This window comes from Belonocnema kinseyi, chromosome 7 (genome assembly GCF_010883055.1).
Source record: "Belonocnema kinseyi isolate 2016_QV_RU_SX_M_011 chromosome 7, B_treatae_v1, whole genome shotgun sequence".
Lineage (NCBI taxonomy): Eukaryota > Metazoa > Arthropoda > Insecta > Hymenoptera > Cynipidae > Belonocnema > Belonocnema kinseyi.
The window spans coordinates 29,210,056-29,282,144 of NC_046663.1; the positions used below are offsets into that span (position 1 = coordinate 29,210,056).

Below are 72,089 nucleotides of genomic sequence, written 5' to 3' on the forward strand. Positions count from 1 at the left end.
GGAAACTATTGTTACCTGGCACTAGAGTAACTGTTTACAGAAATAGAGATGAAAAGTTTATCATGTGCTTTTCAATGGACAGTGGGATTGTGTATTGTAATTAAATCGAAGGACTCATTAATTTATATAAAATAAACTTATATACACCAGAGGATTAGGGTCTTTTCATAGATTCGTCCACAGAAAGTCTGAAAGCAGTACTATTATGTAATGAAAATAAGTACGCTGCAATTCCAGTAGGTCATTTGTGGTGACTTTAAAATGATAAATTTTATAATAGATTTACAACCAGGAAACATATTATGCCCTTGTTTTCTTTGCCTTTGGGACAGTCGTGCAAGGGATGAACTTTGGATAACGGAGAAATGGTAAGACAGATTAGAGTGGACAGTTGGTAAGTATAATGTTGTTTATGAATGTCTTGTTGACAGAAAGAAAGTATTATTGCCACCACTCCATGTAAAACTAGGGTTAATGAAGCATTTTGTGAAAAACCTTAACACCAAAGGAGAATGTTTCAATTATAGCAGATCTACATTTCTGCATTTAAGTGATGCCAAAGTTAAGGAAGGTATTTTTGTTGGACCTGATATAAGAAAACTTATCAAAGATGATCACTTTATCAGAACCATGACATCCATTGAAAAGGATGCATGGTTGAAATTCAAAGATGTTCTATAGAAAATTTAGAGAACAATCGAGATCCAAAGTTTAGAACTATTGTATCTAGTATGCTAAAGAATTTTGAAAGATTAGGTTGTTTGATGAGTATGAAAGTACATTTTTCCAAATCTCATTTGGATTATTTTCCAGAAAATGTTGAAGCATTCAGTAAAGAAATAAGCGAACGCTTCTATCAAGTCTTTTACTAAAAAGAGCAACATAATCAAGGTCGATGCATTATAAGAATGATAGCCGACTATTGCTGGTCTTTGCAAATAAATGGTAATGACCCTACTAGTCATAAACGAAAGTCTTTTCCACGATCGTTTGACATGAAGTGCGAACGTTTCCATAAGAATACAAGCAATTAGTTTCACCTTCATTGGACATACAATCGTAAATTTTGCCTTACCTGGCTGGGCAATCGCAAGTCTTGCCTTGACTGGCAGGAATATTCACAGTCTTGCCTTGACTGACTGGGCGATTCAAACTCTTGCCTTGAATGGCTGAGCAATACAAAGTCTTGCCTTTATTGGCTGGGCAATTCAAAGTCTTTCCTTGATTGGCTGGTCAATCTAAAATCTTTCATTGATTGGCTGGGCAATCTAAAGTCTTGCCGTAAGTGACTGGAAAATATTAAGTACCTTCTTGCTTAGCTGGACAATCCCAAGTCCAGCCTTAAGTGGCTGGAAAATGTTGAGTCTTGTCTTAGTAAGCTAGAAAATTCTAAGTAAATTTACATTATTAAATGAATCATAATAGTAAAAAAGGTTTTTTTAAAGCCCTAACTGTTTTCCATATTCGCTCTTCCAGGGGTACTAATCTAGGAGTACTAATCGCAAAAAAGTAGAACTTTATATCTTATAACAGGAAACAAACTACTCTGAATATTTGTTAATAAATTAAATTATACAGTTTAAATTGGAATGAAAATTTTTGTAAGTTAGTATAACGACAGTAACTCAACTCACAAAAAGAAAGACTTAAAGGGCAATCGACTTTAAAACCAAGAATTGTACTCGACAATCGACTAAACGGACAAGTGTTTTATTTCTCTTTGTATGTTTGCTTCAGACAGAAGATAATCATTAAGAAGGATGAGATGTGGAAAGCATTAAGGAAATTTCAGGTATATACCCGAACCCCCGTGGGGGAGGGGGGTGTCACAAAGTTGTTACTATGAAATATAACTTTACACGGCCCTGCATGATAGGGTTGCTAGGCCGCATCCGAGGTTCGCCGGAACCCTCAGACTGGTATTGAAGTCACGGGCGACGGAACATCCCATTGTCAGTCTCTCCTTGTTCGCCCAGCCGTTCACCATTCTCCAGCTAGTGCTAGTGAGTGATCTCGTCTTCCCGCCCGCGGATCGATCATGAAAGAAGATTTTAGGCATCCTAACGTCCTTCCAGGACCATCTTCGCATCCACGATACTCCATGCCTATTGTGACTGTCCCGTTACACTTTGGGGAGGTGAGCCGATTGCCAGTGCCTGGTGCCTGGCCACGAACTGGCTATCTTCAACTGAGAATATAAGTGGCAATAAAGGTCAATATTTTAATCGGCTTATTTTATTGTGTATTCACCTTACTGTCGGCATTCCACTTCCCTATTTCCGTCCTCACCATTACCTCCGTAATAACCTGCATTCTATTACACTCTCTCCCACCTTGACTCTCACCACTTTATTCAATTTCTTTTCCTTCCTGATGTTTTTCAGGTAGTCTGCTACTCCCTGCCTCCTAAACATACTATACCAGCTATTGTAACATGAATCTGCGATTTTTTTTCATCGTTCACCACCTTGCCCTGCCTTCGCCTCTTCCTCTATAGCATCCCACGTTGCATACCTCACTTGAATCTCAAATTCACACCTTATTTCGTATCTCTCCTTCCAATTTAAGCTCCCGCGTTACTTCTTCTTTCTTCATCCATAACCACCACTTACATGCTTGTGCATTTTTTCTTTCTTTTCCTAATACATCGATCATTAACATTCTTATCCTTTAGTCTTGCTTGAACCTTCTTTTTCCTTTCCCCAATACTTGGTCCATTATTTTACTCGCGCATTTCAATCTCTTTGTTACCTGCAGCTCGCTTTCTCCTCTTATTTCGAACATAAATCCTATGTAGCAAAACCCATTCACCAACTCTACCAACTCCGACACCACACGATTTATTTTCCATTTTTACTCTAACCTACCCCTATCATTTTTAAACACATCATCTTCGTCTTGTTTACATTCACTGTTAAATTATTTTCTCTAACACAGTCTGCGAACACTTTCATCGAGAAATTCCATCTCTTTCATGATCCGCTACGAGCATGCAAGTGCAAACAGTTTTCCCGTTCCTAACGTTGACCCCCTTTCTCTTTCCTCTCCAACTTCTCTTAATCTACCAGCAGTATACTGAATAGAAGTGGGCTCAACAGACACACTTGCATGAGCCCCCTTCATATCCAGAATTCGCCAACTCTTTATGCTCCTACCTTCACCCTTATCTTATCATCCACAAATATGTCTTTGATTCTCTCCGATAAACATTTGTATACTCCTCTCTCCCTCTTTCATGGCTGTCCATAACACCCTTCTGTTAAGTGAGTCCAGTTCTGTCCTAAAGTCTACAAACAATGCGTCTACCTTTCCTTTCTTCTATCCTAGGTTCTTATTGACTAGATAGTTGAGCACGTAGAAGGTATCTACGGTTGCTATCCCTCTTTTAAAACCCGTTTAATTTGCATTGTATACATTTCTTTTCTTTCACCTGTCTTTAGAACCTACTTCTAAGCACTTCCGCATAAATCTTATGTCCCACCGACATAAGTGAGACACCTGTATATTTCTCCAGCCTTTTACCTTCTCTTTTTTTTCAACGGTACTACCAACCCTGTCTTCCACTCTTGTGGACAGCCTTCCCCTTGCCACACCTTGTTGCAAATTTTCCGCATCTCTTCCCTCACCTCTAAACCTTTATATTTCAGTGCTTCATTTTGAAAGCCATCTTTTCCTGTTGCCTTGCTTTTTTTCAAGCTTGCAATTACCTCATTTCCTAATCCCCATCAATCTTGTTTTTAATGTCCTCGTCCCCATGCAACATGCTTTTTACATCTTTCTATACCCTATTTTTTACTCCTCCTGACAGCCTCTTGAAGTGCTTTGTGCACTCTTTCATTCCAATTTCTTCGTTTATTCCCTTCCTTCCTCCGCTTCTTCGGCTCCGTGTTTTTCCTGTTGATTTCTCCTCTAAATTCTCTTAACCTTATCTCCTCCTGAATGCCCATTTTAAATTTATTTTCTCTCTTGCCTTTCCTTTTCTCCCTACTGTACTTTGAGCCACCACATCTCATTGTCGCGATTACCGAAATCTGTTCTGAGCCTATCACACTGCCTGCTTCCATTCTAACTATAAGTCTCCTTATTCTTTCTTCTGCCAGAATGTAATCTATTACAATATCCTTTATACACACGTACCTATATTCAGCCAACACCTAAATAACAAGTCCAGTAGCCTCCTGCCCTCCCGATCCGTTTCCTTTCTCCATTTCCCTGACTTTCACGTGCTCGTTTATTGCTGCTTGCATCTTCCACTCATATGCTTTCGATAATATTATTTTCATGCATTTCCACTTCTTCTCATCCGCTCACGTTTCACTCATCATTATCACATCCTACTTCTGCACTTGTTCCTAAAATCCCTTGTCTTTGTTTTTTAACCCTGACACGTTCCAGAACGCGACTTTCCTGTCATTTAAAAAAAAAATTTCCTTTAACTCGTTCATCCAATTCCTCTTCTTTCTTCTCTGTCTTCTTCTTTTCCGACACTTAAAGTCTTTTTGGAATCTTTAATTTATTCCTTTAACAACTTCTTCTTCTCCATAACTTCATACTTATCCTGCTCACCTTTCAAGTTCACTAAAAACATACATTCTTTGCTTTCTTTTTCCTCCCAGTCTTCTTAATCTTTCTACTCAGACTTGCGCGCCAATGTCTCTCAGCAGCTTTCCAATCCCTTAATTTGCCCTTTCACTGTCAACTTTTGAACCCTTGACTAGTATAGTCTTATTCAATCTTTTGCAAGTATCCTCTCTAAATCTCTTTATAGTGGCTCCTATTTTTTTAAACAAATCACCTTCATCTCTATCTCTCTCCGGATTTCAATTTTGCCTTAAACGTTTTGATAGTTTTGCCCTCTCCGCATCTTCGTCCACCTGCTCACGTTTTCTTGCATAATCTTCTGTTTTCTCCCCTCAACTACTCATACTCTCGGTGTTAATAGCGCTCACCGACTGTTGCTACCTGCGTAACAAATCTATCGATCTTGAGATCCTTGATTTCGAGCTAAGCCTTTCCAAAGTGGTGAGACTTTCGCGCCTATCCCTAATTCTTCGTGTCGATTCTGCCTCAAGTCTCTCGAACTTGTAACTTTCTATACACCCCAAAACTTGAAAAACTTTCCGCTAAGCTCACTCTCTTATACAAAAGTATACAGAAATATACAGAAAAGCCAAAAAATTATCGCACTCGAAAAATACCGTGTATCCTCTATCCGTACTGGAAACAGTAGATACTTTGAAACCGTTAGAATTTTGAATGTTTCATTTTTAATATTTTAATACACTTTTAATCCAGTTTATTTGTTAACTTTTTTTAATAATAATTCTCTTTGTCTGAAAATATAATTATTTTATTTTTTGTTAAAAATTTATATTTAAAGATGAAAATTTGTGTATATTGTTAAAAATTCTGCTTTTTTAGTTAAAAGTAATCTTCTTGGTTGCAAATTCAGCTATTTTGTGAAATTTTCTTTTCTTCAAACTTTCTTTTTCTTTGTTGAAAATTATTTTCTTTAACTCAAATGATAATTATAATACTTTTGTTGGTAAATTGATCTTTTTTAGTTGAGGATTCAACTATTTCGTTGGAAATTATTTTATTTTATTACAAAATTTTCTGATTTGGTAGAAAATTATTCTTTTTGGAAAAAAATTTAACAATTTTGTAGCAAATTATTCTTCTTAGAGAAAAATGTAACTATTTGGATGAAATACATATATTGAGTCAGACATTTTTTGTTTATTTTTCCTTGTAGAATCTTATTCTTCTATCTTGACACCTAATCTTATCAGTTCAAAATTCAACTATTGTGTTGAACAATAATGTATTTTGTTGAAAAAGGCGTCTTTTTTGTGAAAAAGTAACCTTCTTGGGTAAAAATTTATGTTTCTGTTTGAAAATTCATTTATTTGTTGACACATTAATCTATTTTTTCTTGGAAATCTTTCGCTAAGCGTGGAGCCTTCGCACTCTCCATGCGAATTCAATGGAGACTGCAATATTCATAGTTCCAAGATTTCCAAATTTCTCAGCGAGTAAGCCCTTGTTCCGAATCTATCTTCTTCAGTTAAAAATGATCATCTGTTTGGTTAAAAATTCTTGCAGTTTCTGCTAAACTTGTCCTTTTTGTAAAAAATTAATTTTCTTGGTTAGAAATTATTTTTTTTTAATTTAACCTTTTAGTAAAAACTGAACCTGCGTTGTGAAAAAGTAAACAAATTATCTGAAAAGTATCCTTTTTGCTTGATAAGTAAATTGTTTTGTTGATTATTCATATTTTTGCCTCAGGATTAAATATTTCTTTGAAAATTCATCCTTGTTTATTGTTATCTAACAGTTTTAATTCAAAATTAAAACCTTTTTTGTTAAGATATCAAGTATTAAATATGTTGGTGAGAATTGATCTGTTTGGTTAAAAATTATTAGTTTTGGGGAGAATTTATTAATTTTGTTTAATTTTGTTGAGATGTTATTTTCTTGGCTCAAGGTTCTTCATTTCAGTTGACAAATTGTCTCATGTTTAAAAATTAAACTACAGTCGAACCGGATTCAGTGCTTGTGGTTTTAGTGTTTCCGGGAATAGATGCCGCACAGCCGGGATGGCTGAGAGCAGCTGCATGTCATGTGCAATGGTCACTTAGGCGTGACAAACGCCTGAAAACGTGAGTTTAAGGTGACTGTCAGCTCTAAGACCGACACTAAATCCAGATTTAACTGTACTCCATTGAAAAGTCATGATTTTGCTTAACATTCATTTTTTGGTAGACATTTTTTTAAATGCTTTGTTGGACATCGAACAATTTTGTCAAAAAGTAATCTTTTAGGATTGGATATATTCCATTAGTCTCAGTATAAATAATGGTACTTCGGCACCCCCCCCCCCCTTAACGTCTCAGGTATTTTGTGAACGCACCCGAAGTGAAAACTGCAGTTGCCTGATTTTTGCAGAAATAAAATATTCTGGGTAAGGTCATCCATCAGTTTCGGAATAAAGCTTAATATTGAGCAGATTTACAAACAATATAAATGGTATTAAAAGTTTTCTATCTGGCATTTACAATTATTTTCCATAGCAGGACAGAGAACTTGGGTAAAGCGGGACAAGCGACGACCGCTGAACCGCATTAAAAACGTTATTTCCTCCTCGACTCATTGTGATAAGGAGAGTGTAAACGAGCCCATTCTGAATTTGCGAAACCTCCCTCGTTGCGAAAAACCACCGCATCTAGGGAACTGATGGGAGAGCGTCGAATGTGCCCGGTGTGTGCGCTCTCCCACTACTACCTCCATGCAGCGGGGCTCCGTCCGCAGAGGGACGAGCCTAGGCTCGGTGCGCAACTCCAAACTGGGCTCGCTTGCTCTCTGGTGATCGGAAATAAATTGTTTAAGTTTGAAATGAAAGAAATTCAGTTATTAAGCAAAAGAATTATTTCAACTTTATACTTAAAGGCCTAAAAGTGGAACCAGTCACTTTATGCATCTGTAAATTGTATTCTTTTGGTGGCCACCCCTGCACGCCAAGGCCCTTCACAGCGTAAATTGAACCAACTTCAACCTGGGGTGGATGTCCATCATGATTATCGTGAATAGATCCTATTGTGGAAACGTATAAAATATCAAGTGCAGGACCTCCAAAAGTGCATGCGCCGACTCTGCGTGCAGGTATGGAAATAAATCTTAATATTTGGTTAAAGCCTGGCTCAACTTGAATGACCTGAAGAAAATTAAGAAATGAATTTTTATTTAAAGCTTTATTTTTGGAAATATTTGTGAACAGATTAAAAAATTCTTACTCCGCGACCTGCATCGAGAGGCACCCATAGTTTGCCAGTCCTATCAACTGTCAGACGACGCGGAGATCCATTTTCATGTTGATTGGGCCATTCAAATATTGCCTGACCGCCCTCTAGAAATATTGATATCATTATGTGCTAAGTTATAAAAATTTACTTTTTCACTACATATATTTTTTGGTGAGGCGCTTAAGACTAGAATTACCCAAAAACTTTTTTCATTATAACAAGAAATGTTGTAAATATATATAGTTTTACGATCTAATAAGTTATTTTTGGTGAAGAATAATTGCTTGAAAATGTATTTGTTTTATTAAAAATTCAATTGTATTGTTGAAAAAAAACGTTTTCTTATGTAACAAAGTTAAAAGCATCCCGCTTCCGTACGTCCCTGTGGGCCTAGGAGAAGGAGTGGGAAACAACACCCCCATTCATCGCTCGGGTGCCACTTGTCTCCGATTGCCCGCTCTCGGCTTCGCCGCCCGGTTTGGGATTTTGAGACGGTCTCTTCGAAATTTACTTGTGAGTTTAAATAAACCCCTTTTATGTGTATATTGTTCGATTATTGACTAAACCTAGTTCTCCACTCTCCAAATCCTTCACATCACTTAATTTGCGAGGTCCCTCACACTTATTTAAAATTATTTTCTTTGACTGAAAATTAAATTATTCCATTTTTTATTGATGATTAATCTTTTTAGTTGTTAAAGATTCAACTCTTTGATTTAAAACTTAAACTTTTTTTTTTTAGAAATTTCGCATTTTGAGCAGAAAATGTATCCTTTTGGTGGAAAATTAATTTCTTTAGTTGTAATTTTGAAGATTCTGTTAAAAACTATAGTATTTTTTAAATGCGTTTTTCTTATTCAAAATTAATTTTTGTAATCGAAAAATTCAATAATTAAATTTCGTGTTGAAAATCTACCTTTTTTATTATGAATTTAATTATTTGATTTCTAATTCATACGCTTTCCTTAATATTCAGCGCTCTTTAGTAGGAAATTGATCATTTTTGTTTTTAAATCTCCATTATCGTAAATATGGTATATTTTTGAAGAGAAAAAACTAACTCTTTGTTTGAACCTCAATGCGTTTTGGTTGACTTTTCCACTATTTTTTTTATTTGTTATTTTAAACTGAGAATTAATTTTCTGAGCTGAAAATATAACTATTTCTTTAAAAATTTATCTTTTTTGTATAAAATTAATATTTATTGGTTAAAGACTTACTCTTTTGGTTAAAAATTAATTTAATTGTTTAAAAATTAAACTATTTTGTTGGAAATTCATACTCATTATTCACAATTATTACCTTTAATAAGAATATAATTATTTTTATTTTATGATAAAAATCTATTCCTTTTTAAATGATTCGACTGTGCAACGCTTTAGCTGAAACATAATTTTCTGAAGTTGAAATATCAAATATTCTGTTGAAAACTCGTGCTTTAAATTCAACTTTAATTTTTTCATTCTAAAATTTCTCTAAATAATTTTAAGTTTAAAATTGGATGCAAATGTACCCTAATGTTTAAAAAATAATTAATTTGGTTGCAAATTAAATTATTATGTTCAAAATCAACCGTTTCATTAAAAACTAAGCTATTTATTGGAAATCTGTGTTCTTTATTAAACGTTATTTTTTTTATCTGACAACTTAATTAACTCCAGTTTTCATTAAAAATGCACTTTCCTTTGTTTAAAATTTGTATTTTTCATACAAATTTGGCTATTTTAGTAGAAAATGCAACTGTTTGGTTAACACGTGATTAATTTTAGTTCAAATAGCAATTAGTTTGTTGAAAAATAGTCTTTTTATATTATTGAAAATTAATTCTGTTTATAGATTATTTAACTATTTCGTTACAAAATTATCTTTTTGTTACAAAATTGATTTTTTACTTGAAAATTGATATATATTGTTCTTGGTTTGAAATTAACAATTGTGGTTTATAATGAACCTTCTTTGTTTAAAAATTCATCCATGATTGTAGAAATTTTATGTTCTTTTGATAAAAATAGGACTATGATTGACTATTTTAATTAAAACTCATGTATTTTCTAGACATATAGTCTTTTTGGGTATGAATTTAATTACTTTGTTCGAAAGTTCATCTTTTTGCTTCAAAATTCCTTTCTTGGATGTAAAATTTAACTACTGGCGTGAAAATTAGTTGCTTTTTTTAATTGCTTATTTATATTTGAACTTTCAATTCATTTATTCTGTTTTTTGGTAAAACTTTATGTTCTTTAGCTAAAAGTTTATGTATTTTGTTGAAAGTCTCTTTTTTTTGTGTTGAAAATTTATATTTTTTGGCGAGAAATTTCTCTTTTTTTAGAAACACTAAACTCTCGCGTTCAGTCGAGTATTGGAGTTTGCCTGAATATAGACTTTGCCACAAATGAAGGGGATAAAAACGCAAACAGTCATGCTCTCCTGAACCGTTTCCAATTGGAACGCACAATATTAAGCAATTCACTCAACAGAGTACTCGCGCATTCCGCCCTTCCGAGGCGACTGTAACAACTGTCTATCATCCTACATCCTCGGAAACTGCTTGGGCCATAAGTTCTCGGAAGGCTGCGAAGAGGGGACAGAATCCGGGAGTTGACTGTAATTAATTTTTTGGTTTTAAAATTAAGTTATTTTGTTATAAATCAAATTGTGATTAGAATTTTCGTAAATAATTATAATTAAGATTTTAGAACAGGGAATTTTTGTAATTAATTGTTCTTTGATTTGAAAAAGAGAATTTATAACCTGGAGCGAACAATTTTGATTAAAAACTTACTAATATTTCCTGCTGTCGAATGAAAACTGTAGGCTCTGATGTTATAGTTAAACCCAGCATCGACAAAATAAAGTGTGGGAGGTTCAGTCGTGAATTTGTCCCAAACGAATCCACTACTTGAAACAACTCCCTTAATGTGTGTTATAAATCTCGGAGCCCAATTCAAAAAGGTCACATTTCCCAATGGGAGTCCTGCTTCGTTCATCGTACCTGGAATATGGTATACAATTTAAAATATAATAATAATTCACTAAGGGCAAACAACTCTGTTAATGCGCTGGCCCACTCGGTTATCCTATCAATTTGGAGTAATCCGATAATCCGCAATAATTCGGTTTAATCCAATTGTAATCTGTTGAACATCCAGTCTTTAGTCATCCACTTCTAATCTTAAATTATCTACATGCAATCAGGACTAATCGAAGTACATATTTCATAGTAATTCCCTTGTTATCCACTTATAATGCAAGAAGATCTACAGTAATCTGCTTATAATCTGCTTCAGTCACATCTTATATGGAGTAATCCACTTTATTCAATATATTGATCTCAGATATAGAAGAAGAAATGTGGACAAAGGAATGGGAAGAAGTTATGATGGGGACGGCAGAGATATATACGCTGGCATACGCAGACAATATAGTGTTGATGGCAGAGGATGAAGAAAAAAGAAAGAATGGACTGGAAGATAAAAATCATACAGCTAATATAAGAGAAAGAAAAAAAGCAGCAGAAATAATGAAGAAGGTACAGGTGATAGGGAAAAGAAGGTTCAAGAAAGATTGGGAAATGAAAATGTGGTTTTTTGATACGCTGGTATGGCTGGGATTAGGTTATGGAGCGGAGATATGGTGATGGAAGGAAGGAGACAGATTGAGAGTTAATGGTGAAAGAAGAAGCGCAAAGTGATGAATTAAGTACTAATGTTATAAATCCATCGAAAATCAAAATTTTAAGCCAAACAACAGAATGAGATTTTAATAATTGGGGAATCAAAGTATAAAGATTGGTATCAGATGATAAAAAAAGGAAGGTGTACGAAAATATTTAGAGAAGGGATGGGGTGAGAGAAGATTGACTAGAATAGCAAGATCTAGATTATGAGTATGTGATATAAGAAAACGAGGTAAGGGACGGGATGTATTAGGAACAAGAAGAGAACAGAAAATGCAGAATGTCTGAGTGGGAGGAGGGAACATAGGAGCATGTATGGGAAGGATGTAGAAGAGGAATGCAACATAAGGAAAGTTGGCAAGAGAATGTGGTAAGGATGCTAGGAGAGGATGAGTTGGGTAAAGAGTGGATGAAGAGGTAATAGGGGGCTAAAGGGCTGAATAAGACAGAATGAAAGTAGAAAAATGGCGTAATGGGAATTATACAGAAGAGAACTTTCTCGCTTCGATCGCTCGCTCACTCGTCCGACAGTAAAATTGCGCTAGATTAATATAGTAGGAAGGAGATATAAAAAATTAATGTAAATAGTTATCAATATTTTGAATATTTTAAATAGTAAGGGTAAGGTAATAAAAAGTTTGTAGACGGTGATGTAAGGAACGAAGGGCATGTTAACCTTTAGGGGACGCATTATGAATAAAAAAAGTAATCCACTTGTAATCTACATTCTTTTGGAAGTAATGGACTTTTAATATACCTCTGACCTGGCGTAATCCAGCTAAAATATGTGGAAATCTAGAGTAATCCACATACAAGCTGCATCAATACACTTATTATATATTGTAATCCACTTGTAGTCTAATTACTATGTACAGTAATCTATTTTAATTCACGTAAATTCACTTCAAAAGTTGAGTAATCCATATTATTAATTACGGGTGATTTACTTCAAATTCACTGTAATACCCTTGTAATTTGAAGTAATCCACTTACAATCCACTTCTAAACTGGGTTAAGCCACTTTTTACGATTTGAGCGTAATATGATGAAAATTGAACTATTTGGTTGAGAATTGATGTATTTTGTTAAAAGTCGTAGTTTTTGTTCAAAAAATAATCTTTTTGTCTGAAAATTTATCTTTTTGGTGGAAAATTATTTTCTTTTTACTGAATATTAAACTATTTCATATTTAATTCAGTTTTTCGGTTGAAAATTCATTATTTTATTGGAAATTAATGTATTTGGTAAAAAAATCTGCTTCTTTGGTACAAAATTGACATATTTTGTTAAAGATGTATATTTCTGGTTAAAAATTTATGTCTTGGGTTAAAGATTGAGCTGCTTCATTAAAAAACTTTCTTTTTACAGAAAAAAATTGTTTTAACTGATAATTTGACTACTTCTGCTTAAATTCAAATTAAAAAAATGGTTTTAAAAAGTATCCTTTTGGATTAAAAACCCAACTGTTTTCTCCAGAAATTTATGTTTTTATTCTGTTAAGGATTAAACTATTTAAATAAAAAAATTTTGAACGGGAATTTATTGATTTTCTTAAAAAGTTATTTTTTGCGTTAAAAGTTCTTTCATTTTAGAAAAATAACGTGTTTTTGTGTTGGGCTTGATCTCGAGAAACATTGGGTACTGAGAATAAGTATATTAAATTACAGATCAAGTAGAATTCGTTTTTACATTCTCATTATTTATGATTGGGAACGTATTAGAATTTTCCGAAATTTGACACCACAGTTTTTCAACGGTTCTCTACGTTTTGAGACCCCTTGAATCCGAATATCAAGTTTTTATGATAAGATCTGTCCTTCTGTTCATCCACTCGTCCATCCGTAAATAGGATAACTCTAGACAAAATGAACGAATCAGATCGATCTTTGACCCACCTTTTATAGGTCCTCAAACTAAGGAAGAGTTTGTTAACCAGCCATTTTGGATGAAAATTAGAAAAGTAAAAACATTTCAGAATTGCAGGGACCATTTTTTTATATTTAAAATTTTTATGTACGGCTATTCATATTACTCAGAAAGTCAAACAATGTATGTCAATGACTTTTATCGATAAAAAGAAAATTCTCAGAGTTAAAGCAATTTCAAAATGTTATAAATCCATCGAAAATCAAAATTTTAAGCCAAACAACAGAATGAGATTTTTTTGGTTTCTCTAAATAGCCTAACTTTTTGACATTTTGTAACATTTATCCTACTTAATTTTGATTATGAATTGTATGGATTGAGTCGGAACAAATTTATTTTTGAGAGCAATAATGGTCTCTAATATCTTAGTAATATGATGATTATTATCTAAAATTTGCGATTGTAAAATTTTGCTTTTAAAAAAGAACATAAAAACTAAATTTGATCATAACTTAGATTTGAACTTGGAATATAATATAATTAATTTTTTTAACAGGCTTTTAATTTTTTATAAATAAACAAATATGACTAAAAAATGGCAATTTCATCTATTTCACGTTCCACGTGCTCGTTAGGAACAGAAAAAGTGTTAAAATCCCCTAAGTTTCCTAGAGTAATATTAGCTACAGATGTTTCAATATTTTTTATTAAACAATAAAAATGTATACAATCAAATTACTTCTTGAAAGAATGTTTTTTTTATGATTTTCCATAATTGTACGTTTTTACTAGTTATATTGCAAGGAATTTTAATGAAAATTATATTATATAAAAAAATTTATCTTGAAATTATACTTCTTTATATTATAAAAAAATTTAATGAACAAATGCCGTAATCAGGTATTTTTCGACACAAAAATTCGTTTTTTTCGATGTACATTTTTATAAATTTGGAACATTATGATAATCTATACAAAATTAATAATTTGTTGATTAATCATGAAAATGTGGGTAAACAAATTTAATAAACAATTACATTATTCGGGCATGCGTCAGCATAAACATTTGTTTTTTCTATAGCAACTTTTTTAATATGAATATCGAGACAACATCTTTTTTTTCATCGTCAGATGCCCGCGAATAATACACATGCTTATTAAATTTGTTTTTAAAGAAATATAAAATTTATCGACCAATTATGAATTTTTGCTAAAATCATCATGAAGCTCCCAAATAAAAAGACTGATATCGAAAAGAAACAAATTTTTCCGACCACAGATGCCCAAATAATGAATTTGTTTGTTAATTTTTTTTTTAAATCATAAAATTTATCACCATTTCATGAATGTTGCTGAATTTCTTATGAAGATCTAAATTAATAGTCTGACATCGAAAAAAAACAGAATTTTTCCGTCGAAAGATGCCCCACTAATGCATTTGTTTAAAAAATCAACAAATTATAAATTTTTTTAAAAGTTTTCATGACGTTCCTACTGAAAAAAGTAGACATAACAAATTTTTTTGACATATGCCTGATTAATGTATTTGTTTAAAAAAATCATAAAATTTATAAAAAATTATGAATTTTTCTGAAGTTATCATGAACTTCCTAATTAAAAAAGTTAAAAATTTATCAACTTTTTATGAATTTTGCTGAAATTGTCATGAAGTTCCCCAATGAAAAGACTGGCCTTGAAAAAACCGAATTTCCCGGACGATAAATGCCCAAATAATGCATTCCTTTATTAAGTTTGTTCAAAAAATCACAATAATAATTAAGAAATGATAAATTTTGCTAAGATTATCACAAATTTCCTAATTAAAAAAAAATTGCATCGAAAACAACGAATATTTCTATGGAAAAATGCCTGATTACTGCATTTGTAAATTATCTTTGTTCATAATATAAACAATTATAACCATAAGCGAAATTTTTTTATATAATATTGTTTTCATTAATATCTCGTGCAACATAACTTGAAAAACCGTATATTTATGGAAAATCATAGAAAAAATGTGTTCCACAAATCATTTTTTTATAAATTTTGTAAATGCCTAAGCTCTGTTAAATTTTGCTTTGATCAAAAAAAGTAATCAAAATAAATTCTTCATCTATTTGAATACTATGAATATCCGTACAGAAAATTACTGAATTTTAAAAAGAGTGGTCTCAGAGAATTTCAAAAAACGCTCACTTTTTGAATTTTTATCTAGAATGGCTGGCTAACGAACTTGGCCTTCATTTTAGGATACTAAAAGGGTATACGAAAGGCTAATATAATTTGTCAATTCTTTCGAAAGTTCTCGTTTTAACAAAACTGAAAATCTAGACACGCTGATAGACAGACACATTTGTGAAAACCTGTGTTTCGGATTCAGGGGTTCCCAAAACTTGGATACTTGACAAAAACCGGATGTGCCAAATTTTACATAAATCTAATACCTTCTCTAATGAGAATGTCAAACACATGTTATTTTTCCAAAGATTGTACTTACTAGAGCATCCAAAATTATCTTTCATTTGACTTGATAATTCTTCTTTTTTGGTTCAAAAATTAACTATTTGGGAGAAATGCTTTTTTTCGAAGATTTATTTTATAACTAGCTGAAGTGATCTTAGATAATCCGGAGCAAATTGTTACGTAAAGTTAATTCAGATTAATCGAATACAATCCAGCGTAATCCACCTCTGCTAGACCGAATTCAGAAGTTGCTTTCTCCTAGTATTTAACTTTAGGCTAATATTAAATTAAGTATATTTGTTACCAAACGCCAGTCTGCCCAGGGGGTCGACGGTTCCGTAATTCAATTTGTTGCCAGGTATATGGTTGTCCACAATTGCTATTTTTGTCGATTGAGGATTCTCATTATTTTGGAAACTATTCCATGTGATTAGAAAAATTTCCTTACCAGCACCCACCACAAATTTATCGGGGTTGTCGTGAACAAGAACAGCAAAAGACACGGAACCCTGAACTATGGAAAAAATTATTAAAAATTAGTCATAGTAGGCGCCTTAGGCTTAAAAAAAGGTGTTGAGATGCCTAATAGGACGTAAATAAGTCGTTCAAACCACCGCCTTTAATATGTTATCTGTCCTACTTCCTCTACATTCTTCCTCTCTCACCCGCCCTACTCCTTACATTCCCATACGTCCCATCCACACACTTAAATCTTCGCTTCCAAAACTCTTTCATAACATCTTTCTCATCTATCTTTCTCTCCTCACTCCTCCTCACTTGCACGCTCACTTTCCCCATCCACTCATTTCCTTTAGTTCCTCTCCCATCTCTTCCCTGAGTTGTGATTTGTGGACCGTGAGTTCCCTGAATTGTGAGTTATTGGCTGTTAGTTTTGTACTGTGAGTTGTGGGCTATGAGTGGTGAGTTGAGAGTTGTGGTCTGTGAATTGAGGATCGTACTTAAATTACGTAACGGATTATAGGATCTCTCTAAGACCCCTCTCCCCTGTAACAAGCCGTAAGCATGATCAAAATCCTTGATCATTATGATTTAAATACGATACTGGCTAAATTTTTAACCTAAAACCCAGCAATACTAAAATTTTAAACCAAGACATTTCTTTACATTTATAGTTGAAAAATTAATTTTCAATCGGAAGCATAAGCCTTAAACCAAAAAAATCAATTTTAAACAATGTAATTTTACTTTTACCAAAGTAGTTGAAATTTTCATTTAAAATCTTGTAAGAAAATAGGTAAACTTTCAACCAAAGAGATGAATATTCATCTAAAAATATGAAACTTAAAAAATAAATTTCTCAGCAAAGTAATTCAAACAAATCTTTCAAACAAAATAGTTGAATTTTCTGCTTCAAAAGATTTCAGTTGACTTTTCACGATCCAAATATGACTATTTAAAAAAGAAATAAGTTTCTACGAAAAAAATTTTATTTCTAATCCTAAAAGAGGAATTTTTACCAGAAAAGAATTCAGCTTATTTTTTAACACCAAAATATACATTTCTAACAAAAAGTGAATTTTCTATGAAGTATTTTTATTTTTAATAAAACAGTAGAATTTTCAACCAAGCAGTTGCATTTTTATCCAAGAAAGATCAATTTTCTTTTAACTCTGATAAATTTTTAATATATTTTTTTTTAATCAATTTTTATCCAGAAAAGATTTTAGATTTTTTTTACATGACAATATTAAATTAAAACAAAAAGTACATTTTTTACAAAATATTTAAATTTTCAACAGAACAGTAGAATTTTCTACCAGATAGTATGATTTTTAAACTAAGTTATTGACTTTTGAACCAAAACAGTTACATTTTTATCGAAGAAAGATGAAATTTCTTATAAAATAGATGAATTAAAAAAACCTTGAAAATGATTAAAATGTTTATCTAAAGAAGATTCTAGTTTATTGTCCAAGATCCAAATTAAAATTGTAAACTATAAGTTAATTTTCTGCTAAATAGTTTAAATTTTAGCCAAGAAGCATGCCTTTTTAACAAAATGGTTACATTTTTCACCAAGCAGTTGCATTTTTGTCCAAGAAAAATAATAATTGTACTAAAACAAGTAGATTTTAAAATAAAAAAGACAAATTTCCAAAAACGAGTTAAGTTTGCATCGAAAAAGATTTCAATTTACTTTTTAACCCAAAAATACGAACTTTAAACAAAAAGTAAATTTTCTAGAAACTTGTTGAATTTGTAACAATAAAATTGCATTTTTACCCAAAAAAGTTGAAATATTTTTGTGAAAACCGTTGCACTTTTAAAGGAAAAATACAAATTTCCAGGAAAAATAGTTTATATTCCAAAAAGATCTCAGTTGACTTATCAGCAAAGAAATAAGAATTTTAAATAAAAGGTCTATATTGCACGAAAACAGTTGAATTTTCAACCAAATAAACATGCATTTTTGACAAAACCGTTGAACTTGCAACGAAAAAGAATGTTTTGCTAAGAAAATCAAAAAATTTGTAACCAAATGATTAAATTTATAAATTAAAACATGATGTTCAGGAGAAAGTTTCTGCAAATTTGCAAAAATTACGTTCGTGAGTGAAAGGCCTCTTCCCAATAGCGCAAAAAATCGTAACAAATTGCCCCCCCTCGCTCTGAGCTGTTACGTAATTTAAGTACAGTCCCTTGTGTATTATGAGTTCCCTTCACTTATCCTTACTGGAAAAATGTACGATCGACGGAAAGACGTACGGAAACCTAACCGAAACTATAAATATTTCTCCCCAGGACTGTGAATTACTAAAAATGCTCACTATTGAAGATAATTAAGGGCATGTGATACTTAGAAAATTATCAATTTTTTCAGTTTTAGCTTCCCCCGACTTTTTTCTATAATACTAAATATTTTGACTTAAAATTTTGGAAAATGATAGCGAACATGCTAACAGACGTCCCTGCACACTTTTTTGTGGGTTAATTTAAAAAAATGTAATTTTTCTAAATTTGATTAATTTGCATGGCACTTAGGAATTAGTATCGATATTATCAGTGTTAGATAGGCTTTTTTCCTACAATAATAAATATTTTTTCTTCATGATTTGCGGCATGACAGCAAACATGCTAACAGACGTCCCTGCATACTTTTTTGTAGGTTAATTCCCAAAAATTTTGTTTTTTCTAAAAACGTGTGTGTGTATTTCGAGGTTATGTGTGTTACCATTCTCGCCCATAATTATTCTAGAGTGCTCACTGACATCGTCGGTACGACAGAGATCTACATTATCGGAATAACAGAGAGCTGAAGAATTACCCTAACCTTAAAATCATGCACATGCAGCAAATTTGTATTTAGCACAATACAATTTTTAGCATCTCCGAATTCAGTTTTTAAAAGTTTTCATTTTTGTGAAAAAAATCCGGGGGGATTGCAGCCGATTGACTGCATGACAAAGTATCACGTGTCCTTGAAATGAGGAAGAATAAAATAAAAGTGATTTGTATACCTATAGTAGCGCAAGATGTGCGTCCTAATGTTGTATGATAAGCACAGAGCTTATAACCAGAGGTGTCTATAAAGAAGATTTGGTACTTATGCCAGAACAGAACGTCAGTACATCCGCGTGTTATGAAAAGAACTTCATGCCTGAGGAATAAAATTTCTTTTAATTGTGCAAATAAGGTGTACAAGAATTTTAAATACAGGGTTGCTACATGTTAGAGAATTCTGAAAAGTCCGGGAAGGTCAAGGAATTTTCGGTAAACTGAAGTTGAATTTTAGGAGTCAGCCACAAATTACGTAAGGCGTTTTCTTGAACTCCCCTCCGATCCCATCATATGTAAGATACCGTTTGAATTGCTCAGACCGCCTCTGCACGAACAGTCTTCATCGTTAGGCAATCTGGCTAATCACAGGCATAATTTGATCACTCAGTTTCAGGTTAGCCCTAGGGAAGTGAACTGCAATTTTCACGAAACGTCTGCGAAATTCGAAGTTTTGTATACGATTGAAACGGGAAGTAGGGTGAGTGATCCAGTGGCTGAACAGTCACCAGTGAATGAGCACTAATGCGAAAAATAAAGGGTTTTTCAATAAGAGCGCTACAAAAGTTTTTTAAAATAAAACAAAAACGGTTTTGTATATAAATGAAATTCTGCATTCATGTGAAAGTACATTCGATGCCATTATGTATGGAACTCGATTTCTTTCGCATGGCCACCACGGGCACGCTTGCTTGTTGGCATAGAACATAGACTTGAAATAGCCCCACAGGAAATAGTCTAACGGCGTCAACTCAAACGACCGAGGCTGCCAATTGACTGGGCCATTTCGTGAGATGTAATGTTGACTCATGGAGTTCGTGTGGATTGCTGCCTGACCAATAACGCATATTTTGCTTATTGACGAAGCGATTCAGCCAGAAATGATCCTCATCGCTGAAGATGATTTTTCGATGAAAATCCGGATCATTTTCAAGTTGTTGCTCAGCCCAATTCACGAACATACGTCGCTTCTGGTAGTCAAGCGGCTTCACTTCTTGCGTCAATTTGATCTTGTAAGGATGCAGGCCCAGATCTTTTCGCATAATACGCCACACCGACGTCACAGATAAGCCAAACGATTGAGAACGACGTATGAGAGACTGATCTGGGTCTTCTTCAATTGATGCGCTAGCGGCAGCAAAATTCTCGACACTACGGGCACTTCTTTGTCTCACTGGCACGGGAACATTTTGCACTGTACCTGTGGATTCAAATTTTTCAACTAGACGCTCAATTGTTGATCTGGCAGGAAGATTATGACGACAATAAATTGGACGTAGCGCTCTTAAAGTTGAGGCCACTGACTCCGAATTTCGGTAGTAAATTTTAGTAATATCGACTCGTTCTTGGATCGTATATCTTTCCATGATGAAATGGCAAACCTTACTGAAGGAAAATGTCAAAAGAGCGAGAAAAAAATTGCGTCGTTTTCTGGCACTATCGGTCTACTTTTGTAGCGTGCCTAATGAAAAACCCTTTATATAAATATAAACTTTCAAAGTTAAAGTCCTTATGAATTTCTATATATTTGAAATCTTGAAGCAATTTTGAAGAGTTTAATATACAATTCATTGCAGTAAATTCTTGTAAATAATTTAAAAAATTTCTTGAATGTGAAGCATCATCGATTATGGTGAGTGATGGTCAGAAAATCTTCGACCACTATAAGGTACGTGCCTAAGCAACTCCTTGTTTACACTGCTTTTACAAAAAAATTCTTTGCCTGTTCTGCATCAAAGTTGTGCTGTTATAGTTCTAAAATATTATTATTCAATTTCCCACGAGGTTTTTTCACAAAAAGTACGTTTTTTTATTAATAAATGAGTGTTTACGTACTGCACCTTTAAATTGACCGTGTTCCAGTGAACGAACCATGAACGAAAGGTGTGTTCATTTATTGGAGCACAACTGTCACCCCGCAGGTCCAGTGAATGAACAGCAGGTGACGGAGACCTGGCTGTTGTTTCGGAACATATAATTGAGTTTGTTTAAATTAATGTGACTATAAATATCGAAGCTATATATATATATATATATATATTAGCTATAAATAGTTATAGTTTAAATGTATATTTTTGTGATTTGAACGTCAAAAAAGTACCTGCGAACTAAATTAAAGGTAAGGCAACTTTGAGGTTAGAAATCTAATGTTTTTTTTGCATTTATAAAACGTTGTTTAACGTTACAAAACATTAATTCGTGCTAAGTACTACTGCGTACTAGTCAATATATATTTATAAATGTTTAAGGAATTTCCATTTTTACAAAACTGTGATATAGAATTGTATTTGCTAATTTAACCTAAAGCAACATAGTAAGGTGTTGTATTACAAATGTTATGTGTCTTAAAAATCGCAGTTTTCTATTGTAGTCACTAGATAAGAGTTATCTATTTTTAAATGAAAAGTTGTATTTTTTGTAAGGTAGAAAGAACTGTTAGAAATGTTTTAAAAATTAATATTGCAATAAAAATTAGGAAAAGTTAACCTAGTTTTGAGTTCAACTTTTATATTCCTTCCTTTCTTTATAACTAAATTTCATGTGGTTTTTATTGAAATAATATATTTAATGAATTTCGCAACGCTTTCTAATATTTTGCATTATTTAATTGCTCATTTTGTAATGAACCTATGTAATTTTATACCTAAATCCTCATTCTAATTTGTAGTGATTATAGTGTTCATTCGTTGGTGCTCTCCTGTTCATTCATTGGCTCACAGTGTTCATTCACTGGTGTTTTCATTAATTTTGTACTATTTAATTATTTTTTATGAAGCTTTTTGCTAAAAACAAAATTTTTTATCGAATTATGAAATTTGAACCCTTAAGAATCTATTTTCAAAAGTTTTGTGAGAATAATCAATTATTATAACGTGAAATGGACTAAATTTAATCAGTGATTTCCTTAACTGTTCCTTCACTGGGTCACTCACCCTATATGTTTTGTCATAATGAATCATCGTAAAAGCATTAAATCTATTAATTGTTTAGTTTACAGTTTTTATGGTGGGGAATTCATCTTCTGATTAAAATAGTATATTATACTATTATAATACGCAGGAACTTTAAAATTCTTGTATCTGTGCACGATGATGCCCTAGGCGATGCCGTGGGCATCATTTCATGCAGTTCAGGTCTTTCAACCATCTGTCCATGTGGTGTATACTATTTTTCTTTATAGTCGGTCAAAAGTACGTTTACTAATTAAATTTCTAATCATTATAAACAATAAAATCACGTTCTAGCAGACCCGTTGTGCGGTCATGTTTAACTTTTCTTCCTCAGTTCAGCGCCTCTTTCCGACAATCAATAAGCTTTGGATTACTTTGGTGTGACACAGCTAAATATCTATATTATCGAGCTCACCTTTTTAGTTCACTGAAAGTTTTTTTGAACCTAAGAACTTTATTTGTAAATAAAATATCGAGCTGAAACTTTGAAAAATGTGTTAGAGTACAATAAAGTACGTATAGGTAATGCATTTTAGTAGGAACTTCACTGAAACTTATTTCATCTTTTTTCTGAACCTCGAGATTTTTGAACATTTGAACTTTTTTGATACATAAAACATCGGTCTCAAACTTTGAAAAATGCAAGAGCCGGAAGAAAACTACGTTTAAGTACACAGCTTAATAATAAAAGATGTAAAACAATTTCAACTATCAATTCCATCGGCATCAGCCGGTAACGTTGTACACGAAAATACGAAGCCTCTAGAGCCTCGTCTAGTGGCCGCCAGGGTTCGTATTTTCATGTACAACGTTACCGGCTGATGCCGATGGAATTGATAGTTGAAATTTTTTTTTACATCTTTTATTATTAAGATTTGTACTTAAACGTATTTTTCTTTCGGCTGTTGCATTTCTCAAAATTTAAGACCTATATTTTATGTATAAAAAAATGTCGAATGTTAAAGAAAGTTCGAGGTTCAGAAAAAAGATAAAATCATTTTCATTGATGTTCCTACCAAAATGCAGTATCTAAACGTACTTTATTGTACTCTAATACAGTTTCCAAAGTTTCAGCTCGAAATTTTATTTACAAAAAAAGTTCTTAAGTTCAAAAAAACATTCAATAAAAAACATTCAATGAACTGATAAAGTGAGGTCGGTAATATAGATATTTACCTGTGTCACATGCCCTTAATGTTACCAATGCACACATCTGAAGTTTTCTGATATTAAATTGATGCTGAAGAAACGTACTTTTGACCAAAGTATGAAGAACATTTTTTAAATTATTATTTTGTTCAAAATTTAACAATTTAGTTAGAAAGTTATTCTTTTTCATTAGAATCGAACTCTTTTGTGAAAAATTTAACTATTTTGGTAAAAAATTAGTGAAAATTGTTGAAATTTGAATGCTGTTAAAAATTTGTTTTTTTCGGTTAATGAATAATCATTTTAGTTCAAAACCCTTTTCTGCTACAAATTCTTTTTATTTTGTTTCAAATGGATGAAAAATGTGTTTTTTTTTTGTTTGAACATTCATTTATTTAATTGAAAATTCGTTTTTCATGGTTAAAAATTAATATTTTCAGACAAAAAATTTAGCTATTATATTTTTTGATGGTTTTAGTTAAACCTGTAAATTTGGTTTAAAGTTGATCTTTATCGGTATAAAATTAGTCTTGTTAGTTCAAAGTTCATTTTTTAGTTAAACATTTTTTCTCTGGGTGAATATTTAACAATTTTGTTAGAATTTCATGTATTTTGTTTAAAAGTCATTTGTTTTGTAGAAAGTTTATCCTTTTCTTTTGAAAAATCATGACGTTCGTTAAAAAAGTAACTATTTTTTCAACTCGTTTTAATCCCAAATTAATTTACAACTAAAAATTAAACAATTTAGGTATTTGTTTAAAATACGGCTTCCCTAATTTCGGGTCGACGAAACACTTTGTAAAAATACATCTTTCTTGAATGAAGGTTCAACTTAGTTGCTCAAAATGCTTGCATTTTGTGAAAAATTTGACTTTGTTAGCAAAGAATAATCTTCTTTGTTAAATATTTATTTAATTTAATCGCTTAGAAATTAATTTTTTTAATTGATAATGCTACTATTATATTTTCAGTAAAAATGCTATCTTGTTCAGTTGGACATTCAACTATTTGGTTGAAAATTAACTTTTTTGTTTTACACTTCATTTCTTTGGTTGACAATTTAAAAATTTGCTGAAAACAGTTTCTGTTATCTTGTTGAAAATCATCATTTTAACTTAGAATCAAACTATTTGATTCTTTGTTTAATACGTATTTATTCAGTTGAAAGTCAGTCTGTTCGTTTTTTATAAAAATTAATTATTTTAATTAAAAATACAACTATTATTACGTTTGAAAGTTAATTGTTTTAGTTGAAATTTTATACTTTTGTTGTAACAACTGAACATTTTTGCAGAAAATTCTTATTTTTAACTTGAAAATTTAACATTTTTTAGTACATTTTTGTTCTTTAATAACTGAAAATTGTTTGTAGTTTAAAATTAAACTCTTTTGTTATAAGGTGCGCGTTTTGATTGAAAATTAATCTGTTTGGATTGAGGATATAACTAGCTTGTTGAAAATTTTTATTTTTTGCGTGAAAATTCATTATTTTAGTTGAAAATTAGTTGTTTTTTTCATTTGGTAAAAAATTCATCTATTTTGTTTTAACTTCATTTGTTTGAGTGAAAATTAGTCTTCTGGATTAACAATTTATCTTTTTGATTAAAAATTATTTACCTGGGTTGAACATTTAACCATTTTGTTTAAAATTCATATTTTTCGTTACAAATTCATTTTTTGTGTAGAAAATTAATGTTATTGATGAATAGTTTATCTTTTTGGATGAAAAGTTATTTATTTGGATGAAAATTGGTGTGTTTTGAAAAAATTTCTCTCCTTTAGTTCAAAATTGATGTTTTATTTGAAAATTATCTTTTTTGTTCAAAATTTATTTCTTCGTTTGAAAATTTATATATTATTGAAAATTCTTTTTTATTGTAATTTAACTAATCAACTGATAATTTGACTATGCTATTTTTCTTTATTGATACTTCATTTTGTTTAATAAAAGTTCAATTATTTCGCTTAAACCTAATCTGTTTTATTTGAGTATTTATCTTTTTTTTTATTTCTTTATTAAAAATTGAAAAATGAATGTTTTGGAATGAAAATCTATCTATTTCGATGAAAGTTAATTTGATTTTCATTTATTATTATTTGGATGAAAATTGATTTTTCTAACCGAAAATTCCACTATTCTATTTAAGGTTGAAAATTGAGTTCATTTTACAAAATGAATTTTTAAATCAGAATGATCAATATTTATGAAGGAAAAATTTTCAATCATAAAAGAAAAAAATTGTTGAACCTTGAAGCCATGAAAAGATTTTTCTCTATAGAAATTGAATTTTCAAACGAAAAATGTGATTTTTAAGTAAAAAGATTATTTTTCAAAGTAATAGTAAAATTCTCAATCAAAGCAATAAACTTCTATAAAAAAATTAAGAAATAATTTAACTCTCAGCCACAGATATAAATTTAAAAATCAAAAATATTAATTTTCAATAAAATAGTTTAAATTTCAACTAAAGAGATGAATTTACAACTAAAATTATAAACATTGAACCAAAAAATGATTTTTTAAAAAAAAGTTGCATTTTTGTCTAAGAAAAATGCAATACCTAATGAAATAGATAAATTTGCAAACTAAAGAGACAGATTTTCATAAAAATTGTTTAATTTTCTTCCAAAAACATTTCAGTCCACTCTTCTAAACCAAAATATGAATATTAATCCAAAAGTAAAGTTTTGATCATTCTCTAGAAAAAATGGAATAGCTACATTTTTTAGTAAAAAAATTCATTTTTAACAAAAAGAAAAGAATTCTCAACAAAATTAGTTAAGCTTATGACCAAATAAATTAAATTTGAACTAAAATCATACATGTTTCATCAAAATTTTTTTCTAAACAAACAGCTGAATTTTTATTCCAGAAGATGAATTTTCTAATAAACAAAAAACGACAATTTTTCAATAAAGTAGATGAGTCTCAACTAAAAAGATCAATTTGAACAATAAAGAACACGAAATTTTATTTTTAATTAGACAAATACGATTTCAACCGAATAAAATAAATTTTTAGCAAAATAGTTAAATTTTTAAAGAAAAAGATCAATTTCGAACCAAAAATATTAAATCTTTATAAAAAATCAACAAGAAATGGGGTGGTCAAATGTTTAGTCAATAAAAATAATTTTCTATAAAAAATCTAATTTTAAACCAAATAAATAAAATTATAACCACAAAGATCAATATTCTACCAAAATAGAATAATTTGTAATAAAATACATGAACCTTTTATTTCTATTTTTAATGGATTTTTAAACCAAAAAGGTTAATTTCCTTTTGAAAAGACAACTTTTCAAAAATTAGATGTATTTCTAACTAAAAAACATTAATTTACAGCAAAAATAGAATAGATTCATTTCTAAGTAAAGACATATCCTTCGAACCAAATAAAATATATTATGAACAAAATAGTTAAGTTCTTAACCAAACCGATGAATCTTCTAGCAAAAGGATTGAATGTCTATAAAAACAATTTCGGCAACAAATTTAAGTGAATCTTCAATTTAAAAAAATTAATTTTCTATAAAACGAACTTATTTTTTCAACCAAACGACAAAATTACACCTATAATAATTAATTTTCCAGAAAAAATGCTTAATTTTTACTAAAAAACATAAATTTTTAATCAAATGTTTTAATATTTAATGAGGTATTTAGTTAAAAAATTAATGTTGATTAAAAAAATAATTTGCAAGTCTAGAATAATTTTAAAAAGAAGTAACAAAATAGTTAAATTTTGAATTAAAAAAACACAAGAAATTTCCACTAAAATGATCATTTTGTGCCAAAATATGCAAGATACAAAAAAAAATACAAATAAAGAAAGCTTTGCGCTTAAAAAAAAGTATCAATATTTAAGATGTATTCCAACTAATACTTACGTAATTGAGTTTATAATATAAAAATATCAGTGTCCAACAAAATCGTTAAAATTTTAACGAGATGAATTTTCACCTAAATATAGGAACCTTTGACAAAAAAGTGGTTTAAGGAAAATTTTCGAACAAAATATTTAATTCGTCAAGCAAAAAAGATTAATTTTGAATCAAACAGTTGCATGTTCATCTAAAAGATATTAAATTCATACTAAAACATATAAATTTTTTAATACAAAAGAAAAAATTTCAACGACAAAATTAAACTTTTATTGATCGTTCCAAAAGTAAAATATCTACAAGACAATGTAATTTTAAAACAAAAACTTGTATTGTCATCCAGGAAAAATGCAAGCTCTATTAGAGTAGATGAATTTTTTAATTTAACTTTTCTACGAAAATAGTGTGATTTTCAACCCCAAAAGTTGAATTTTTATTGAGAAAAGTATAACTTCTAACAAAATGTTGAATTTTCAAAAAAAAAGTGAATTTTATAACTAAAAATATCATCTTTAGGAGGAAAAAAGTGCAGAAAAATAAATATAAATACAAGGAAATTAAATTACTAACAAAAACATTATATTAAAATTACCGCGATTCTTCAATTTTTAAATTCTCACATTTTTCCCTAGCCAATTTTTTCTTTTCACTGATCACTAATATTCAAAGAGCTTTTGAAATTTTTTTCAAGTTCCTCGCTTTTTTTTGGAAATTGTCTTTTTGGGTTGTAAATTTATTTTCTTGGTAAAAAATTCAATTTTGTAGCTATGAATTTTTTATTTGTTGTTGAAAATTGATTGATTTTGTTTAAAATTTTTTTTTAGTTAAAAATCCCTCTTTTTGTCTAAAAATTAATTTGTTTTTAAAATAGAAGTATGTGGCTAAATTTTCTTTTCACCTATTTGTGTAAAACACTTAAATATTTGGTTCAAAAGTCATATATTTTGTTAAAAATTTACCTCGGTGTTTAAAAGTTCACTATTTAGGTATAAATTCGTTTTGCTTGATTAAAAATTTGTATTTTTAATTGAAAATTTAATATTATTAGGGTCAAAAATCAAAAGGGTTTTTGACAAGAAAAATGTATAACTGTCAGGACAAATAAAAAAATAGCCAGATAAAAGTCACAGAAATTCAGTGAAGCTTAAAATTGGGATTTTGTAGCAACCCTGTAAATATTACATTAATTTTTTGATAAAATATAGTTTTCGAAACAGAAATATAATTCCTTACAATTGTAAAATGAAGAAAAATATTGAATGCATTAATATTTACTTAGGGAGGCTGCCGGGGTTTCCTTGCGTGTGAGGTTGCAAACGGGATGCCAAGCTGGGTTGGGAGCTAGATGGCAAGCTGTGTTGCCAACCGTATTCCGAGCCGGGTTTACAAATCACTAAATAAATAAATTCGCTAAAAGCGCAAATCAGGAGAATTTTCATTCTTAAAAAAAAGAGTTTGGATTAAATCTTTTTGTAAGAACTGAGGAAAGAAGGACATTCACTTCGAATTTATACTTTCTGATCTTGCAAAGAAAGATGGGTCGGATAAATAATCCCTTCCATTTGCCAGCTATATGTCAATATTATCTTCTAGATTTTGACTACTCATCCTAAAAAGCAGAAAAACAAGACCATATGGAATGACACTATTTCATTATGAACAAATTATTTTCGGTATCATTTCGCAAACAGTGATACTTGCGTTTTCACAAGTTTTCAAGAATCAGCGTCGCAAGAAAATATTTGAATAATTACTAGATTCAAATGACTCTTCTCAAGCTTACTTGAGAAATTCAACATTGTGTCAATAGTAGCATTAAATTTCAAAAATTGTAGGAAAATAGTGTAATTTAATTTATTGAGTATTACTCTCTAAATTTGTAGTAAAATATAACTGATTGTCAGTTCAATTCTACTAATATCTGTAGCTAGAATTGAGTCACTGAGAATTTAGTAGAAATGTTTGGATTGGATTAGTAAAACGAAAATGACTAATTGAATTAATTATATACACCTCCACTGACATAACTAATTGACCAGTTATTCTTGTACTGAAGAAAAAATTAATTAGACGAGATTATGTTCCAAATATATATATATATATATATATATATATATATATACGTGCTACTTTTAAATGTGAAATTTGTTTCTGCACTTACATTAATTAATCTAGAACATTGTCAAGCCTTTAACATCGATACAATAAACTAAATCTGCATTCCGCGAGAAATACTTTCTGAACTTCGTATCTCTACCTAATTAAATCATTTAGTTTTTCTTTTGAGAAGGTTTGTGGTACAGAATGGTTAAATTGAGTGTGATCCTCATCATCTACAGAACTTGTTAGGTCATTCGCTTCCCAACAGCTCTCGTACACTTGTTCTGAAGAGTTTTCACTTTCCACTTCACTTCTAGGTAAAATTATTTTAGATACAATCTACTATATTCTCAGCATTATCATATAGAAGCGTCGGCTTTGTTACGCTGGGAAAATTTGTGTAAACTAGTGAAGAAATATTGCGACTTTTGAATCCTGCAACATTCGTCATACAGAAATAGCAATCTTCATCGCCTTTCGGTAGTCTCCATCTAATGGGTGTCTTCAATTTTAGTTTCGATCGATCCTCTTTTACATTTCATCGGCTCAACGAAATACTACAAGTGCTAAATACACTAAATGCGGGACCCATTGCATTTCTTAAAGAGTCACCTCAAACCAAAGAAATTTTTATAAATACTTTTTCACCTTGTCTGAAAACTTGCTGAGATTGCTCTTCATTTTATACCCACCACAAATGTAGCAAAATGATTGACGCTTGCAATCACATTTGTGGAAAGTATTCGAGGGCACTTCACTATTCAACGGAGATATTGAAATTTGTTTTGTTGGATCCATGAGAGTATGAAAAGGCCTGCACGGTGGGGATCCTGTACTTTCCGACTTTGACCAGAGCATAGTCAACTTGTTGTCGGCCACGCTAGGGCTTCATCGTCGCACCGCAAAGCCCCCTGCAGGGCAGAGTTCCTAACAACGATGGAAGCTATTAACTTAGTGGACTGAAAAACGATTCATTATACACATCCCGTTTTAGGGCAGTTGTCATCGTCCCCAGCCTTCTCCAAGGTAGCTGATTCAAATGAAACTTGCGTTTTCCCAGCTGCAATAGTACTATTTAAAATATTAAGAAACATTTTTTTCTCTTTGAAGTTCAAGAATAGTCAGATATTCTTATTTAAAACCGGCTCTAAATTTTCTTAGGCTAATGGGAATTTTTCGGATCTAGAGAAAAAATTTTTAAGAGTTAGCGAAAATCTGAGTCCAAATTCGTATTCAGCATCTAAAATATAAAGAGATACTATACTCAGCCCGCTTTCCAAATTAATTCACACCCAGTGGTAATTCGGAACACGAAAACCTGATTTTCTAAGGAATCTTCTGCATCTAGTGTAAAACCCATACCTGCTGGGGGAAAATGAAGATCACCTGCTTTCTTAAGGAACTTACCACATCCAAGGACAAACTTTGAGGTACTAAGGCAAAAATAATGTCAGGTTCATATTCAGCGCACTGAAATGCATAAAGATGCCAGGCCCGACCTGTTTCCAAAAGATTTCGAAACTAAAGGTAATTTCATGCAAGCAAAATCTAATTTTCTAGGGAAATGTCAACATCTAGGGAAACACCCGAACGTTGTCGGGGAAAACTATTGCCAGATTAGTATCTAAAACAAAAAAATATAAATGTATCGTGCAAACGATTCCAGTAACAAGGGTTATTTCATACATGACAAAACCGATTATCTGGGGAATTGTCCGAGTCTAGGGTAAAACCCTGAGGTACTGGGGGAAAATTTATATCAGATTCGTATTAAACATACCACAACACATGTAGATATCATGGCTGACCTGCTTCGAAATGATTTCAATAACAACGGTAATTCCATAACGAGAAATGCTAATCTTCTATAAATTTTTACTTGTCAAGGGCGAAACGCTGAAGGGATGGGAGGAAACCATTGCTAGATTCATACTTGCGCACCAGAATGCATAAATACAACATAATGTCACCTTTTTACAGACGATTTTAATATGTAGGAAAATTTCATGCAAGAGAAAGGTGATTTTTCAGGGAAATATCCCCGTCTAGGAAGAAACTTTGATGAGCTTGGCGAAAAATAACGCAAAATTCGTTCTTGAAATCAAAAAATATAAATGTATCATGTTTGTATCTGCTTCCAGTCGATTCCAATAACAAGGGTTGTTTCATACCTGACAAAGATGATTTTTTGGGGATTTTCCTCATCTAGGGGAAATCCCCCAAGGGTTAAACAGAAACTAGTTTCGGATGCGTGTTCAGCGCCCATTTATTTTTCTTATTTAAAATTAATATTTAAAAATAAAAATGTAGCTATTTCCAATTCTTGTAAATATTCAATATTTTTAATGCTAAATATTACTCAATTTGGTTTGAAATTTATATATTTTGATTAAAATTCAGCTCCTTTGGTAAAAGTTTGACGTATTTGATTCAAAATTCATCTTTTTTGTTGAAATATTTATAAGTTGTCGTAGAGATTTCATTTTTTTTAAAGCAATGACTTGGTTGAAACGTGATTTGCTGATTTTGAATTACCAATTATTGAGTTGAAAAATCGTTTTGTAAATTCAATATTAGTTTTTATGTCTTAAAGTTTCACTACCTTATTTTAAGTTTAAAATTTATCGTTTTACGGATAAAAACTCAAATATTCAGTTGAAAATTTATGCATTTCTTTAAAAGTTCCTCCTTTTGTTAGAAAATTATTTTGCTTGTTTAAAAATTAATCTTTTTGGTGAGAATTTAAATATTTGTTTTAAAAATTTCATCTTATTTGGTTGGAAGTTAATTTTTTTAAATTAGAAATAAACTAGTTTCATTTTTGTGGAAAATCGGTTTTATTTTACTAAATATTTGAATTTCAATTTTTTTAATTGGAAGCTACTAATGTGTCCCCTAAGGGTTTACATTTTTCTTGCACCTTCATCTGTAAGCCTTTACACACCCCCCACACACTTACTTGGTGGCGGAAGGGCGACCTACAGTTTAAGGTTGGTTCCGAACCACCAAGAGCAACAGCTGTAAGTACTTAGAGAAAACCTTTTTCTCTAGAGGTACCGGTCCCACGACTCTCCGGAGATGAACAACTCCCTTGCTAGGCTAGTGATCACCGCATGGGCCGCCGAGACTCTTTCAGAGTGCGAGGCGGGAATCGAACCCGCAAGCCGAAGAAGTGGGTCCAAAGCCTAGGCTTTAGCCTCTACGACCATCGTCCCACTCAAATATATAATTTCAGATGAATCTACATTGTTAAAAATTTAGCTTTTTCGGTCGAAAATCTATTTCTTAGATTGAAAATTTAACTACTGTGGTGAAAATCATAATTTTTTTAATATTGAGAATTTAAATTCCAACTTGAAATTTAACTTTTTTTTCGTTGAAAATTTTATTTTATTTTTATTAAAAGTTTATGCATTTTCTTAAAAATTTGTCTCTATGTGATGAAAATTCTTATTTTTTTGCTAAAACTTTCTCTTTTTTCAGATACACTGAACTCTCGATTTTAGTCTAGTGTCACAATATGAGCCAATATACATGATAGAGTACTTGCGCGTACGGTCCTTTTAAGGCTAGTGTCGCCACTATCTCTCGCCCTGCCAGTTAAGAAACTGCGTGGGCCAGATGTTCTAGGAAGGCTGAGGACGGGGGGACAGAATACGAGAGTTGAGTATAATTCGTTTTTTGTCTTTGAAATTAAATTGGTTTGTTGGAAGTTAAATTATTAATAATGAAGTTCGTAAATAATTATAATTTTGTCTTCGAACAGGTAATTTTTAACATGAAACGAGACCCGAAAATTTTCATAAAAAAGTATTATTTATAATTTATGTGTATCAATGCTTTGTAATTTCTGTCTTAAAGAGGCTTTGATTTATGGCGAAATGAATCGACCTTCTCTACTTAAAGGATATATCATTTAATCTTAACATTCCTAGATCTAATGCCAACACAAAATACGTTATTTTTCCAATAATTAAGCTGGAGCATCCAATTTATCTTTCATATTTGTTAAAGAATCATCTTTTTTGCTTATAAATTAAATTATTTTGTGTAGACATCTTTGTTTTGTAAAAGAATTATTTTTTAACTGTTTATCTATTGCAGTCGAAAATTCTTAATTTTTTTTAAATATTCACCTTTCTTGTTGAAAGTTTATGTATTTTGTTGAAGCTTCGTATATTCCAGTGAAAAATTAATTATTTCGTTTGATTTTTCATATCCTCAAAAATATTTCTTGATATTTATATTATGTTTTGCAAAATTTTACAATTTTGTTAAAGGTGAATCCCTCTTGATTGAAAATTCACGTAAGTTTATAGTTTAGACGAGTAATCCATCAAAATTTTATGCTATGCACTCAGGTTGCTGATCAATCTCTCTAGCAATCACCCTAAGTATGCCGGCATACTTTCCTGTCCTGGCATACTTCTATAGCTTCTTTTATGTCCATGCATTTTTTTATGCAGGCTCTCGTGTTTCTGTGCCTTCTTATGTCTCTTCTAACTAGGGTCTCATTCACACATTCTAGCCATTCTTTACGCCGTCTACCTCTGGGCACGCTGCCATTTACTTTACCTTGATACATTTGTTTCATATTTCGGAGTAAACCGTTATATCAAGTTAATCCAGGGTAATCGGATACAGACCAGGGTAATTTACCTTTGATAAACCATATTTTATGAGTTGTTTCCCCCCTCATATTTCCCTTAAGTCTATAGTTAAATAATGTATACTTTTTTACCAAACATTAGTCTGCCTAAAGGGTCGACGCTTCCATAAGTCAACACATTTCCTGGGATATTTTCGTACACAATCCCTATTCTTCCATTCAGAAAGCTTATTTTCTTTGTTACTATCCAATGTGAATTATAAAATTTCCTTACTGGCGCCCATCACAAGTTGATTGTTAGTGCCCTTAACAAAAACAGCAAAAGACACGAAGTCGTGAACTATGTAGAAAATTATTATTAAAAATTAGTCAAAGTATGTGCCTTAAACCTAAAAAAAGGTTAGCCTATTCAGACGTCGATGAGTCGTTTAACCCACCGCCTTCAATATTTAATCTCTCCTGCTCCCTCTACATTCATCTACTCTTCTCCATCCAACTCCTTGCATTCCCATACTTTCCTTTGCTTTCAAAGCTCTTACGTCAATTATTTTTCACTGTGCTTCTATTGAAACTTTGATTTTAGATACCTGTAGAGCAGGTTGAAACACGGTTTTTGCATCCCTAGGTCTGAAACATTCTGTTTTAGCTCTAGGGTTGAAACTCTGTGATCTTTGTCTATCTCCATTGATAGAAGTCAGAAAGAGAAAGCCTAAATGAAAATTGTTGAATGGTGCAAACGCAAGTAAACCCTCGATGAAAAGGTTCTCTGAATCTATGCTAACTTCAAGTTGTATCGCTTGGTACATAACCTACAGTTATACGAATAAAGAAACAAACATAGAATCATCAAAATAGTCTTCAATTACCGAAAGGTGCGAAAAAGTTCACAGATTTAAAATGAATCCCGATACAGGGTCGGTTCAAAAAGTATCGGGACTGGTTCCAAAAATCAAAATTTATTGCAGGTATCATTAGAATTACTTAATAACATTCAAAACACATTCCTCCTGCATCGATATACTTAGTTCGGCGCATCTGCCACTTGTCGAAATCCCGCTGGAAGTGGGTTTTCGGAATATTGTTGAGAGCCTTTGTCGTCGCCGCTTGAACCTCCTCGATGGAGTCGAATCGATGTAATTTGAGCTCTTTTTTTATTCGAGAAAACAAGAAAAAGTCAGGTGGAGCCAGGTCTGGGCTGTAGTGGAGGGGAGGCGACATTCATACGCCGAATTTCGCCAGCAGTAGTCCAAAACCAGCCATTTCGAAGAAGCCCAGACTTGGTTACATTTGACTTTTTTTTGTTTTCTCGAGTGAAAAAAGAACTCAAAGGACATCGATTCGACTCCATCGAGGAGGTTGAAGCGGCGACGACAAAGGCTCTCAACAATATTCCGGAAACCGACTTCCAGCGGGCTTCTGACAAGTGGCAGATGCGCCGAACTAATTATATCGATGCAGGAGGAATGTGCTTTGAATGTTGTTTAGTAATTATAATGACACCTGCAATAAATTTTGATTTTTGGAACCAGTCTCGATACTTATTGAACGGACCCTGTAATCTCAATGGCGAATACTGGGTTGCCGTACATGAAGGTTTTTCGATGACATCCCCGGAACTTCGCGAAGCTGCCAAAAAAGTTGACACTCAGCTAGGTCTGGAAAAATCCGCACCTCGCTATAAGATAAAGTATCGAAAATTCATCCCTTGGAAAACGTAGTTTTGGCGTACTTCAATCATTTGGCAAAAGAACTGCAATATAAATCAAGTACGCTTTGGACTGTTTACTCGACGCTAAAGCAAAGTTTCCGGAAAAATCATTAAGTGGATGTAAGCAAATATTCGCGCTTGATCGAATTTTTGAAAAGGAAAAGAGCTAGTTTCCAAAGAATAAAATTAAAAGTTTTGAATCTCAGAACATCAAACAGTTTTCAAGAGAAGCACCAGACAAAATTTACTTGGCAAAAAAGCTCCTTAGAATTGTAATAAAATTTAAAAACGAAGCGATAAAATGTAACATTAAATGAAAAATCGTGATAATTAACAACTAAAATAACAATGACGTAACACTTTTGGTAGAAAAAATGTAACATTCACAATCAGTTCCTAAACTAATAAATTTTTTAGGTTATAAAGATTTTCGAGATCGCTGGTAGCTGCCGGGGATGCAAGTTTCCGAACATAAAAATGACCGACATTAAAGAAGAAGGGTTTCCTCTCCTTGTTCAAATTTTGGATACGAAAAATGATGCCATCAGGAAATTCTCAATCAAGGGCCCATTCGCCGAAATGGTGAAAAAATATGCCGCACTTTGTGCAGAAAAAGCCGTGGACGATCGCTTTTTTTCTTCTACCAAAAAGGAAAATGGACGATGCAGGTGATCGGAAAGAACAAATTTGCCTCCAGACCAAAAATAATTTCGGAGTATCTCAAATCATCGGAGCCTGAAAAATACACGAGGCACAGTTTTCGGAAGACTTCCGCAAGTTTATTGGTAAACACTGGGTTGGACATCAGAATCATTCAACGTCATGGCGGGTGGAAATCGCCCGTGGTTGCTGAAGGTGCATATAACTTTGAATCGCATGGTTTGTTGATCATTATGTTCAAAAATTAAAAAATCTTGATTTTCAGGATACATTGCGGATTTCATTTCGAATAAAAGAATGATGGGAAATCTAATAATGTATGAAAGAATTTTAAGCGCGTGTTTGCTAAAGGTTAGGGAAATTTTGGAAAGTCAGGGAATTTTCGGTAAACTGAAGTGGAATCTTAGGAGTCAACCACAATCTATTCTACACAATCTCACTAAGATTGTATAAGCCTTATAATCGCTACATTGTTATTTGCGATGTAGCGATAATTGTAGGTTGGTTGGTCTATTAAGATAGTCGACTGCCGCCTACATTCGCTCGCGAGGGGCAGCAAAATTAAGTTACGCACATCGTAACTATGACAGTAATATTTATTCAACTAAAGTACATTGCGCGTACTTGGAAAATGAGTTTAAAGTATTAGAGGCCAGACATGGCCAAGGACCGACTAGGTCAACACGAGTGCCACTAACAGAATGAGAACGAGAGAGGGTCAACTCTTGTAACGATTGCGTTCCTACATAACCACGGGTTGCATAGCTAGATGCGAAACTCGCTCGATGGTTCCACTCCGCTTAGCGGCGCTACTACGACCCTACATAATTACGAGGCCAGCGCTGTCTATCGTCGTTTAATTTCATTAAATTGGTGGGAAATGGGGATCCCATCTGCTAGTTGCTACAATAGTACAATTTATTTCGGAGAAGATATATAAGCAAAAACAAATTTTTTTCTGTATTTTCTTTTGCTTATTCCACATGTTTTACTGTAATTTTCTCACTTCAGCGTGACGCAGTATAGGAGATCAGAATTATTCGCCTAAACTCGGTGAAACTTTCGCTGAAATGTGTTTAATTTTTACCCGTCGCAAATTTTACCTGCCACAAATTTTAACTTTAGTTTTTTTTTGTGATAAGTCCTGTTTTTTAAATCAACACAGAGCCTAAAGTTAATTGGATTCATAAAATTAGATTTTAAATATAATATTACACTTTTTGAACGTATAGCCTTTTTAGTAGATAATTCATCTTGTAATTTATTTTTTTTTATTTTACACGAAAATTTTATTATTTTGTTGAAGCACTCGGGATCGTGTGAAATTACTCTAAAAACTTCTTGTGGGGCGGAAATCTTTCAAGTTAAAAACTGGATTTTTATTCAAATCATGTTTTTGGTTAAAAAATTATTTCTTGGGTTGAAAATGTATATATTGTTGAAAAATTCTTTTTGTATTGAAATTTAACTTTTCAATTGATAATTTGACAATTGTGGTTTTTGTTACTGAAAATATATTTTTAAAATTAAAATTGAAATATTTGGCTGAAGCCTAATCTGTTTTGTTCGATGAGTTAGTTATTATGTAAAAAATTTCGTTATTAAAAATTAAAAAATTATTGTTTTCGAATAAAAATCTAGCTATTTCGCTGAAAATCAATTTGATTTTAATGTTTTATTATTTAATTCAAAATTGATTTTTTAACTCTGAATTTTAATATTCTATTTTAAGCTGAAAATGTATATCTTTTATTTGATATCTTATGTATTGCAATGAAGGAAATCATCTTTTTTATTGGAAATTTATTTTTTTGGTTGAAAATTTATCAACTTTAATAAAAATGATTTTTGTTGCTTTTGAAAAATAATATCTTTAATTAAGATTAAACTATTCCATTTTCGGCAGAAAATGTACATTCGTTAGTTAAAAGTTCATGTAATTTGCAGAAAATATATCTTTATGAATAGATAATTAATTTTTTTGGTTTAAAATTTTATTTTCTTATATAATTCTTTTCTTGTTTTCGTTGAAATGGAAAAATAATTTTTTCCACTGAAAATTAAACTATTTCGTTAAAAATAAATCTTTTTTATCAGAATATATAAGTATATATATATATATAAATATTTTAAAACATAGAAGGAAAGGAATTGTTTAACCTTGAAGCGAAGAAACGATTTTTTTCACAAAAATTCAATTTTCAACCAAGAAATGTGAATTCTGAGCAAAAAAAATCTGCAACATAAACTTTCATTTAAAATAAGAAGATAAATGTTTAAATTAAAAAGAAAAATTTTCGAAAAATATTTAAACTCCTAACAAAAAAAGATTTCAGTTTCACTTTTCAAAACCAAAATATGAATTTTTAGCAAAAAGTGCATTTTCTACGAAATAGTTGAATTTTTAACCAAACAGATGCATTTTTATATAAAAAGATGCAATTTCTGTTAAAATATATACATTTTTCAACTAGAAAGACTAACTTTCATCAAAATAGTTGAATTTCCGCAAAAAAATTCATTCGACTTTTCTGCAACAAGAAATGAAGCTCAATCGAAATATAATATAATAATGTAATTTTCTGCGAAAAATGGAATAGTTATGTTTTTAGTAAAAAAATCAATGTAAGAAAAAACACAACAAAATTATTTAAAATTTTAACCAAATGAATAGGATTTTTATTAAAATCATGCATGTTCAATGAAAATAATTTTTTAAACAAACAATTGAATTTTTATCTCAGAAGATGAATTTTCTACTCTAAATAAGATATATTCTTAACAAAATAGATGATTTTGAACTTAAAAAGATATATTTACAACAATAAAGAACATGAAATTGAATTTTAAGTTAGGAGAATATGATATGATGAAATAAAATAAATGTTTAACGAAATAGCAAAATTTTTAACCAAACAGATGGATTTCCAACCAAAAAAATTAAATGTCTATAATAAAAAATTCGACAAAAAATGGGGTGGTAAAGTTTTCAGTTAATAGAAATAATATTCAATGAAAAAGTAATTTTCAATAAAGAAATCTAATTTTAAACCGAACAAATGCAATTTTATCCAAAAAGACTAATATTCTACCAAAATAGAATAATTAAATGCCTATAAAAACAATTTCGATAACGAATTTAAGTAAATTTTTAATTAAGAAAGTCAAATAAATTTTCAATCCAAAAGTTTAATTTTCTACCAAAAAGGAATAATTTTTAACAAAAAACAAATTTTCAGACAAATATTTTAATGTGCAGAATTCCTGGAATTTTTTTTATTTCCTTGATAAGGGTGCTGTAGGAGTGCAGAAACGCTAAAGTATTTTTTTACAGATGTTTTTTGTTGTGATTTGAAAATAATAAAATTAAAAAAGACAACAGAAATAAAAAAGAGAAAGAAGGGGATTTGGTTGGTTGCCTTTTCATTTTCCTTTCCTCTTTTTTATTTTTTTGTGTAAGGAGGAAAATTATTTTCTTTTCTTTCTTAAGAGGCAAAAGTGTTTTTCTTTCTTAATTTTCTTTTAATTTCAACAAGAACATTTTATGGTGGTTGTTCAAATTTCGTGGTTGGATTCTTGGTTTTATTTTTAGGAATTCTGCACATGACTTTGATTGCTGGACGTCAAGTAGGGTTTTAAAATGGATTTCAATCTCATTTAAGTTTTTTTAACTTTAACAAATATTTTGATATTTAATAAAACTCTAAACCTTTTATGTTTGAATTTTCAACGAAAAAAGCGAATTATTCAGCACAAGAGACATAGTTTAAACACAATACTAAAATTTTTCAGCATGTAGCAGAATTTTCAACTGAAGAACGTTGATGTTAAAACAAAAAAGACATAATTAAGTTTTTATTTAAAAAAATAATTTTGAATAAGAAAATTATTTTCAGGTTAATGCAATGAATTTCAAACTAAACTGATTAATTTTCTACCAAATAATAGTTTAATTTTCGGTTGATAAAATTATTTTGTAAAATGTAATAAAATAGTATAAATAGTATGGTCTTAGTGTCCTTATTGTTTATTTAATTTATTCTTCTAAAAAATATTGTTAACATTTAAAATTTTTCCGAGCTATGAATAATTTATTTTGACAAATAGAAAATTTAAATCTTTTTTACAGAAACTAATTCTGTTTTCTCTAATGAGTGTAAAAATACCTATGCCTTATTTGTATGCTTTAATTTTAATTTGAGTAAATTTGAAATACACTTGAGGGTCAAAAGTGAGAATGGAAATATTTTTGTAAAAAATTCAATTTTACAAATTTGTTTGGAAAAAAAAGTGAACAATAATCTGTAGTAAATTCGTAAGAACATTTCTTATGCATGTTAAGCATCTAATGTTTTTTTATTACCAAAAAATATATCTCTTAGGCGGTTGAGCATACTAATTCAAATTCAGGATAGTCCATCGAGAGAATAAATAAAATTAGATATGATTTATTGTAATAACTTATGTCAGATATAATAACGTATTTATTTAATCAACTCCTTTTAAAAATATTGTATACTTTCGTTATTAAGAAATTTGTCATTGTCGATTTTTCAATTGTTTACGCTTTTGACATTAGGAAGTAAAAACGAGAAATATTAACGTTTATTTAACTTTCTGATATACACAGGAAAAAGTCAATTTATGTGATTAACCTATTCATAATTTTCAAGAAATCGCAATCTCATTGTCTTGAACGAAATTAAAGCAGTTAAGCAATCTGATTCGTTTTTTAACTTCCCGATTTCTTATGTTTTTCTTTTCTGAAACCTTTTTCAAAACTAACATTCACAGCTTTAAATAAATTTACACATTTTTGCAAAATTAGTTATTTATTAACAAAAATAAATAGAACTGTTTTCCTTAAAAATAAGAGTTTTTATAATACTAGTTGTATCTTTTGTCTTGGTTCTTATACTTAATATTTGCTGTTTTTTTTTATTATTTTAAAACAAGTTTTAAAAAAATTCATCTTCTTTCCATGTTTTGAAGAATCTCTCCCTTTTTTCTATTTTACTTGTATTTTTGCTTAAATATAAACTGAATTAATAGAAGCCAATACAAAAATTCAAATATTTTTGGTTTGAAATTTAATCTTTTTAATTGAAAATTTTTCTAGCGAATTCTTAACACAGTCATCTAGAAAAACTCTACTTTTGATATTAATATTCAGGAATGTATTTTGTTAAAAACTAATTTCTTTTCCTTCTAAATTAATTTTTGTTTTATATTCATGTTATGATTCTGGTTTCAAATATTAACTATTGCATTTATTTTTGCAAATTATTTTTTTTCATTGAATTTCATTTTTAAAAAATTTAAGAAGGATTTTAATTATTACCTACTCAGTTGAATTTTAAATTAAAAAATATCAGCTTCCAGCAAAATAGTTCAACTTTCAACCGAAGAGATGAATTTTCTACTGAATATAGGAATCTTAAAAAAAAAGTAGTTCAACGAAAATTTTGGAGAAAAAAAATTAAATCATCGGACAAAGAAGATTAATTTTTTATCAAACAGTTGAATTTTTATCCAAGAACTTTTACATTTCTATTGAAACATATGAATTTTAAAATAAAAGCGACGAGGTTTTAACAACGAAATTGAATTTTTATTCCAAAAAGATTTCGGCTTGACATTTCAACATCAAAATATGAGTTTGAAACCCAAAGTGACTTTCTAATAAAAAAGGATAACTTTTTAACAAAAATTTACATTTTCAAACAAATATATAAGTCTCTAAAAAATAGACTATAAAAAGTAAATCAATACAATCAGAACTAAGTTTCATTACCTCAGTTTCAAAACTTAAAAGTAAATCATTTTGATGCGAAATTGTCATTTAGAGTAAATAATTCTTCTTCTGAATAGAAAATTCAATTTTGTAGTTAATCATTTATTTTTTTCCTAAAAATTAATGTTACTTAGTTAAATTTTTTTTTAAACTCTATTTTTAGTTGGAAATCCCTCCTTTTTGCCTGAAAAATATTTTGTTTTTGTTAAGCATAGAAGTATGTACGAGTAGCTTAAATATTGTATTTTATTTGTTTTAGAATAAATTGTTTCAACTATTCTATTTTTTGTTTAAAATATAACTTTTTGTGTATAAAACTTAATTATTTCGTTCAAAATTCATCGCTTTTTTGTTTAGAAACCATCCATAAATTAATTTTTTTTTCGGTTGACGCCATGTGTATTTAATCAAAAACTCTTCGTTCTTGGTTGAAAATTACTCTTTTAGGTTAAAGAATTAACTACTAGATTAAAAATGTATGTTTTGTCTTAAAAATGTAATACCATCAAAGGGTAAACAATCGAAAGGGTTTAACCCTCACCATTTTCAAAATGTGGTTTGTTTTAGAAAATAATGTATAATCTTCAGGCTAAATGAAAAAATAGTTAGATAAATGGCAGAGAAATTCAGCGAATTTCGAAATTTTTATTTTGTAGAAACCCTGTAAATATGACGCTAATTCTTCTAGAAGATAAATTAAAATAAAAAAAGTTTGTAGTGTAAGCAGTTTATAATAGACGCGAACGAGTTAGGTGAATACGGAAATTAATTCTAGTCAATTATATTTAGTATTATTTTAACCAATTTTCGGTTAAATTCCATCACCTAAGTTAATTATTGTCAATCGGTACCGTCTAATCAGATTTTATCGAATCCGGTGGTAAGTTCAATCTGATAGTTTTTTTTCAAGAGTACACTTAAGAACAAAAATTTTAACTGTTCTTTAAATCACACGTCACAGGAGGGTTACATTTTATCTCACCAAAACAATGTATAGCCTAGCGCGCTTATAAATAATTTGTATTAGGCCGATTATAAGTAATAAAATGCTTAACCTCACACATTAAAAAAGGTTGCATGGCTCAAGCATGGCCAAATTTGGCCAAGGCGTGGGTCAAGGCTGAATGGTAGTATGGCAAAAGCCTTGCTCTTGTCCGTCTCTCATGCTTAGGATATTCTACAAGGACTTTAAACAATTTAAATTTTGTCAATAACCAAAACAATACAAATCACTTCGATGCGCCGGATCTTGTGTCAGGTCGTTCAGTATAACGTCAACAAGAATTTTTTAAATTTAAATTTTGGCAGCTATCAGAATAACAGCAAATGGTGAACTCAAAAGCTATGTGCGCCAGGTCCTAAACCGGGTTTACTAAAACTTTTTAAAAATTTTAATTTTGTGAATAAGAAAAACAATTGTAAATGTTGAGTCGACGGCCCGGTTGTACCAGATCGCGCACTAGATAGCTTTGCACGTATGCTATAAGAACTTTCAAAGAATTTGAATCGTGCCAACTTCTAAAATAACCACTGTTGGTAAGTTTACTACCCGGATGCATCGGGTCACGCACCATATAGCTTAGCATATATGCTACCAGGAATTTTTCAATGAACTTGAAAAATTTAAATTATTCCCTTTATTAAAATAAACGTCAATGGTGACTCATCAGCCCGGTGCGCCGGAACGTTTACCAGGTCATTCAAAACGTCATTTACGAGAATTTTGTCGTAATTAAAATTTTTCAATAACCAAAAGAATTACAAATAGTAATTTGATGACAGGAGTGCACCGTATCACGCATCAAGTATTTTAGCACGTATTCTACGTGAAATTTAAAACATTTAAATTCTGTTAATCACAAAAAACTCTAAATGGTGACTCGGAGACACCAGGTCTCCTGGATGATGTTTTGAACGACCTGGTACATGATCTGGCACACATATGTCATCAACTCACCTTTGGGAATCATTTTAAGAGTTGGCACAATTTACATTTTTTTAAAGTTCTCAGAGAATACGCGTTAAACTACCTGGTGCACCATCTGGTGCACCCGGTTCGTTGACTCAACTTTGGTAGTTATTTTAGCTGTTAGCACAGTTTAAGCGTTCTAAAAGTTCTTGCAGATGACGTCTTGAACGACGTGGTGAACGCTTCGATGCACCCTATTCGTGAACTTACCATTTAGATACGTGTCGTATATTGTCCAACCTAGAATTTCCAATTTTGGCGCAGGCTAATTTTTTCTGAAACTTAGATGCTTTTAAGAATATTAATTTGTGTTTAGCATGTTCTAAGCATGGGAGAAAAACAGGAGCAAGGCGGGCGCCGTGCTATCATTTAGCTCTGACCCACGCTTTAGCCAGATATTTCCAAGTCCATTGTTATGCTTGAGTCATGCAAACATTTTTCACGCGGGCTTGTCTAGAAAACTCTGTCTATAAAGTCTTCTTATCTTAGCATTTTGCGTTTATATTTAAGGTCTACCCGACCATCTCACCTTTGTCAATTTCGGCCTCAAGAAAACCTTGATCAATATTTTATTGAAAATTTATATATTCTACGTATTTCCGAAATGTGTTACAGAAACAATAATAACAATAAAAAAATTAAAATTTACATAAGTAAATCATATATTTTTGTCAGTTTGAGTCATTGTTAAAAATGTGTGCAATTTTAATATACATTTAATATAAATTTATATATTAAATTTAAAACCTCCCTGAGTTAAAATAATTCGTCTTGGCTAAGTCTTAATTCACGACTTAGCCAAGATGTTTTAGTGCGTCTCGCCCTTGGCCAAGAGGGAGACATTATTTTTGGTCTTAAGTCGACATTTTTCGTCTCCTAGCCAAACTGAAGGTTGCCGATAGCAAAAAGCTCTAAAGTCCTCCGAGGGCCATCACTCATCCGCTTTAAATTTTACAGAATCTTTACATTATTTATATCCATGCCATTGATTTTTTATGCAATAATAATTTTGTTTAGCTGCAATAATTATGTTCTTTGGATGGCAAATCTAAAAATGTTATCTATTTTTTCCAATCGCCAAAAGTTCACAAGATAGTTGTAGAAAATCACAGCTTTAATCTTTATACGGAAAATTGTATACAGGGTGTCTAAAAAGTCCCGGGACGGTTGGATATTTCCTTAGGTAAAATATTTAAAAAAAAAGTGAAGGTCATTTCTGAAGTAAATTTTAACGAGGAATTCAATGGTGACCTTCATTTTGACCTTGAAGTTGACTTTCATAGCTTTTTAAAGGCTAACTTTATTTTTTAAACGGAAACCTCCTTTTTTACATCTGCAATCGATAAAGCGGAAAATTGTACGTTCAGGTACGTACACAAGTCATAAGTCAATTGTACCTTTGAAGGTCAGTTAGAGGTTATTTGAAATTAACAAAGTTTTCCAAGAGGTCAGTGTAATTCCTGAACTAAATTTCAACATGAAATTCATTGGTGACCTCTGTATTGATCTTGGACCTATGTCAATACCTAAGGCGATACCATAAGTCCTACACCGTTTTTCTATACGAATATTACGAATCGAAACTAAATTTACGTATTACGAGTACATACTGACTATCTTTCGCTAAAAGATTATTATAGCGCAAGCTAAGCTTTCGGAACGAGAGACGGTATCTGTATTAATGATGCGTGGTTGGAGAGATCTAGTTCGATCTTATGATCAAGTTCGTTTTCTTTTTAATCGCACTTTTCGTAATGGAGAAAGGTTAAATCCTGTCTCAAACTCAACAATTGAAAGAACAGTAAGGCGCTGTATGAATCATGTATCTATCAAGGAACTTCAGAGAACTGGTCGGTCAAAATCTTCAGGATCTGAGGAGATTCAGATAGACATAGCCCAAGCATTTGTTGAAAATCCACACCTTAGTTTACGTCGTGCTAGTAATGAGCGTGACGTTGCTACTGAGATAGTGCGAAATATTTTAAAAAGAATTAATTTCCATCCTTACAAAGTATATCTGATACAAGAGCTCAGTGAAGACGATCCTGATCGTCGGGTTAAATTTTATGAAATAATGATGAAAAGAATTGATAGAGATCCTCTTTTCTTGAACAATACAGTATTTTTAGGTGAATCTACTTTCACTTTGAAAGGTGAAGTTGACAGGCAAAATTGTAGATATTGGTCCGACACAAATTCTGATTGGATGTTGGAGAGTCACACACAATATCCACAAAAGATTAATGTTTGGGCCGGTATCTTAAATGATACATTGATAGGCCCTTTCTTCATCGATGATAATCTCAATGCCCGTGCATATGAAGAGCTTCTCAGCAACCAAATTGTACCAAGAATAAGGGAGATTACAGGCGATAATTTTGAAAATATTTGGTTCCAGCAGGGTGGAGCAGCGGCTCATTCCGGTAGAGAGGTTCAAGCATATTTGGATACTCAGTTCCCTTAAAGGTAGATTGGAAGAAGGGGTGAAATCGAGTGACCTGCTAGATCTCCTGATCTGACACCTCTCGACTATTTTCTTTGGTATTATTTCAAAAGAAAAGTATGCTCAACTCAACCACAAAGCTTAGACGAATTGCAGAATCGGATTCTGCAACAGGCTCCTTTGATTGATAAGGAGATGATTCGTAATACTGTAACTCATTTTTACAATCGCATAGCTTTTTTTCAACAAGCTGAAGGTTTTCAGTTCGAACATCTTCACTGAAGCGTGAGAGGCGAAGGCACTCACGCTAATCAAGCACCCCGAAACGTGAGAAGCAAGGGGACTCACGCTAATCAAGCACCCCAAAGGGAACAGAATTTACTACGTCCACGTCGTTATTCCTGAGTAATGCTGAACGTATAAGTAAAATGCTGGGAAAAACTTGAAAAAACCTTAAAGATCATCACCAAGATCAATACAGAGCTACCCAATGAATTTCTCGTTGAAATTTACTTCAAGAATTGCACTGACCTCTTGGAAAACTTTGTTAATTTAAAATAACTACTAACTAACCTTGAACGTTACAATTGACCTTTGGCTTGGGTACGTACCTGAACGTAGAATTTTCCATTCTATCGATTGCAGATATAAAAAAGGGGGTTTCCATTAAAAAAAAAGTTGACCTTCAAAAAGCCTTGAAGGTCAACTTCAAGGTGAAAATGAAGGTCACCATTGAATTTCTCGTTGAAATTTACTTCAGGAATGACCTTGACTTTTTAAAAAAAGATTTTACCTGAGGAAATATCCAACCGTCCCGGGACTTTTTAGACACCGTGTATCCCTGTAGTTCCTGAGACTGACAGGTTCCGAATTTTGAAGAAGCAAATCATTTATTACAAAATTGAAAGTTCTATCGGTCGTAAAACTGTAATCCTTACAAGATGTCACCCGTTTATTCCCAGCCTAGTTACCTGAATTCTGGAAACCGCAGGCCCTGCCGGTAGGTAATGGTAATGGAGAAAAAATGCACTAATTTTTAATAATTAATAATTAAAAATATCATTGTTTCCGAAGTAAACATAAGCTCCACTGGTTGTTAAGTGAAAAAGTTCAAATATAAAAATGATTACGAAATCTAATTCCCAAGCCCCTATACTAACGTAAAACTTCTAACGTAGATTCTGAATTTTAGAAAACATTCTACTTATACGCTGCAAACTAATTATAAATAAGTACTTAGTTGAATACTTCAAGGTTATTACTTAATTTCTTAATATGTGACAAGATGTAAAGGCATTAACGGAATTAGTGTTTTCAAGCACTCTGTTTTACCAACTTTAATGTAAATGTATATTTAATTTCTATCCTTAAAAACCTTAAACTCCGTTGGAACCTTTTAGAAAGCCCTGAAATCTTTCGTTGAGATTTTCTAAAAATTGCCTGCAAATATTTTCAATATTTTGAAGACACCTTAAAATTTCGTGATTTCAGAAATTCCTTAAATGTGTACAAATTCCTACAATGCCCTTGCAATTTTCTTTCATTTCATTTATTCCCCAAAGTTGTCTAGAAATCAGATGGAATCCCTACAATTAAGAACCGAGTTCTCAATTGCTAAATATCTTAAAAGATAGAATATCTAAACTTTGACCATTCGTTTATTGGGTGATCAATTGCAGTATATAATATTTTTTTATGATATAGGAGTCAAAATTCTTTAAACAAATTGATTTTTTGAAGTACTATCTAACCGAAAGAAAATATTCTTTGCCAATCTCTACGACTTACGGGGAGAAACAATTGGAAAATGTATAATTACACAGGACCACGAAATTTTTTTGGGAGTCTACTGGGATTCTAATAGGTATACTTTATTATTTTGGGGTCCCAGAATACGAATTCATTCGCAGAATTGAGCTAGCAGGTCAGGATTGGCAGTGAAATTTAAAAAATAGTTAAAAACCTAGAATTTCCGCATAAATTTTGTCCTTAAACCTACAAACGCCAAATTAAAAAGCCTCAAATCTACAAACTAACAAGCCCCAGATCCACAAATCCTGAACACCAACCCAACAAGCCCCAAATTCATAAACGCAATATCAACAAACCCACAAAGCCTAGATCAAAAAGCTCCAAACCCACAAACCCCAAATCCACAAACTCAAAATACACAAGCTCCATATCCACAAATGTACCAACCCCAAAAACCACAAACAAAAAACCCTTAAACCCTAAATTCCAAACGCACAAACCCCAAACCCACAAAGCCCGAAGCCACATTCTCCATGTCCACAAACCTTAAAACCCCCAAACCCACAAACCCTAGACGAATAAGCCCCAAATACACAAACTCGAAAACTAATAAGTCTTAAACCCACAGACCCTGAACCAACAAGCTTTAACCCCACAAACCCCAAACCAACAAGCCCTTAATCCAGAAGCTCCAAATCCAAAAATCTACTAACTCCAAACCAACAAGCCCTTCGCTCACGAACCCCAAACCAACATGCGCCAAACTTAAAAGCCCTAAAGCTACAAGTGCCAAGCCCACAAGAACTAAACCTACAGACCCCATACCAACAAGCCCCAAACTCACAAACCTGCAAGCCCCAAACCCACAATCTTCAAACCTACAAGCCCCAAAACCATAAACCCTAAACTAAGAATTTTCTTATCACATAACCACATTTCTCTCTCATCCTCCATCTTTCGCATTACTAACGACCCTTTTCAATGTTTTTTTTGGGGATTTGTACATTTGCGGATATAGAGCTTATGGGTTTGGGGTTTGTGGGTTTAGGGTTTGTACGTTAGTGGATATAAAGCTTGTGGGCTTGGGGTTTGTGGGTTTGTTGATATGAAGCTTTTGGGTTTGGGGCTTGTTAGTTTAAAGTCTGGGTTGTGTGTATATGGAGCTAACTAGTTTTGTGGCTTTGAGGCTTGCAAATCCTGACTAGCTGGCTCAATTCTGCGAATGAATTCGTGTCTAGAAACACCAAAAACATTAAGCATATCTGATAAAAAGGGATATTTCGGGTTTCACTCGTGTAAAAAACTACGATTTTTCGCCGACGTTTTGTGAACGTTGCAGTTAACTTCTTCAGGGCTGACCTAAAACTGAGTTATCAGGTTATGTTGTTCTGAAGTATACTCTCTACAATGCCTTTGATTGGCCCGAGCGCCCCACTGTGGGGGCTGGTCGAACTTGAAAAAAAAGAAAAGAAAAAAGGACTTGATTAGTCAATCAAGTTCGACCAGCCCCCACGGTGGGGCGCTCTGGCCAATCGCAGGAATAGTAGAGAGTATACCTAAGATCTATTATGAAGCATACCTACTAGAATCCCAGTAGACTCGCAGAACCGTCTAGCCATCCTGTGTAATTTCTTAAATTAATCATACTAAATTCCCTAAAGAGTTTCATTATTCATATTCAGATGAATAATCAAACTTCTTCAGCATACAAACTTTACGTCATGCCTTTAACCAAAACCGCGAAAACAATTAAAAATTAAACATAATCACCACAGACAACTTGGCATACCTCCAGTTAAAACACCTATTACATTTAACGAAACAACAGTAAAAAACGAATAGTTGGGCTAATACCTGTTTACTATTAAAGCATTAATTGGGTCTCACAACTGTTCAGTTAGTAACACCAACTAAGCAAATAGTCGGTTTAGGAACACGGTTGTAGTACCCTTAACTAGTTTACGTTAGTAATGTTTTAGTAGTACAAGTTACTAATTAATTAGTCAATCGTACTACTAATTGATTTTTCTAACAAATTGAAGTAGGTGGCGTATCTATTTTGTTTGCTACCTTGGTTGGTACGATTGGGAATGCCATAAATGTACCAACTTACCTATGGTAAAACGAGGAAGAGCGTTTAGACATGGCCGTCATAACTCGCTGCTCACTTGATGCCTCGTTGATTACAGCTATTTTTTATATAAATAATAGAAGTATGAAAAGTGTGAAAAATTTAGGCTTTGTGAATTATTTTGAAGCATTCAAAGGTATATATATATATAAGAAATTGTATATTAAACGATTTTGAAGCTTTACTTAAAATCCTAACCTTCAAAGTGCATCTGCAATTAAAAAGATCTTAGTGGTAATCTCGCTCGCCCAATGGAATCTCTTCAATTCATATTTCGATATTGTAGCTATAGCGAATTGAATTAGTCTCCGTTACAAATAGAAAATAGTTACATCGACAGATAGAAGACATGACCAATTATATTAGTAAGTTCAACTGCTTACAGACAGTCGTTGTGACAAACCAAAATGGTTAGTCTACCTAATTTGATAGTAACGGCAACTACTCGTGCCACAATTAAGGAAGTCCTTACACCTAACTAACTAGCAGTAACATTATGTATAAACTAATATAGTTGTCCTAACAATTTTATTACTTGCCCTAACTAATCTTTTTTTTTAGTGAAGGCTTACCTTACATCTACTAGGGACATTTGAAAAATTTCAATTTCAGGCTGATCGGAATAATTTGTGTTCCTTATCACTGGATCCTTAAAAATGTTCTACATAACCTTTTGAAGTACCTAAGAAAACGTAGAATTAAGGACCGAAAGAAGTACTTTATATGGAAGCTTTCATGACTTTTTCACAAGATGTACAATTTTTGCTTTCCGGGACCCGGAGATTTTCGGCCCCGTTTACCTTATCTATTTTGGAAACTTGACACCCTAAGCAAATTCGGAAAAAAATTTGGTTTGAACATAAAAAATTACATGAAAAATCACTAGACATGTTATTAATAAAAATTATTATAAAAAGGATCGTCTAAAATAACAAGAAGAGCGATTTTTTCCCCCAATCATCCTTATTTCTTAAGCACTTCTTGAAAGTTTCATAAATTAGTGTCTTATCGTAACACAAAGATTATTAAGCAATAAACGATTTCGAAAATTACGTATAGCATAGCCAGTTTATATACTCGAGAATCAATCGAAGTAAATTTAAAAAAAAAGCTGACCTTGATTAATTTGTAAGTAATCTGTCTATAGAATTTTTGCCACCCAGGGTCGGCTTAAACATTAGGCAGAGCAGGAAACTGCCTAGGGGCCCCGCATCAAATAGGGGCCCGTGCACGCACCAAGAACAAAAACGTTTCATTGAACGAACATTTCATTTGATAATTTGCATGAAATTTCTCAACAATAATAGTATCATTTTTTTTTTACGCATGTGAATTGATTAAATACTTCATACATACAGAACCATCTAGTATCGAGTAAGAAAACTAATAATAGCTGCATTTGGTGATATAGGTAGGTAAACGTTAATTCGGAACACAGCCAGAGGGTGGTCAGCTGATTACTCGACTTTATTCATGTTGGGGGAATCCCTGATTCGTTGAATGCATTCCGTAGCGTAGTTGTAAGGTACGATGAAAAAAAGTTTTTTGTAATTGTAAGACGAAGCACGAGCCTAATTCAAAAACTGAAGTTCTCAGGTAAGTTTGATAATAATTGTTTGTGAGATTTTATTTTATTGTACTTATTTAATTTAACCTATCTAATACCGCGTTACTGGAAAGAATCATGGTTCTGCAGAAGGGCTTATATAATTATTTTTTCCTTATTTTGTTTAGTATCATGTGGTTTGCAAAAATTTGTTAGAATTGAAAAACTTGATTTTCGGAGCCAAAAGTACCTATATCAACATAGGCCCTTTGGACTCCTGCTAAAAATTAAACTGAGGTCAGATGGGCTTTTAAACAAATTATTGACTTATAAATAATAACTTAAAAATAACTTTTTGATACTAATAGTACAATTCATAGAATTAAAAACAACTGCTATTATTATAAACGCGAGAATTATTTAAAAATCGCTAAATTAATTAACAACTTTTATTGCACATCCCGGAGGCGTTTGTGTTGTACTGTCGCTTAACCAAATTTCAGTGAGCGAGCCATCTGAATCGAGTTCTACACGTTCGAATATGCTCTAAATTTATTTTTAACATGAATATTTTTGAAAATCAATACTCAAAAGAATAATAATCATGGCCCTGGGGACCAAATAGGCCTACAGGTATATATAGGCCCTTATGGCTCCAGTAGAGAGATATTATACACTTGACAATTATGGAGCGTCAAAATTTTTGTTGTGTAGATATTATAAAAATTATTACTATTTCTCTCGCATCGTTTTTATTCACCCTTTTTCTTTTCTTTAGATAACAAAATGTCGGAGGAACCCGTAAAAAAAATACCTAAGTGGTTCGGAAAAACGTAAAAAGCGGCTGGAGCAACAAAACAAGCATGATGAACTATTAAAGAAGACACAAAATCTTTTCCAACTCGGATTTAGTCTCCAATCAACAGAAAATCAACCTTCGCCTAGTACATCTGCAGTGTCAGCTAGCCAAAATACGAGTTTGGTGGTGGAACCAGTGGAGATTCCTTGCGAGTGCTCTAAACAGAGTAACCAGGAACAAGAAACAGCTACTTTTGCTGGTGCCGAGGAACGTGAGACCGAGGTCCAATTACTACACCAAAACGTAGTCCATCTAGGTGTAGAATGCCAGAATGACATTGGCTTGTGGCAAAATATTACTGGCGAAATACAAGATTTTTGGTGCACTAGAAATCCTGACGAATGCCGACACTTTGAGAGTGATTTTTCTGCTTCAAGCCGACAATACGACGATAGCAAAAGATTTTTTTCTCAATCAATGTTTTTTCGTACACATATAAGTGGTGGTAAAATTAAACGGGAGTGGCTCATGTATTCTCCATCTACTGGAAAAGTATACTGTTTTCCATGTGTTCTTTTTGGTGGAGTCCAAAGCCAATCGCAATATGAAACAGGATTTTCTGATTGGAAAAATGCATCGCCTAGAATTCAATCCCATGAGAATAGTACAACGCACCGAGAATGTGTACAGACACTGATTAGTATACGGGGTGTTCAAGGCCGAATCGACACCTCTTTGGAAATCACATTCAACAAAGAAAGAGAATATTGGATAAAAGTGTTACAAAGAGTGGTTTCGGTGATTAAATTTTTAGCATCCCGTGGATTGGCATTTCGTGGCGATGATGAAGTTATTGGCTCTCAACATAATGGCAACTATTTAGGAATTTTAGAATTACTTGCGGAGTACGATCCGTTCCTTATTTCGCATTTGGCAAAACATGATAATGTTGGAAAAGGAAGACAATCATATTTGTCTTCAACAATTTGCGAGGAACTTATTTAAATATTGGGAAGTAAGGTTTTAAAATTTATTGTTAACGAAATTATTGAAGCCAAATATTTCTCAATAAGCGTCGATTCGACACCTGACATATATCATGTCGATCAGTTGACTATAGTGCTGAGATACGTTTCGTCGAATGGAGAAGTAGCAGAACGTTTTCTTACATTTCTTCCTATCGTAAGTCATAAAGGGGAAGAAATAGCTGCTACAATTTAAAATTTTTTTAAACAATATAACATTGATATAAAAAATGCGAGAGGTCAGACTTACGATAATGCTTCGAATATGCCTGGTTGTTACAATGGTCTGCAGGTGCATATTAAGAAAATAAATCGTCTCGCACACTACGTTCCATGTGCAGCGCACTCACTGAATTTGGTTGGAGTACGTGCTGCGGAGAGCTGCGTTGGAGCAATCTCAATCTTCGGATTTGTACAGGGATTGTACAACTTTTTTTCGGCGTCAACTCATCGTTGGAGAATTATGCTCGAAAATCTCGAAAAAGAAGATGAATGTAAAAAATACTCGTCTTTAGTTCTGAAAAATGTGTCCGACACGGGGTGGTGTGTAAGAGACGATGCGACTAAGGCTTTGTCAAAAGGCTATAAGAGTTTTCAGAAAGCTTTGCAGTCTATTGCTAACGATGAGACTCAGACATCGCGAGTGACTCACCGGCTAGATGCTTATTAAAGGAATCTGAAAAAAAAGAAAATGTCGTAATGACAATATTCTGGGCTGCCATACTGGATCGAATCAATGGTGTCAGCATATCTTTACAAAAACCAACTATTGAACTTCGACCAGCAGTTGATCTTTTAAAATCGCTTTTATAGTTTTTGCTTTCACAGAGGGAATTATTTGAAGACTACGAGATAAAGGCAAATGAAAAAACTGATATCGAATACAGTGATGAAAATCAGCGTGTCCGAGGAATGAAAAGGCATCACGATGACGGATTTGCAGAAGAAGTTGTGCTCAGGGGAAGAGAAAAGTTAAAATTTAAAATATATTTGCCAGTAATAGACGTACTGTATGTAAAATTGTCGCGGCGACTAGCAGCTTATCGGGAAATTAACTATCTTTTTGGATTTCTAACAGATTTCTTGACAAAGTCCAACGATGAAATTGAAGAGGCTTGTACAAAATTTTATGAATATTATTCCGAGGACATTGAGCCTGAGTTCTTAAACGAGATGGTGCAGTTCAAGTACTTTGTCTTTCAATTGGAGGATGCGGGGAAAGATAACATTGTATCTGCCGAGGAATCGTTTAAATTGATTTTTGATAATATGTTACAATCAACTTTCCCGAATGTAATGATAGCATTACAAATATATAGAAGTCTGATGATATCTAACGCCACGGGTGAACGAAAATTTTCAAAATTAAAATTAATAAAAAACTATCTTCGTTCAACAATGTCTCAGAACCATTTGAATTCAGTGTCAATAATAATGGAAGATGACTTTTTCCAACTTGTACTCCACAAAACTGTTTTTTTCGTTGTTTATTGTAATTTATTGCATTTAACAAGATCAAATTTAAGATAACCCCGTCACGTCTCATTTCTCTTTCTTGACCCATCAAAAAACTAGATCATCACTTATCTATAAACTATTCATTAAGAGCATTTCAATAAGCTAACGAGACAGGTAAGGCGATGCTGCAGCATCAAGTCAAAGTAATCATGTTGTTACAATATCACAGAAGACGTTGAAGTAACAGGATGCCTGGAGCCGATCATCTGGAAGTTACTTACATCTCTTCATTAACTTGAAAAGGCCTGATTGCATTGCTTAGAGGCCCGGACAGGATTGTTGCCTAGGGTCCCGGAGACGGTTATTCGGCCCTGTTGCCACCCATAACAAATCCAATTTGTTTTACAATTCTTCGCGTTTTCCGAAATTGAAAGAAGGCAAGAAATTTTATATTGAACCTACTATATAAATCTTTGCTTAATATATACATCTTTGGTCTTTTTCTGTTGAAAAATAATTTTCTTAGTTAAAAATTCAGCTACTTTGTAAAATATTTTATTTTTTTGTTCTTTGTTGAAAATCATCATCTTTAATTCAAACAATAATTATTTCACTTTTGATTGTAAATTGATCTATTTCAGTTGGAGATTAACTATTTTGTTGGAGATTATTTTATTTGATTACCAAATTTTGTTTTTTGGTAGAAAATCATTCATGTAGAAAAATTTAGCGATTTTGTAGAAAAGTAGCTTATTTCCTTCGGAAAATATTTATGTCACTGAAAATTTAACTATTCTACTTTTGAAAAAAAATTTCTCGTTTTTGATTTAAATTGAGCTATTTTGTTGAAAGTTCATTTATTGAGTCAATAATTTTTTGTTTATTTTTCCTTGTGGATCTTATTCTTCTAACTTGAAACCTGAATTTTTTAGTTGAAAATGCAACTATTGTGTTTAATAATAATGTATTTTGTTAAAAAAGCACGTTTTTTTCTGTGGAAAAGTAACCTTCTTTAGAAAATCTCATGTTTTTGGTTGAAAATTCATCTATTTGTTGAGGCATTGATCTATTTTTCACAAAATGTAACTATATCGTGCAAAATTCGTATTGTTTCTTGAAAATTCAAATATTTTATTTCTCACTGTAAATTGAATGGCTAGTCCCTGAGAAATCTCAGACTGTTACGTTGGAAATTTTACGAGAACTTTTTGAGAAAATCTGAGAAATCTTGGAGATCTTGGAAATCTTTCCCCAAAAGTGAAGCATTCGCACTCTCCATGCTTTTTCCATTGAGACTGCCAAATCGATAGTTTTAATATTTTTAAATTTCTCAGTAATTAGCCCCTCGTTCTGAATCTACCTTTTTCAGTTAAAAATGGTCATCTTTTTGGTTGAAAATACATTAAGTTTCAGCTAAACTTGTCCTTTTTCTAAAAAATTAATTTCCTTGTTTAGAAATTCTTTTACTTTTAATTTAACCTTATGGTTCAAACCTAACCTACATTGTTAAAAAGTAAAAACTTTATATGAAAGCTATCCTTTTTGCTTGAAAAGTCAACTATTTTCTTGATACTTTATCTTTCTGCCTCTGGATTTAAATCTTTCTTTGAAAATTCATCCTTGTTTAGTGTCAACAAAAGGACTATCAAACTAGCACCTCCACTATATAAGAATTGAAAAAAAATTAAAAACGTCAGAATCTTGGGCTCTTTTTGGGCTCTTGAACACACCAGCAACAGATTTTCAAAAAACCACCTTTACTAAAAATAAAACTAACCCCTGTGTAACAACTTAAATTCGGGAAAAACAAAAAAAACAGAATTTTGGGCTTATTTTGGTGCACGAAAAAAAAACTACCCCCATTTAAAAAAACCGCCTTAAGAAAAATAAAATTTGAAAAACCCAAAGTGTACCAGATTTTGGGTTTATTTCAGGGTTTTGAGTGCACTAAACAAGAATTAAGAAGAGTTAGCCCTATGTACAAAAACAGCAACCCAATCATAAGAACTTAAACCTGAATTTTGGCATTTTTGAACAGCCAAAAAATCAGAGACTCTATTCAAACCGTAAAATTTGAAAAATATCAGAGAATCCAGTAAAACTCTAATATTCCAAAAAACATTGGTTTCGAAAAAATTGTGTTTGATTGTCAACAAGGGACTCTTTTTTAAAGTGAAATGTTGGGGACCAAAAATCGAAGTGGGTATTTTAAACAAGCCCGACAATCAAAGACTCTAATGACTCTGGCAATGTCTCACAAACATTATTTTTTGACAAAGTTATATATACGTGGTAAAGAAGGGTTGATCATAGCCGTTAAGGGTTAGATCCCTAAAATTAGAGTAGGTGTTTTCGAGAAGCTCAAAACTCAGAGACCCAATTGAAGCAAGAAAATTCTCTAAAAGAATTTTTTTGACAAACTTATGTATACCCTTCACGGCTAAAATCAACCCTTCTCTACCACGTACATATGACTGTCAAAAAATAATTTTTTTGAGAATTTTCTAATTTCAGTAGAATCTCTAATTTTTGGGCTCATCAAAACTATCCACTCCGATTTTGGGGCTCCAACCATCAACGACTAAAACGATTCGTATTGCACCTCATACATATGACTTTGTCAAAAAATAATATTTTTCGGAATTTTTGAGTGTCAATGAAGTCACTGATTTTTGGGCTCTTTAAAAATATCCACTCCGATATTTGACTTCCAAAACTTAACAACTAAAATCATCCTGTTTGCACCTCGTACATATGACTTTGTCAAAAAATAATATTTTTTAGAATTTTCGAGTGTCAATTAGTCTCTGATATTTGGGCTCCTCGAAAATACCTAATCCGCTTTTTGGGCTCCAACCCTTAACTTCTAAAATAAATTCCTCTTTACCACGTAGATATGACTGTCAAAAAAAAACCTTTTCGAGCATTTTTTAGCGTTAATCGAGTCTGATTTTTGATCTCCTTGAAAATACTTACTCCGATTTTTAGGCTCCAACTCTTAACTTCTAAAATCAATCTCTCTCTACCACGTAGATATGGCTTTGTCAAAAAATAATTTTTTGAGAATTTTCGAGTCTCAGTAGAGTCTTCAACTTTTGGCTTCCTCGCAACTCCCCTCTTCGATTTTTGGGCTTCAACTCTTAAGGTCTAAAATCCCTTTTCAGCAATTAAACATAATTTTGTCCAAACCAATTATTTTCGGAATAGTACAGTGTTACTAGAGTCTCTGATGTTTTTCGAATTTTACGGTTCAAATGGAGTCTCTAATTTTTGGGCTGTTCAAAAATGCCAACATCAAGGTTTAAGTTTTTATTATTGGGTTAGTGTTTTTGTACATATTAGTTGTTTTTCTAATTTTTTGTTTGGTGCATCGAGACCCTAAAATAAGCCCAAAATCTGGAACACTTTTGGGGTTTTTAAATTTTATTTTCCGCAAAGGGTTGATTTTTTGAGAATGGGGATAGTTTTGTAATTTCTTCTCTCGTGTATTAGGGAGCCCAAAATAAGCCCAAAATTCTGGTGTTCTTTGTTTTTTCCGAATTTGAGTTGTTACATAGGGGGTAGTTATATTTTTGTAGGCGTGGTTTTTGGAAATTCGTTGATAATGTTTTCAAGAGCCCAAAACTCTTAAAATTCTTACGTGTTTGATTTTTTTTTACTTCAATTTTTATATAGAGGAGGAGCTGGCTTGATTCAAGTCAGCGTCTTCACTTAAAATTTAAATTTTCACAAAAAGTAACGGAGCCCAAAAATCAACAATACAGTCCAAAAAAGGCCTAAATTCTGACACAAAGAAATTCGGGAATTTCGCTTGTTAAGGTGCTAGCTTCATAGATCTGTAATCAAATGCTTTTAATTCAAAATTAAAATCTATTTTGTTTCAAATATCAAGTATTACATTTTTTGGTGAGAATTGATCTGTTTTCGTTAAAAATGATTATTTTTGTCGAGAATTTATTGATTTTGTTGAAATGTTATTTTCTTTGCTTAAGGTTCATCATTTTAGTTGACAAACTATCTAATGTTTCAAGATTGAACTACAGTCGAACTGGATTTAGTGCTTCTGGATTTAGTGTTTCCGAGAATAGACGCCACAGAGCGGGGATGGCTGAGAGCAGCTGCGGTTCATTTTCAATGATCACTCAGGCTGAGTAATCCTAATGTTTAACTGCTGAATTTTAGAAATATTCACTTATATTTTCTTAGGCCTGTAACGAGACTGACTATTTTATGCTGCAATTTAGTGGGGGTTCAGAAATATAATGAACTCAATTCTCCAAATGATTAATTTACATATATTTTAAAAAACACGAAACAAACTACTTACACGACTATAAAAAAATATGGTCCATACAAAAGTATAAATGCAAGTTATTAAAACAATTTTTACGATTGACCAATAAGAATTCGGAAGTTTATTGGTTAGATGGATGAACGACACCCTTTGCAAAGGGCAAGTTGCCATTTCCAAAATACGTGATACATTTTTCAGGAACTTATGACCCGCCTTTCCCCTGCGTGATATTTTCCATTGGTCTCAATATGGTACTTCGGCAACCCCACCCCACTTAACGTCTCAGGTATTTTGTGAATGAAACCGAAGTGAAAACTCCAGTTGCCTGATTTTTTCAGAAATAAAATATTCTGGGTAAGGTCATTCATCAGTTTCGGAACAATGCTTAATCTTAAACAGATTTGCAAGTAATATAAATGGTCTTAAAAATTTTCTATCTGGTATTCACAATTATTTTTTATAGTTGAGCGGAGAACTCATGTAATTCGAGAGAAAATACAACCGCTGAACCGCATTTTGAAGTTATTTTCTCCTCGACCTATTGTGATAAGCAGAAAGCAAAGGAGTCAGTATTAGGTTGGGCACAATTCCTCTTTGCGAAAAACCGCTGCGTCGAGGAACTGATGGGAGAGCGTCGAATGTGCCCGGTTTGTGCGCGCTCTCCCACTCCTTCCCTCCATGCGATGGCGCACCGTCTGCAAAGAGACGAGCCTAGGCTCGGTGCACCAATCCAGACTGATCTCGTCCGCTCTCTGGTGTTTGGAACTAAATTGCTTATGTTTAAAGAAGGAGAAATTCAGTTATTTAATAAAAGAATTATTTCAACTTTATACTTAAAGGTTTAAAAGTGGAACCATAGACTTTAAGCATCTCTAAATTGTATTGATCTGGTGGCCACCCCTGCACGCCAAGGCCCTTCACAGCGTAAATTGAACCAGCTTCAACTTTGGGTGGATGTCCATCATGATTATCGTGAATAGATCCTATTGTGGAAACGTATAAAATATTAAATGCAGGACCCCCAAAAGTGCATGCGCCGACTCTGCGTTCAGGTATGGAAATAAATCGTAATATTTCGTTAAAGCCTGGCTCAACTTGAATGACCTGAGGAAAATTTAAAAATTAATTTTTATTTTAAGCTTTATTTTTGGAAATATTTATGAAAAAATTAAAAAATTCTTACTCCGCCACCTCCATCGAGAGGCACCCATAGTTTTCCACCCGTATCAACTGTCAGACGACGCGGAGATCCATTTTCATGTTGATTGGGCCATTCAAATATTACCTGACCGCCCTCTAGAAATATTGATATCATTATGTGTTAAGTTATAAAAATTTACTTTTTCACTACATATTTTTTTGGGCAAGGTGCTGAAGACTAGAATGGCACAAAAACTTTCTCCATTATGACAAAAATTGTTGTAAATATAGTTTTAAGATCTAGCAGGTTATATTTGGTAAGGAATTATGGTCGAAAATTCATTTGTTTAATTAAAAATTCATTTATTTTGTTGAAAAAAACGTTTTCTTATTAAAATTAGTTTCTTCGAGTAAAAATTAAATTATATAATTTTTCACTGAAAATTTATCTTTTTAGTTGTTAAAGATTTAATTCTTTGAATTAAAATTCAAACATTTTGTTAGAAATTTTGCATTTTGAGCAGAAAATGTATCCTTTTGGTCAGAAATTAATTTCTTTAGTTTTAAATATTCTGTTCAAAAATGTAGTATTTTTTAAATGCGTTTTTCTTATTCAAAATTAATTTTTGTAATCGAAAACTTAACTTATTAAATTTTATGTTGAAATATCTACCTTATTTATTTTGGATTCAACTACTTGATTTTAAATTCAAAGACTTCTCTTAAAATTCGGCACTCTTTTGTAGGAAATTTATCATTTTTGTTTAAAAACCTTCGTTATCGTTAATATGTCATATTTTTTTTTGAAAAATATAACTGTTTAATTGAACTGTAACTTATTTTTGTTGACTTTTCAAGTCTATTTTAATTTATTATTTCAAATCTAAAATTAATTTTTTTCAGCTAAAAATATAACCAGTTCTTTGAAAATTCATCTTTTTTGGTAGAAAATTAATATTTGTTCCTTGAGAACTTACTCTTTTGGTTAAAAATTGATTGAATTTTTCAAAAATTTAGCTATTTCCTTGAAATTTTATTCTCATTATTATCAAATAATATTTTCTACTAAAATTTAATTATTTCCATTTTGTGTTAAAAATAAATTATTTTTTTGATGATTTTTGATGATGATTTGCAATGCTTTGGCTAAACCGTAATTTTCTGAAGTTGAAATATCAAATACTGTGTTGAAAAGTCGTTCTTCAAAATCAAATTCAATTGTTTGATCCTAAAATTTCACTAATTAATTTTATGTTTAAGATTTATCTTTGCTTAATTAACTCCACTTTTCATTAAAAATGCATTTTTCTTCGTTAAAGTTTTCAATATTTGTTTTGAAATTCATATTTTTTTAATAAAAATTTAGCTATTTGGTAGAAAATTGAGATTGACTGACTGAAGCGTGATTCAAATAAGTTAAAATATCAACTAGTTTGTTGGAAACTAGTCTTTTTATTTTATTGAAAATAATTTCTGTTTAAAAATTATTGAACTGATTTGTTAAAAATTCATCTTTTCGTTACAAAATGTATTTTCTTTCTTGAAAATTTATCTCCTAGGTCAGAAATTACAATTTTTTTAAATTTCATTTTAATAGGCTTAAAGTTGATTTTTTCAAATTAAAAATTAACCTTTTCTATTTTTTCTTGAAAATCCATCCTATTTTTCTACATATTTTACTACTTAACTTCAAAAATATATATACATGTATATTGTTCTTGGTTTGAAATTAACAATTGAGGTTTATAATGACTCTGTTTTTGTTTAAAAATTCATCCATGATTGTAGAAATTTTATTTTCTTTGGCTAAAAATAGAACTGTTTATTTGAAACATAATATTTTTTAGTTTTGTGATTAACTATTTGAATAAAAATTCATGTCTTTTCTGGAAATATAGTCTTTTTGGGTATGAATTTAATTACTTTGTTTGAAAATTCATCTTTTTGGTTCAAAATTCCTTGCTGGGATGGAAAATTTAGCTACTGGCGTGAAAATTATTTTTTGTTCTTTTTAATCAACATTTATATTTCAACTTACAATTCAACTATTTTGTTTTTCGATCAGAATTTACTTTTTTAGTTAAAAGTTTATGTATTTAGTTGAAAATATCTTTTTTTTTTGTGTTGAAAATTCATATTTTTTGGCTGAAAATGTCTATTTTTTTAGAAACACTCAATTCTTGCTTTTAGTCCAATGTCGCAGTTTGCCTGAATATAGCCTTTGCCACAAGTCGAGGGGATGAAAACGCAAACAGTCATGCTTGCCTGAACCATTTTCAATTTGAATGAACAATATTGCGCAATATATTCAACAGAGTACTCGCGCATTCCACCCTTTCGAGGCGAGTGTCAAAACCGTCTATCGTCCTACATCCTGAGAAACTGCTTGGGCAAAAAGTTCTAGGAAGGCTGAGAATGAGGAAACAGAATTCAGGAGTTGGGAGTAATTAATTTTTTGGTTTTAAATTTAAATTTTTTGTTGTAAATCAAATTGTGATTAGGATCTTCGTAAATAATTATAATTTTGTCTTGAAACAGGTAACTTTTCACATGGAGCAGGGACAGAAAATTTTCGCAAAAAATTATAATTTAGATTTTAGGACAGAGAATTTTCGTAAGTAATTGTTCTTTAATTTGAAATAGACAATTTATAACCTGGAAGGGAAATTTTTTATTAAAAACTTACTAAGATTTCCTAATTTGGAATGGAAATTGTAGGCTTTGATGTTATAGTTGAACCCAGCATCGATAAAATAAAATGTGGCCGGTTCATTCGCGAATTTACCCCAAACGAATCCACTGCTTGAAACAACTCCCTTAATGTGTGTTATGAATTTCGGAGTCCAATTTAAAAAGGTCACATTTCCCAATGGGTATCCTGCTTCATTCATCGTCCCTAGAATATAATATACAATTTGAAATATAATATAATTAGCCAAGGGAAAACAACTCTGTTAATGCGCTGGCCCACTCGGTTATCCAAAGTAATCCACTTTATTTAATATATTGTTCTTAGACCTAGAAAACGAAGTGAAGAGAAAGGGACGGGGAGGAGTTAGGATGGGAGTGGAAAAGATATATACGCTAGCATACGCGGAAAATATAGTGTTGATGGCAGAGGATGAAGAAGAAATAAAGAATGGACTGGTAGATAAAAGGAAGAAAAGTTAAAAGAAGTAACGAAATTTAAATATTTTGGATATACCTCGCAAATGAATGTAAATCATAAAGCTAATAAAAGAGAAAGGATAAAAAAGCAGCAAGGATAATAAAGCAGGTATAGGGGATAGGGAAAGTAAGGTTAACAAAATATTGAAAAAGGAAAATGTGGTTATTTGGTACGCGGGTATGGCCGGTATCAGATTATTCAGCGGAGATATAAGGATGGAAGGAAAAGAAAAGGATTGCGAGTTTACAAGAATGATATATAAGGTAGACGCTGGTCATAGACTGGCGGACATTTGAGTTTATGGTGAGAGAAGAAGCGCAAAGGGATAAATTAAGTACTGGAGCAGGTAACAGGACATGTTGATTTGAGAAAAAGTTAAGGGAGGGGAAGGGAGGGGAGTTAGCGAAATGTGTTTGAAGGAGGAAGAAGAAAGGAGAGGGGGAGCGGTAGAACTTGAAAGATGGCAAGAAGAAAAAAGGGATTTTTTGTAGTTAAAGAGGTATAGGAGAGGGGAATGGAAAAATCAATGAAGAATTAGAGACAAGGGACAGAGCAGACAATGAATGGAAAGATGGGAAATAATTAAGAAATCAAAATATAAAAAATGGTATAAGATGAGTGAAAAGGAAGGTGAACCAAAGTATTTAGAGAAGGGATAGGGTGAGAGAAGATGGACCAAAGTAGAAAGAATTAGATAGGGAAACGAGATAAGGGAGGGGATGTATTAGGAACAGGAAGAGGACAAAAAATGCAGAATATGTGAGCGGTAAGAGGAAACGCGGGGGCATATATGGGAAGGATGAAGGAGAAAAATGGAAGATAAGGGAGGTTGGCAAGAGAATATAGTAAGGATGCTAGAGGAGGATGGATTGGGAGATGAGTGGATAAAGGGTTAGAGGGGGCTAGAGGGGCGAATACGAAATAAAGAAAGTAGAAAAATAGCGCAATGGGAATTATATAGAATAGGGTAAAAGTTAAGTAAAAAGGAAACGGAATAGCCTAGATTAGAAGTGTAAATATTTGTAAGCAGTTATGATTATGTAGTAGTATAAGTTTATTAAGATGCGCCCGCTCTCTCGCTTCGATCGCCATTATTAATTCTCGGTGATTCACTTAAAATTCACTGTAATACCCTTGTAATTTAAAGTAATTCACATGCAATCGACTTCTAAAATGGGTTAGCCCAATTTTTAATTTGGAGTAATCTACTTAAAACTCGGAGTAATCCACTTGTAATCTGCTTTAAATCCACTTAATTCGAAGTGATTTTCATGATTATCAAACCTTTTTTTTACAAAAATATATTTTTTTAACTGATAATTTGACTACTCCTACTTAATTGCAAATTAAAAAATGTTGTATAAAAGCATTCTTGTAGTTGAAAAACCCAACTGTTTTTTCTTAAGAAGTTCATGCTTCAATTCAGTTAAGGGTTAAACTATTTAATTTAAAAAAAATTGTTTGCGAGATAATTTATTAATTTTTTCAAAAGTAATTTTTTGTGTTTGAAGATCTTTCATTTTAGAAAAATAACGTGTTTTTGTTTTGGCCTTGCGGTTTAGTAATTTTGACGTTAAATAATAAATCCTTTGAGTGGAGAAGGTCAATGCATTTCGCCCTAAATGATGGCCTCTTCAAGATTGAAAATGCATTCAATGTGTATATAAAGTAACATTGTAACATTCAAAAAATTAAACACAAAAGAAAATCAAGAAGAACATAGCATATGTGACGCTTCTCATTTGTTGTAAAAAAGTGTAAAAGTGAAAGGTTTAAAAAGTTCCATTATGTAAACGAGGTTATGTGAAAAATTTCTATAAATTTAAAAAAAAACCATGCTGTGATGATATTGTGATGATATTGATTATTATAGTTAATGTTTTTTGGATGATGTTGGGATTTCACACTGCAGATTTTAAAAGGATCTCTACGTTTTGAGACCCCTTAAATCTAAATATAAAGTTTTTACGATAAAGGATTTTGTGGAATTTACGGAATTGGTGTAATTCAGGGAATCCATGATTTTCATGAATGTCGTGTACTCCATTAATTCCGTGAATTATATAAAGACCGTGAATTTCTTGAATTTCATAGATTCCTTGAGTTCCCTGAATCCTTTGGATTTCGTAAATTCCTTGAATTTCGTGTATTCCTTGATTTTCGTGAATTTTTTGGATTTCGCAAATTCCTTAAATTTCGCGAATTCCTTGATTCTTGCGAATTCTTTAGGTTCCGTGAATTCCTTAATTTGCGTGCATTCCCTGATTTTCTAGAATTTTGCGAATTCCGTAAATTCAGTGAGTTATCTAAATTGCGTGAATTTCCTGATTTTTTTAAATTTCGTACATACTTTTTTCAATTTTTTTTTATTTTAACCCGAGTCGAAATTTTAACTCTACTTCAAGCCTCCAAAGTTTGTAATTTTGTAGACTTAAATAGGCTATAAGGACGACTTATTTCTATTCCTTTAGAACCTACTTTAGGCCTCCCAAGTGATAAATATTTCCATCTTCACTACCTGTAGGCTTAAAGTAGGCTGTAATTGAAAACTCCATTAAGCCTACATGTTCCACTTTACTGTGCCATTAGAGGCTTAAAGTAGGATGTCGTGAGAATCTACATTGAGCGATTCTGTTGTAGGGTCCTGTCGACTTCTTCGCATTTTGGAGCACAAGGACCTCTGTTTATATAATTGAATGGTTATGCAGCGTTGCTAATTTTTTCGTTGGTTTGAAGCACATGCATCGGCTGCTCCAATTCTTTTTTTCTTTCTAGACTGCACACTCGTGTTGCACTGCTGTTTTTGAGGTGGTGAATTACAGCAAATTAGAGTGATTGAGTACTGAGCAGTTATTTTCAATGGCGTTTTACTTTCCCCTTTTGTGTGTCTTTTTAGTCTTTTCTGTACTTTATTTTTGTGATCCGTGCTCTTCTTTTTGTCAATGACTCCATTTGCAAAAATATTATTTCATGGTTCATTTACTTCTTGTTGCCACGTTATCATAATTACCCAGTGGGCACAAAATTTGACGACGTCTTCACGACATCGTTACGACATCGTTACGACATCCTATGTCCATGTCGTTAAGGTGCCATTACGATATCGTAAATAAGTCATATGATTTGACGATGTCTTTAGGATATCGCAAAGCCATCGGAAGGACAGGGACACAGGATGTCGTAAAGTTGTCGTAAAGATGTCGTAACGATGTTGTAAAGACATCGCCAAATTTTGTGCCCACTGGGTATAATACTTTTTGCAAAACAAAATAAACAGCAGAATATAAAAATTAATATATAATTATTAATATTATGAAAAATACGAAAAAAATATTGTAAATAATATAAAAGTAGTGCGACTGTTTAACTAGCGCAAGTTTCCATCGACATTGCGCATGCGCGCCGCTCGTTCCTGACTGCAGGCGGACTTGAAAATACTGGGAGGTTGTAGGAGGTTTAAAGGAGGACTTGAAAATTACAGTTGAGATTATAGTAGAATTAAATTCAGAATACTTAGACTTCCGGAGAATCAAAGTAGGATGCGCAGGCTGGAATAAACTCAAAGGAGGTTTTATCTAGAATTAACTGGTTTCGTGTAGGGTTAAAATTTCGTCTCGGATAACTTGAAAAACATGGTCTTTAACTTCATGAAATTTGAATTTTTTATTTATCTTCAAGGTTAATTTAAAAAAGCATGATTTCCACTTCATCTGGAATTTAATATTCTTACTGTATCTGATCCTTTTTGTTCATTATACGTTTACATAATGGAAATTTCTTAACCTTCAAAATTTAAACTTTTTTACAACAAATAAGAAGCGTCGCATATAGTATGTTCTTTCCTTCTGTCTTGTATATTTAATTTTTTTAATCTTTTTGAATGTTGAAGACGCCAGGATTTATGGCAAAAAGTCATCGACCTTCTCCACTCAAAGGATTTTTTAACCCTAAAATTCATAGTCCTAACGTAAAGAAACACATTATTTTCCTAAATATTGTACTACAGCATACAAAGTTATTTTTCGTTTTATATAAAAATTCATCTATTTTGGTTCAAAATTTAACAATTTTGTGGAAATGCTTTTTTGTCAAATATTTATTTTATAAAACTATTTATCTACTGCAATTGAAAGTTGATAGTTTGCCTTAAAAATGCACATGAACACTTCTGCTAAAAATGAATCCCTATTGATTGAAAATTTGCGTGAGTCCATAACTTCGGCGGGGTACTCCACCATAATTTTATGCAATTCAGATTAATCCAATAGAAACCGGATTAATCTCAGATAATGCAAAGCAAATTTTTATGCAAAGATAAAAGTGATTAATCGGATACAATTCAGCGTAATCCACCTCTGCTAGACCATGTTCAGAAGTTCTTTTCCCATCGTATTTAACTTTAGACTAATATTAAATTAAGTATATTTTTTACCAAACGCTAGTCTGCCCATCGGGTCGACGGTTCCAAAATTTAATTTGTTGGTAGGTATATGTTCGTCCACAATTGCTATTTTTTTCCATACAGGATTCTCATCAGTTTGTAAACTATTCCATGTCAGTAAGAAAATTTCCTTACCAGCACCCACCACAAATTTTTCGGGATGTTCGTGTACCAGAACAGCAAAAGACAAGGAACCGTGAACTATGGAAAAAGTTATTATTAAAAAGTAGACATAGTGCGCCTTAGGCCTAAAAAGGGGGCTTAGTTGCCTAATAGGACGTAAATAAGTCGTTACATTCCCACACGTCCTCTCTACACACTTACGTCTTCGCTTTCAAAACTCTTCCGTAACATCTTTCTCATCTACCTTTCTCTCCTCACATGCACCCACATGCACCCTCACTTTCCCTATCCACTAATTTCCTCTAGTTTCTCTCCCATCTCTTCTCTGAGTTGTGAGTTGTGGACTGTGAGTTGCCTGAATCGTGAGTTGTGGGCTGTTCATTTTAGGCTGTCAATTGACGACCCAGAAGTTAGCTATGCTATCTCTAGGTGTTTTTTTTCACTTTTTTCAAAAAGTCATTTTTTAAACAAGTACGTTGTTAATTAACATATATCCGTCATTATGAAAAAAAACCCAAAGTCCTGAAGAAAAAGTGAAGATAGTTCTGGATTCTTCTCAGCAATATCTCCAGGTGTTTTTTTTCATTTTTATAAAAAATTAATTATTTAAACAATTACATTGTTTACAATTTAAAAAAATTTATTTAACAATTGTGATAAAGAATTCAGAGTTGTAGAGTGAAAAATAACATACCTTGAAGTATCATGAATGAAAACAATTTTTAAACAATGCAAAAAAGTGAGTTTAAACATTGTTTAAACAATGTTTAAACTGTGTACTTAGAGGGGGCAAAAACATTGTTTAAAATAACTTTTTTGCATTGTTTAAAATTTTTTTTTCATTCATGATACGTCAAGGTATATTATTTTTCACTCAACAGCTATGAATTCTTCACCACAATTGTTGAATAATTTTTTTAAAATTATAAATCCAGGACTATATCCACTTTTTCTTTAGGACTTTTAGTTTTTTTTATAATGAAGGATAAATAATTAAATCCATATGCGCCATAGGATATCGTAAATCTGTGTGCGTAAAGGGGGCCAAAGCAATGTTTAAACTAACTTTTTTGTATAGTTTAACATTTTTTTCCGTTTATGATACTTCAAGGTATGTTAGTTTTTCACTGAACAACTCTAAACTCTTTACCATAATTGTCAAATAAATTTTTAAAAATTATACACAATATAATTGTTTAAATAATTAACTTTTCTGAAAAAATGAAAAAACACCTGGAGGTATTGCCGAGGGGAATCCAGAACTATTTTCACATTTTCTTTGGGACTTTTGGTTTTTTTATAATGAAGGATAAATAATCAAATCAATATGCGCCATTGGATATCGTAAAGCTGTGTGCGTAGAGGGGGAAAAACAATGTTTAAACTAACTTATTTGCATTGTTTAAAAATTTTTATTTATTCATGATACGTCAAGGTATATTATTCTTCACTCAACAACTCTGAATTCTTTACCACAATTGTTAAATACATTTTTTAAAATTATAAACAATATAGTTGTTTAAATGATACATTTAAAAAAAAATGAAAAAAACACCTGCAGATATTGCCAAGGAGAATCCAGGACTATATTCACTTTTTCTTTAGGACTTTTAGTCTTTTTTATAATGAAGGATAAATAATTAAATCCATATGCGCCATAGGATATCGTAAATCTGTGTTCGTAAAGGGGGCAAAAGCAATGTTTAAACTAACTTTTTTGTATAGTTTAAAATTTTTTTTCGTTTATGATACTTCAAGGTATATTAGTTTTTCACTGAACAACTCTGAATTTTTTAGCACAATTGTTGAATAAAATTTTTAAAATTATAAACAATATAATTGTTTATATAATAAATTTTTTGTAAAAATAAAAATAAACACCTGGAGATATTGCCGAGAAGAATTCAGAACTATATTCACTTTTTTTTATGACTTTTGGTTATTTTCATAAAGACGGATATATGTTAATTAACAACGTAATTGTTTAAAAAATGACTTTTTGAAAAAAGTGAAAAAAATACCTAGAGATATGGCTCAGACGATTCCGGCGGTGTTTTTAGTTTTTGACTACGTCTATCATTTCATTTTTTATGCAATGTCGAATTTTCAAATCTATATGCATGGCTAACTTCTGGGTCGTGTCAATTGTGAGTTGTGGGCTATGAGTGGTGAATTGAGAGTAGTGGTCTGTGAGTCACGGATCGTACTGAAATTACTTACCAGATATCAGACCCTCTCTAAGACCCTCCCCCCCTTCCCCAGTAAGAAACCGTAAGAATTAACAAAATCATTGATCATTAATATTTAAACCCTGGCATTTTAAGCATTTATTACTTTTAGTATATAATATTTTATTAACGGAATAAAGCAATGTTTCAGATACAAATTAAATTTGTCGTATTTACTTATTTATTTCAAACGAAAAATTTCTTTTACCATAAAAGATGGTTTTTCAATAAAATACTGGAATTTAAAAAAAAAATCATCATATTAGCTAAATTTTCAACCTAAAAAGATGAATATTAAACTAAAAATATGAATCTTAAAAAAATGATTTCTCAGGAAAGTGATTCAACCAAATCTTTCAAACCAAATAGTTCGATTTTCTGATTCAAACGATTTCAGTTGACTTTTCACGATCAAAACAGAAATTTTTAAACAAGAAATAAGTTTATACGAAAAAAATTGAATTTTCAATCCTAAACGACGAATTTTAAACGAGAAAATATTTCAGTTCATTTTTTAACATCAAAATATATATTTGAAACAAAAATTGAATTTTCTATTATATATTTTAATTTTCAAAAAAACAGTAGAATTTTCGACAAAGCAGTTGCATTTTTAACCAAGAAAAATAATAATTGTGCTAAAACAATTATATTTTAAAATCAAAAAGACATATTTCCAAAAAGGAGTTGAATTTGCATCGACAAAGATTTCAATTTACTTTTTAACCCAAAAACACGAACTTTATACAAAAAGTAAATTTTCTAGAAACTTGTTGAATTTGTAACAATAAAATTAAATTTTTACCCAAAAAAGATAAAATATTTTTGTGAAAAACGATGCACTTTTAAAAGAAAAATAGAAATTTCCAGGAAAAATAGTTTCTATTCCAAAAAAATCTCAGAAGACTTATTAGCAAAGAAATAATAATGTTGAATAAAAGATCTATATTGTACGAAAACTGTTGAATTTTCAATCAAATAAACATGCATTTTTTCAAAACAGTTGAATCTGCAACGAAAAAGGATGTTTTTCTAAGGAAATTAAAAATTTTTTAACCAAATAATTAAATTTATAATATAAAAATTGATGTTCAGGAGAAAGTTTGTGTAAATTTGCAAAAATTACGTAAGAAAGTGAAAGACCTCTTCCCCTTAGAGCAACAAATCGTAATAAATTGCCCCCCCCCTTTAGCTGTTACGTAATTTAAGTACAGTCCCTTGTGTGTTATCCCAATGGGCATAAAGTTGGCGACGTCTTTACGACATCGCTACGACATCTTCACGACAACTTTACGACATCCAATGTCCATGTCCTAAAGGTGTCTTTACGATATCGTAAATAAGTCGTATGATCTGACGATGTCTTTACGATATCGCAAAGACACCGAAACGAC

The 72,089-nt window shown here is 31.8% G+C and overlaps 3 protein-coding genes and 1 pseudogene across 3 annotated transcripts; 1 reads left to right on the forward strand and 3 right to left on the reverse strand.

Annotated features, from left to right (window-relative positions):
- Window positions 1-4,314: 4,314 nt before the first annotated feature.
- On the reverse strand, window positions 4,315-10,789 carry LOC117176401 (regucalcin-like). Its single transcript, XM_033366641.1, has 4 exons — window positions 10,585-10,789; window positions 7,794-7,906; window positions 7,472-7,714; window positions 4,315-4,407 (listed from the first exon to the last, which is right to left on the reverse strand). The coding sequence occupies exons 1-4, from the start codon at window positions 10,787-10,789 to the stop codon at window positions 4,315-4,317; spliced, it is 654 nt and encodes a 217-aa protein (XP_033222532.1).
- A 9,285-nt stretch (window positions 10,790-20,074) lies between these two features.
- LOC117176402 lies at window positions 20,075-20,689 on the reverse strand. Its single transcript, XM_033366642.1, has one exon. It carries the CDS (start codon window positions 20,687-20,689, stop codon window positions 20,075-20,077), a length of 615 nt encoding a protein of 204 aa, XP_033222533.1.
- Window positions 20,690-20,952: 263 nt separating this feature from the next.
- LOC117176404 lies at window positions 20,953-54,512 on the forward strand (annotated as a pseudogene).
- Window positions 54,513-60,245: 5,733 nt separating this feature from the next.
- LOC117177410 (regucalcin-like) lies at window positions 60,246-61,030 on the reverse strand. Its single transcript, XM_033368074.1, has 2 exons — window positions 60,778-61,030; window positions 60,246-60,698 (listed from the first exon to the last, which is right to left on the reverse strand). Exons 1-2 carry the CDS (start codon window positions 60,907-60,909, stop codon window positions 60,411-60,413), a joined length of 420 nt encoding a protein of 139 aa, XP_033223965.1. The 5' UTR covers window positions 60,910-61,030; the 3' UTR covers window positions 60,246-60,410.
- Between the last annotated feature and the right edge of the window lie 11,059 nt (window positions 61,031-72,089).

Bases quoted from the DNA above. Each gene is read 5' to 3' on its own strand.
- LOC117177410 (XM_033368074.1), bottom strand. From the start codon at position 60,909: ATGATATCAATATTTCTAGAGGGCGGTCAGGTAATATTTGAATGGCCC. The intron at 60,699-60,777 runs GTAAGAATTTTT...AATTTTCCTCAG, and splicing joins CTCTCGATGGAGGTGGCGGA to GTCATTCAAGTTGAGCCAGG.
- LOC117176401 (XM_033366641.1), bottom strand. From the start codon at position 10,789: ATGAACGAAGCAGGACTCCCATTGGGAAATGTGACCTTTTTGAATTGG. The intron at 7,907-10,584 runs GTAAGTTTTTAA...CAATATTTCTAG, and splicing joins TTCGACAGCAGGAAATATTA to AGGGCGGTCAGGCAATATTT. The intron at 7,715-7,793 runs GTAAGAATTTTT...AATTTTCTTCAG, and splicing joins CTCTCGATGCAGGTCGCGGA to GTCATTCAAGTTGAGCCAGG.
- LOC117176402 (XM_033366642.1), bottom strand. From the start codon at position 20,689: ATGGAAAGATATACGATCCAAGAACGAGTCGATATTACTAAAATTTAC.